At 38.3% G+C, this 72,089-nt stretch overlaps 1 protein-coding gene across 1 annotated transcript; it reads left to right on the top strand.

Annotated features, from left to right (window-relative positions):
• The first annotated feature begins 39,918 nt into the window (after positions 1-39,918).
• LOC149257357 (uncharacterized) lies at positions 39,919-49,394 on the top strand. The gene is made up of 3 exons (XM_089369630.1): positions 39,919-40,206; positions 48,272-48,325; positions 48,432-49,394. Exons 1-3 carry the CDS (start codon positions 40,057-40,059, stop codon positions 48,825-48,827), a joined length of 600 nt encoding a protein of 199 aa, XP_089225756.1. The 5' UTR covers positions 39,919-40,056; the 3' UTR covers positions 48,828-49,394.
• The last annotated feature ends 22,695 nt before the right edge of the window (positions 49,395-72,089 follow it).

The following is a 72,089-nucleotide window of genomic DNA, read 5'->3' as shown; positions in this document are numbered from 1 at the left end:
CTAGAGATCAATTTTGATTACATTACATATCATCATATTCCTTGACACATGAATACATTAACAGATGCATTAGCTAATTATGTGTTGGATAGACATTTGCGAGACATGTAACAACTCAAAAACAAAAACATTTGTACCATAGTAAGCAAGGAAGTACAACATATATATATATATATATAATATGTGTGTGTGTGTGCCAACAATCTTTGTCATACATTAAAACCTCAAAAAATAATGTGTGTTCGAAATACATCGGTGGCTCACAGGCCTCAAAAATATGGAATGCTAGATCTATGCACTATGCGGGTCAGCAGTCGGCGAATCCGATCTGACACCCCCACCGTATGCCTCTGGTACTGGCGTGGGACATCACCCATGCGAGTATACTTTGGGATCCCATGGGTCAAGCCCTCGAGATTCCGTGCAATATCCTCCTCATTGTTGCTTCCCTCTTGATAAGGAGCAACATCAAACTGCTGAGTGATGCGCCTGACGATCGAGGACATCCCGACAAGGCGTTTTGGTCCAACATCTGCATTCATAAAATCGAAGTGTCATGAACACATATATTTCAAAAAACAGTAAAAAACATCAAAAAATTTAAAATTTTGTTTGTTCTTACCTCCATCATCAAAATCCTCCCCTTTTGGGAGAAAAAGATCCAAATCTCCACGGAATTCGGTACCACTATAAGGCCAATCCTCCACTATGATCAGTTGTTATCGTAGCCATGAGAAAAAGGCGGGCTTATAGGACATCTGTTGGCCCTCCGTAACCCTTGCCATCAAATCGCTCCAACAGACCATCCATGGGTCTCATGGAATTGGCGGATCTACCTCAGTCAGCTGGTATTGGAACAATGACACCCGTCCGAAGAAGAAGGTCACAAGCACATATCTGAAGCAAAACTGCTTCAGGTGTCCCACCTTAGCTTTTGATAGTTGGTGCTTCATGTTGATTTTCATAGCTTCCACCCAGTTAAATATGGTGGTCATCGTGCAGTCTATAGCGCATTGAAACTTCAACTTGTTGGTCTCATGCGATGCTTGGGACCCAGCTACTCTCTTGATGGTCAACAGTAGCACTCTCAACACAAGATCCTGAACAATCATAATCTCGATCTTGCCACTTTTGGATTAGAGAGCTTCTGGGAAATGTTCGACAAGTAGCATAGTCACACTTTCCCCAATCGACCTCGACCCATATAGGTTGACTGGTTCCCCTCTGACAATCCTATGATGAAATAAATGTCTGAAGTCTCCAACTCCAGCTCTTGGTCACTGATGATGAAAAATTCCCGATTCACGTCCCAGAGACTGATCAGGTACCATAGCAACTCAGGTTAGGACCGTAGACCTAGTGTAAGAAAGAATTTGAGGACCCCATAGTTCCTCGAAGCATAAATGAAATTTGGATCAGCTATTGCTTGAGTATCAATATCCTCATGCTCACGTTCTTTCCAATCCACCATTTTTCATGATTTCTTCCTGCAAAAACCATGTAATCAAGTCAATGATCATCCTTGGCCGGAAAAATTTGGGTTCAAATGACTAAGCAAAAAACATGCAATTTTTTTCTCACTGCTCTGGCGCAACTATTTTAAAAATGGTGGTGCTGACGGCGCGGTTGGAAATTTTAGCCACCCTTGATCAGCACAATTCTGTGCCCAAAAATCGCATTGACTGAAGGCAATTTTTTTTTTCCAAAAGCTCCCTATGAAACCAAAAAAATGGATAAAAATAGGAAAAATCAGTATGAAAATGGAGCTTAAGGTCTTGGCTCTTACCTGCAACTGACGGCTCAACGAATGACCTCCTGGATCTCCTGTAATTTTCTCTAGAAAAATTAGGACACAAGTGGGTAAAAAGCTCTTCACACAAAGGTAAAATGGTAAATGGTGAAAAATAATTACTTTTGCCCCATTTTATTCATTTTTTCATGAAATATTAGGGTTTTTGAGTATTTTTTTACCTATTTTTCCTCAGAATTGGATAATGCATTTACCTTTCTTGTGCAGCAATAGGTGATGGATTGTCAATGATGGTATTAGAGTCATGTTTCAGCTCTTTTCTTGACTCGTAAATCTCAAATGAAAAGATTTCCGAGTATTTTTCCCTTTTTGACTTGTAAAAGAGAATAAAATGGGGGTCTGCTTTCAAACTCTTTTTCGACTCTTTAAACACGAAAATATTGTCGAGCTCTTGACGTTTTGAACTTGTAAAAGGCTATGAAACATCGTGCACCCTATATACGTTTACCCCTTTTTCCAGTTGGGATGCACTATTTACGAAAAATTTACTCCTTGAATGAACTGGTCAAGCGGTTCTCTCGAGCATTGTTTTCTACCTTTTTGGGTTCGAAAGATAGAAATGTATGAAAAGGGACCATGTGGAGTTTTCTTTTTTGTATCTTTTTCAAACTTTCTAAACATGAAAAAAAATACGGAGTTGCACCTTTGTCGGACTTGTTAAAACATTAAATGACATTGGATTCATTGCCATTACAAATGTGAGCTTCTCCTTCCTATGGCTCATTAAACTTACTAGGTCGAATTCATCCAAAGGATGAACTTACAGTGCAAGCATATGCTATCCCCTTCAAGCTTGCGATAAAAAATAATTGGGGTACCTGCCAAAAATGGTGGGGGGGAATTGGAAATTCGGTTAGTCGTGTCGACAACTCACTCTTGAACATGACTCTTTCTTCTTCATGTTGGGTTGGGATATCCTCCTTTTCATTTGACCTTCCCTGGTTGGGCCACTCATTTTTGCCTTCCATTTTATCTCTGCCACGTCATCATGACCATCGATCTTATGGATCCAACAACTGCCAAACTTCAGAATCGTGTCATTGATATGTTCAAGAGTCAGTCCTTATGCAATTACACTTACTCCTGATTCTCTGTATCATCTGAAATCATTTCATCCCTTTGTCTCATGTTGATGATGTGGGATACATCATGGCCCTCCTTAGACATGGTCATTTCCTGTCGACTTAAGCTTATTATCCAGGAAGTTGGCTGAGAGACTCCCTTCCAGTACCTTGGAGTTTGAATGCCCTAATGGCAAGTTCTTCACACTCAACAACAAGTTCACATCAATCGGGTGATTTCACGGGTGTTCAACATCACTTTCTTTATTCACATTCCGTGAACTATGTTGCTAATACCTTGGGAGCCATTGTCATTATTGGTAGTTTCTCTCGCGCTTGTTAATGGTTCACATCATTGACCGGTAATCAAGAGACTTCCTAGCATGTTTGACTTCAACACATTCATTCACATGTTAGGATTTGTACTTTGATTGGGTCGTTTGGAGCGCAAGACCCTGGGCTAAGATTACACAAGACCAGGTTGCGAGGCGATGTGACATGGTCATGTTGATATACATGTCTCTTTTAGATGGATGGCTGCAACCATACCATGAGTTGTTATATGTGATCCTTCTCATTTTTGGGTGGCTGTGACCATACCTTGGTTTCATTATGATCCTTTCTGCTGGATGGTTGCGCCCATACCTTGGATCCATTTACATGATCATTCTCTGGATGGTTGTGTCCATACCATGATTCATGTATCATTATTCAGAGTTTTCAGTGATGTATATGTATCTATGCTTGCTTGTAGGTTTTCCAATGACGGACTCTGGTTACCCACTTCCAATTATAAAACATTTCACCCCTCACTCTAGTTCGACCTTCATGCTTAGGGGCATATGTTACACAAAATTTTGTCATTTTCCCTGTAATCTCTGTCTACGATCGTGGAGGACCTCTACGGTGTACCCGACATGATTTCCCATCATTAAGAAACTCCCAATATGTCCCTCTTCATGAGCAGAATAATTCCCCTTTGCATCATTTCCCAAGAATCTTCCTTCTATCCTAGTTTACAATACCGACGTTACTGACTAGTTTTCTCCTCATGCTGATTTACAGAGGTTAAAACTAACCCTCATGCCGATCGGATCGACTGAGCCCTTTTCCAGTCGCGCCGATCCTCTTTTGGAAGGTTTTTTAAATAAGGAGTTGAAGCTTCCATGTCTAAAAGCTTCGTAACAGAAGTCCGGTAGATGGTTGGGCCAGATAGAGCCGAGGAAATCAGTTTGGGCTCCTTTCCCCTATTAGGATGGAACAAACTCAAGAGATAATACCTTCTCCAATGATGAGAGGAACCACCTCCCATCCATCCAAGCTATATAAGCCTCTTTTTTCCCAAGCAAAAGCTAGTTGGAGTTTTGGAGCAAGTGCGAATAACCAGCAAGTCATTTATAGTTTATAGCTTTCTAGTGTGTGTTTGAGGGAGAATAGTGTGATTTTTGTTTGGTTTGAGACTAGAGGGAAAGAGGCCTTAAACTTCCATTTGTTGGGGCTATCCATGAAGTGCTAGAAGAAGTGTGGGAACTCAGATACATCAGAGGAGACCAACAACGTCAAGGCACCGATTGTAATCTCTTTCTAATTTATATTAATGCAACTATCGATTGATTTCCTACATGAAGTGTCATTTTACATCTTTATGGCTTAATGTTCCTTGACCTATTAAGTAGGTTGAATACAATAGAGCATGTTGTCACGTTTGTTGTTGTCATTATTTTCTTGTTTCAGGTATTCGAAGGAAGGAAATGAAAGATAATTGGAGTGAGGAAGCAATACCATCACCAAGCGAAATAGTGTTCTAAGCGGTAGGCCCTCTTAATTGATTCTAGCTTAAGGAGATTTTCCATAGATTATTTGTTTGTGGCTAGACCCGCTCTCTCGAGCTAGAGGAATTTTTTGTGTCTACACTGAGAATTTACCTGCACCACACTAGCCGCAACAAAGTAGTTATACTACAATGTGAAGGATCTGTGTTAATGCCCCGTAGCTGTAGGTGACAGCATGGCTGTTTGGGCATGTTAATGTTGTTCTTGAGCACGATTTGAAGAGTAGAAGAAGCCGCTGAAAGGATGAGCAATGGACTGTAGTTTAAGATCTGATCAGGTCACTATTTGAAGGGATTAAGTTTTAGTCCACTGTTGGGCTAGGCCACAGGTCGTAGCCAGTAGTTGGAGACCTTTTTAGGAGCTACGTTCGTAAGGTAAGAAATCCTATAATGCAGTGTTTCATTGGAGGATTGTATGAAGGCTAGTCATTGTCTATAGGTGGACTGTGGGGTTTTGTAGCACACTGAGTTTGTGCCCTAACCAGTAATCAAGTTTTCCAAGATATGCTTTAGTCCTTTCAGTGTATACAAGTTTCCAGATGGGCAACCTTGTCATGGTTAGTGAAGAAACAAAGGAAGGAGAGTCTTATGGAAGGAAAGCTTTAGTATTTTGAGGTAATTGGTTGAGTTGTTCTAGACCTATCATCTGATGCATATCTCCAATCCTTGTCATTAGATCTATTGTGTCATCTTCATGGTGAAGATCTCTGATGTATGATCTCGTATTTTGGCAAGTGAAGTATTGAATTCAAATGTATTTGTACTATCTATCTCTCTGTTGAACTATTGAAGAATATAAGAAGAATTGATCAAGGGTTTCCCCACATTGGGGTTTGTCCCTGGCTGGTGCCACATCTTGTGTCAAGGTTAAGTTAGCTTTCTCATGATTGACCTACCACCATCCATTTACATTAATGGACCCAACCAAGTTAGTCGACTGTGATACTCTTACCTTCAACTTCCCTTATATATGCACCAACTTCATCTGAGTCTTTCATTACCTATTGGGTTCCACATAGATCTCCCAGAGTTCCATCAACTTTCTTCTTTCCCAATCAATTCCCAAGGCCCTCAAAACATAAAAGTCAAGAACAAGAAACAAACAAGAATAAAATCATGAAAACAAATAACAATACGACACCGCAAGCAAAGTGGCATGATCATGCACTAGACATAACAAAACTAAAAATCAAGTGCAAGAAAATGACAAGGTACCGAAATCACAAGACTCTCAACAGACCCCATGACTCAATCCCCATGGGTTCCCTGTGCTTCCAAGGGAAAGATCAACCTGAGCCTTCTTCAAGATTCCATGGAAACTTCTTTGCCATGCAATTCTTTGTATCATACTTCCATAACACATAATTGTTAGTGCATAAATAAATGTAACAATATACCAATTATCTTACCTTGTTGTGCCAATCACGTTGCCTTGTAACTGAACACACATGTCAACCACATGTTCCAAAGATCAAGGCAACATATCTACTAATTTGAAATCAACCTTTACCAATACTAACAATCATGTCATAATCCATAGTCAACTTGTAGTCATTAGACATAATGCTACAACTATCACCTACTTACAGTCAAGTACATATCAATTATCTCACACATATGTGTGAGTAAAACCATCTTAAAACAAGATCATGCCTTCGAAGAATCTTACATATATATAGTCATATTATGCAATTCATCAATTCAACCAACTTGCAAACATACCATGTTAAATAAATCAAATAGGTGACATAATCAAACACTCAAACATCAAATAGATGACAAAGTCAAACTCATACCTTAATTTCATAACCCTAACCATCTGCATAGGCCAATCCAATTTAGCATGATACATATAACATCAAGATCTAATGTAATAACCCTAATCATTAACTAACATGTAACGACAACAAGTTAACATATAACATGTTCATCAACAACATATAACAGAATAATCATGTTAACAATCATAAAAAAACAATAGCAATGCATACAACCATAGGTTACTATCATTCATGACTATCCAACATGTGCATGTGACTACACTAATCAACTAGCATGTATCATACATGTAACCATAATAATAATAGAATGAGTGTCATTAGTAACCCTAATGATTATAACAAACATTAACTAACATACCTGCATGCTCACCATACAAACCTGTATGATGATATGCTCTTACTCGAAAGTCCATTGTTGCAACTTTACTTTAATGATCTGCATCTCTTGCTCTATCTCAGCCAACACATTAGTATCATAACATACCAATATTATTATGATGAGCTAATTGCATACAATGACCTCACAATGCATGTTTGACCTACCATACATGCATAACCATAACCATGACAATGCATGCATAAAAATATATAGACATTGACATGCATAACAAACGCATATACAACCATACACTCAGAATGACACATCCCACAACAACACCATCAACCTTCACATGGTGACATCACTACAACCATGATCAACACCATGCAAATGCGACAAGCAGATGGACTACAAGCATAAGGAACACATATGCAACCGACATGAATGCATGACCAACACACCACCCATCCAGTCCGAGGGGTGAACCATGCTCTAATACCACTTTGTGGTATCAGATATGACCCAAAAAGAGTGCAACCAACTCTGATACCACTCGGTGGTATCATATATGACCCAAAGAGAACACAAACCAAACATCACCCAAGGAGAACACAACCATGCTCTGATACCACTCTGTGGTATCAGATATGGCCCAAAGAGAGCGCAACCCTATCTGATACTACTCTGTAACACCCTCATCCCACATCTACCCAAGTAACCAACCAATCAAGGGTAAATATGTGATGAGAGGCCACTATGGTGGGATTCAACTTCCTAAGTCACCTTAAAGAAGTGGAATCAGTGGAAACACACCACACAAACCTTCCACATCAACAACAGAACTCCCAGGAGCCATCCCAACCACTCAGGTAACCAACCCCTGAGACTAACTAAAAGTTTAGTGCATCAAACCCCTAGACGCTCCTTTGATATGGATTATTGTTTAATAAAGTACTGATGCACTGATTAAAGATCAACATATGATGAATTAATTAAATCGTAAGTTCACTGAATATATGTTGGTTTCCTTAATAACAGTTGCGTGCACACGCGAGTTCCATTCACTGAAGTAGCATATACATATTTGATTGTGAAATGAAAAAGTTATTGATTTGTAAATACTGATTCACCCCCCCTTTCTCAGTATCATTTCCAAAAATTGGTATCAAAGGAGGTCCTTTGGTAGAAGCTTGATCACTTGAAGGAGATCCGTAGAAACAATGGGAAAGAAGCTAAAGAAGAAAGCACCTCAGAAGAAGAAGACATCTCAAAGGAACAGTGACAACAGGAGAGACAATTGGCCATTAGGTGGAAGCAAGTATTCAGATTCTGAATCACCACATATTGAAGATGAACAAGCAAAAAAAGTATCAAGTACAAATTTTTGGTCTTCTGGTGATACTTTTCTCTGTTCATGCAATGTTGAAGATATTGAAAGTGATAGTGAAAAAAATATAGAGGTGGAACTTGAAATACTTGCAGATACAATTAGAGATCAACAAGATCTATTTAACAAAAGGAGTGTGCCTTCAAAGAAGAAGTTACCATATTAAAAGCTCAGTTGGAGAAAGGAAACAAAGTAAGGAAGCAATACAAGGAAAAGAAAGATCAATGTCAAAAGCTGCAGGATGAAGTGACATCATTAAGAAATGAAGAAAATGACAAGAGTACAACAATCAAGAGACTTAAAGATAGATCTAGTTACTAAAAATTCCTGAAGCTGAGATCGTCTCTCTAAAAGAAGATCTTGAAAATTCAAATAAGTAGAATGAAGAACTACCTCAAGCAGATGGAGAACAAGAAAATGAGATTCTCAAATTAAGGCAACAAGTGGAAGAAGGAAGAAAGGTTGAAGAAATCATGAAGAAGCAATATCTGGAAAAGGAAGAGCAATATCCGGTTGAAGAAAATATCTTAAAAGGTAAATTAGAAGAAAAAGATCAACTGTTACAATTTCAATATAGTACTAAGATTTTGGGAAATATTCTTAGTAGTCAAAGGTATCCTACCATCAAAACTCTTGGTTTTCATGAAATTGTTGGAGGTGAATATAGCTCACAAGATGAGGAAAGGAACTCTAATGCAAATTCTGAAATGATCAACCAGGAGATAAGAGGTCAACCCCCTCAACAACCAAGGAAAGAAAGTATTCAAAGAAAATCATTTACTCCTAACTATGGAAGCGATAATTGGTTCTTTCCTCTGATGAATAATGTTGTTTAGATGTCATAATTTTGGACATATTGCAACTAGATGCAGAAATAGAATGGTTCAAGAAAATAACCGTCACATAGAAAGATCATCATATTCTAGGTACTTTAAGGGATATTGTTTTTCTTGCAATATGTTTGGTCACAAAGCCATTGACTACGATAGAGGGAATATGAAACATAGAAGATGTTATGCTTGTAACAAGTTTGGGCATATAACAAAAGAATGTAGGAGCAAATTTCGGCCAACATACCAAAAGGAGAAAACATCATCACACTCCAAGCTATGGAAGAAGAAGGAAGTACAGTCAGAAAGATGTGGCATAGCTCAATATACAGACATAACAGACTCGAGGGAGATGAAAGTGTGAAACTTCAGAATTCCAATTCTCATACACAGTTATCATGAAGACAAGTCGCGTATATGCTAGAGTTATAAGCTGCACAGTCATGTATATGTTGGTTTGATGAAGAAGCAGTGGGACATACTCAGGCAAAGCGGTCTGATATGGTTCAGTCAATTATCAATTATCTTTTCTGTTCTGATTGATGACGATTACTGTCTGATGATGACATGTAGAAGTGATTTTGGCCCTCATAAATTGTTAATGACTTGATGAATAACTCGTTGATGATGATGCCTTGATGATTCTTACTAACAAATGCAATGATCAGATCTGACAATGAACAGTTGGCACAGGTTCAAGTGGAGCATATGCATCTAATAATGCATTGTTGGCATTATAATAGAAGACCTTGGTACATGATGATACTTATACTACTTGATCCACATAGTGGTTTTGATTCAGATGACTCTTTTGATGATGGACATATATAGGTTGTTGATCTTGATGCTGCTGACAGATGCTTATGGTGCAGATCATATATGGTGTATGATAGTTGCTAATATGGTCTTGTTTCAATCATTGGTCTTTGTTATAAATATCTTGTATATCAATTGATGTAAATGTCATGTAAAGACCTATGATGTAATAATTGTTATATTCAATCATGTAAGGACTTTTCAAATCATGTCAAATTTGGTATATCCCCACTTGGTTGGGTGATTGATGTATGTATGAGTCATTGGTGAAAGGAAGGTCATACTCGCATAGTTGAGTTATAGGGTCATGTTATTCTTTTGAAAAAATATTTCTACAGATTCTTCATGTGCTCAGGGGGAGCATGGACAACATAGTGCATCTCTAAGGGGGAGAATATATTGGTCCGCCCTTTGCCCTTGATGTCAAAGGGGGAGAGTATCTTAGTATTGTTTGATATATCTAATAGGTTCTACAACTTGATGTAATAAATACCAATATTGTTGCCATCAAGTCCAAAGGGGGAGATTGTTGGCATTATGATACAGGTGTTGTCCTTGATGGCAACTCACATATCTGATGAATGATGGCAGTTCACACTGCAACATGTTAACAACAAAGGATTACAGATCAGATTCCAAAGATTGAAGAAAGATAATGGTTTAAGAAGTATACGTTGGTTCACTTTTTCCAAGTAGCGTATACATTCGGGTTCACAGAACAAAAGGAGCTATACGTACGCAAATATTTTCACAGAAGGTAAAGCGCGTATGGGATGGAAAATTAAGGATAATGAATACGAGGGGTTCCTACCATGGTATTGACCCATGGTAATGAGCGCGAAAAAGAATATTGATACCATCAAAGAATATCAATAACATAACTATGGTTTTGGTCCAAGGTATTGGAAAATGATCTGTATATAAGAAGGAGAAGGTCAAATGGTTAAGTGTGCAAGTAATGAATATCTTGTGAAGAGTTAGATCAAAAGAAAATATGCATGTTATGGGTTTATGGTACTTTGCTTGATCTGAACTAAGGATTCACCTAACTGGTTGATGATGGATCAGATCTAATGATGGATTAGGATCATAAGACCTGAAATGAATTATCTTTATGTGGTCTGATAATGGATAGTGTAGATTTGGTTGCTAACACATGTTTTATTCTTTTAATGTTATAATCTGAGTATGTCTGAAGTCTGGAGTAGAAGTTATGAATTTGTAGATCTATACGTAGGTTCGCCTTGGTGAAAGCACATATACACGTTGGTTCGGCACTTTGAAGTAGTGTATGCATTATGAAATATGATGTTTGAAGTTGCAGTTGGTTCTGGTTGTTGATGCAGAGTTCTAGGCTCAACTCCGTGTTCTGGTGATATTGATCTAATTGTTTAGATTGGTTGATTGTGATTTGCTTCAACATTGATGGATTTCAGTGATTAGTTTGATTGCAGTGGTGATTGATTTTGAGCTTCAATGTTATTGATGGGTCCAGTATGAAAATTAGATGAAATGTGGCCTTCATATTATGTTGTTGGGTACTAGGAGTATCTACTCTGAAAAATTATGAAACGTGGTCCCTGGAGGAAGAGAGAAGGTCGTGGCCTTCTGTAGGCTGACGCCTACATATTGGTAAACATATCAGCCAGTACAAGGGCCAGGGAGTTAGAGCTTCCTTCCAATAGCAGCTGGAGAATGAGTGAAGGTTGGAGCCTTCTGTAGGCCGGCCCCTACATACTAGTAAACATATCAGCTAGTACAAGAGCTAGGGGGTTGTAGCTCCCTTCCAGTAGTAGCTGAAGAACGAGAGAAGGTTGTAGCCTTCTGCAGGTGAGTGCCTGCGTACTAGTATGAGTCTACACCAGTACAAGATTGTAAATAGGTATTTCTTATATTAAAAGAAGACAAAGACGACATCAACATGTGGTTTTTCTCTCACATTGGGTTTCCACCTTATATCTTGGTGTTCATGTGTGTTGCTTATGTGTCATGGTTTATTATGTTATTAATGCACATGGTTACTGTTTAATAAAGTACTAATGCACTGACTAAAGACCAACATATGATGAATTAACTAAATCATAAGTTCGCTGGATATACGTTGGTTGCCTTAATAACAATTGCATGCACACACGAGTTCCATGCAATGAAGTAGCGTATACAAATATGATTATGAAATGAAAAAGTTATTGATTTTTAAACACTGATTCAACCCCCTCCTCCCCCCTCCTAGTATTATTTCCAACATAGGGGTCTCATACTTATCTGAGATTCGCTATGAGGCATTGTTTCCTTATCACATTAGTTGCATTATCATCTATTAGGCCATAGATACATTGTTCATTCATTTACAAGTAAAAACATGATGGGAGCCATACATAGCCATTGTCATAATGCATATTCATAACCATCATAATAACAACAGAAATGCCAAGGAAACAACATCCATATAATCCACATATAAAACAACATAATACTCATGAATTAACAAGGAGAAATAACCTCATATTAATGATGCAAAGGCCAACCAGGTTTGGGACATCCACGAACCACCTGACCATAGACATGGTTGAGCCAAATCTCTCTTCATCCAGTCACCCCCACGCAATATTGCAAGAATGAATGTGTGATCTCATGGAACAATCCATCAAAACTCAAGCAGGGCTTCCAGAGGCCAAACGACCTCAACCCATCAAACAATGATTCCACCTCACGACCGGACATCACAAACCATCACCAAATTGGTCTATACCCAAGCCTCTCTTTCACATCTAAGGGTATTTGGTTGTGATGCATATGTACATGTTCCAAAGGAGAAAACAACCAAGTTGGATAGTAAATCTGAAAGGTGCAACTTTATTGGGTATAAGGATGGTTTAAAAGGTTATATCATTGAGTTATGGGTAGTGACCTAGGCTCTGGGCCTGAAAACGTTGCACAAATCCTAGAGTCATAGGAAAAACACTACGGAAAAAGGTCCCCGAAAGCTCCATTGCCCTTGTTGTGGGAGCTTCTAGAGCCTCCTAGATGCACCCTTGTCCATATACAGGGAGCATCTAGGGGTTTGATGCTGTAAAGCTTCAGTTAGTCTCAGGGGTTGGTTACCTAAGTGGTTGGGCTGGCTCTTGGGAGTTCTATTGTTGATGTGGAAGGTTTGTGTGGTGTGTTTCCATTGATTTCACTTCCTTAAGGTGACTTAAGAAGTTGAATCCCACCATAGTGGCCTCTCGTCACATATTTACCCCGATTGGTCGGTCACTTGGGTAGATGTGGGATGAGGGTGTTACAGAGTAGTATGAGAGATTGTTGCACTCTCTTTGGGTCATGTTTGATACCACAGAGTGCTATCAGAGCATGGATATGTTCTCCTTGGGTGATGTTTGGTCTCTGTTCTCTTTGGATCATATATGATACCACAAAGTGGTATCAGAGTGGGTTGCACTCTCTTTTGATACCACAGAGTGGTATCAGAGCATGGTTCACCCCTTGGACTGGATGGGTGGTGTGTTGGTCATGCATTCATGTCGATTGCATATGTGTTCCTTATGCTTGTAGTCCATGTGCTTGTTGCATTTGCATGGAGTTGATCATGGTTGTAGTGATGTTTCCATGTGAAGGTTGATGGTGTTGTTGTGAGATGTGTCGTCATGAGTGTATGGTTGTATATGCATTTGTTATGCATGTCAATGTCTATATGTTTTTATGCATGCATTGTCATGGTTATGGTTATGCATGTATGGTAGGTCAAAGATGCATTTTGAGGTCATTGTATGTAATTAGATCATCATAATAATATTGGTATGTTATGATACTAATGTGTTGGCTGAGATAGAGCAGGAGATGCAGATCATTAAAGTAAAGTTGCAACAATGGACTTCAAGGTAAGATCATATCATCATACACGTTTGTATGGTGAGCATGCGGGTATGTTGGTTAATGTTTGTTATAAGCATTAGGGTTACTGATATGAAGGTCATTCTATTATTATTATGGTTACATGTATGATACATGCTAGTTAATTAGTGTAGTCATATGCACATGTCGGATAGTCATGAATGATAGTAACCTGTGGTTGTATGCATTTCTATTGTTGTTTTATGATAGTTAACATGATTATTATGTTATATGTTGCTGATGAGCATGTTATATGTTAACTTCTTGTAGTTACATGTTAGTTAATTATTAGGGTTATTACATTAAGATCTTGAAGTATAAGTATCATGCTAAATTGGATTGGCATGTTAGTTAATTATTAGGGTTATTACATTAAGATCTTGATGTTATAAGTATCATGCTAAATAAGAGGATTGGTTAGAGTTATGACATTAAGGTATGAGTTTGACTATGTAATCTATTTGATGTTTGAGTGTTTGATTATGTCACCTAGTTGATTTATTTAACAAGGTATGTTTGAAAGTTGGTTGAATTGATGAATTTCATAATATGACTATATGTATGTAAGATTTCTTGAAGGCATGATCTTGTTTTAAGATGGTTTTACTCACACATATGTGTTGAGATAACTGATATGTACTTGAGTGTAAGTAGGTGACAATTGTAGCATTATGTCTAATGACTACAAGTTGACTATGAATGTGTGAGTAGATTTCAAATTAGTAGATATGTTTTCTTGATCTTTGGAAAATGTGGTTGACATGTGTGTTTAGTTACAAGGAAGTGTGATTGGCACAACAAGGTAAGATAATTGGTATATTGTTACATTTATTTATGCACTGACAATTATGTGTTATGGAAGTATGATACAGAGAATTGCATGGCAAAGAAATTTCCATGGAATCTTGAAGAAGGCTCAGGTTGAGCTTTCCCTTGGAAGCACAGGGAACCCATGGGGATTGAGTCATGGTGTCTGTTGAGAGTCTTGTGCTTTCGATACCTTGTCATTTGCTTGCGCTTGATTTGCAATTTTGTTATGTCTAGTGCATAATCGTGCCACTTTGCTTGCGGTGTCGTTTTGTTATTTGTTTTCATGATTTTCTTCTCGTTTGTTTCTTTTTCTTTCCTTTTATGCTTTGAGGGCCTTGGGAATTGGTTAGGAAAGAAGAAAGTTGACGAAACTCTGGGAGATCTGTGTGGAACCCAACATGTCACAAAAGGCTTAGATGAAGTTCACACATGTATAAGGGAAGATGAAGGTAAGACTATCACAGTCGACTAACTTGGTTGGGTCTGTTAATGTAAATGGATGGTGGTAGGACAATCATGAGAAAACTAACAGGAAAGTTAAAGTGAATGGATGTGAGGCATCTGAATCCTTGGCTATCTTGGGAACGGTTTTTCTCAATGTCGTGCATGTTGTGCATGGATAAAGGGAATTCTCTTAACCTTGACTTTATGATATTTGGTAATTATGTTGTGATCATGTTTATGTTAATGTTTGTTGAAATTTGGTACCGGAGGACAGGTGGTTCCCTTAGGCTTTGATCTTTGGCCTAGGGAAAAGTGTCCAAAAGAATTTAATTTTTCTCCTAAAGTGACTTTATAATTTTATAAAGTTAAATCTAATTTAAAAATGACTTTAAGTGATAAAGTTATTAAGTCTAATTTTAAAGTGACTTTTATAAAGTCAATGAAAAATTAGAAAGGAAAAGTGACTTTGGAAATAAATGACTAAGTGGGTCTTTATTAAAGTGGGGTGAATTAAAAAATAGAAAGTGAGATTTAAATGAGCATTTAATCTCAACCATTGATCTAAATCTATTTCAGCCATTGGATTTAGAGATCACCCAAAAGTCACTTGGATCACCCAAAAGTCACTTGGAGTTATATTAAAGGAGGAAAAGGAGGAAAAGGTCATTCATTCTTTCATGAGCAGATTGGGAGAAGGAGAGCAAGAGAGCAAGAGAGATTTCTGAGCAGGAAGGAGAAGGAGACAGCAGCTTGGCACACATTCCAAGGCAGCAGTTGAGCAGATTTGTACAGCTAATTCAGCACATAGTGAAAGGCAGATTTTTGCACAAAAATCGAGGAGCAGTTTGCTGATTTTTCTGCACACAAAACGGAGGTCGTACAGCATTTATTGCTGTCCTGTTTGCTGTAATTTCCAAATTGCTGTGAGGCACGGGAAAGGAGATAAGTTGTAAATTTACTTGCTGATTTTTGCTGAATAATTCTCACTGTAAAAAGACAAATTTCAGAAATAAAGAAGAGCTCTCAAACTGGTTTTCCCCAAGAGTTGTAGGGGGTTTTTCCAGGGTCAAGTTGACCAAAAATATCAGTGTTTTAATGTGTTTTAATGGCTGTTTTTTAATTGCTGATTTTTAATTCTGCAATTTCCAGCATTCTGAAAAATTTCCAGAATTTGTGTTTTCAGCAATATTTATTTTTTCAGTCTGTTAAATGTATGGTTATGGGAATGGGCATTTAACTACATGGGAGAAATAAGGAGAAACTGAAAACCGGGGTGGGAAAACAGAAATTTTTACATGGTATCAGAGCTTGAGTGCTGAAGGGCAGTTTGGGACAGCAAAAGGAAAAATTGCAGTTGCTGATTTTTCACTCAGAAAATTCCAGCAAGCTGATTTTTTCATAAACAGCAGTTTTATCTTTACTACAACAGTGCTATTTTTCAGTTTTAGGACAGCAGGATGTCATTGGGATTGAGGGTGGAGGATAGGTTGGATGGGCATACAAATTACAGCGTTTGGAAGGAGAGAATGCAGAGTATCTTTGAGGAGGCAGAAGTCTGGGATATCATGGTGCATACCGCACAGAACCCTGTTGTTGTGCCCACTGATGTTACTCAGTTGGCTGAGTATAAAAAGAAGAACAATAAGGGTAAGAGGCTGATTCTAGACGAAATCAAAGACCATTGCATTCCTCATGTGAGAGGAAAGAGCAATGCCCATGAGATGTGGACAGCATTGTCCAATCTCTACCAGAGTACCAATGAGAACCGGAAGATGGTCCTGAAGGAGAAGCTAAAGAATATTAAGATGGGTAATGATAGTGCAGCTGGATATCTCACAAAGATTACTAATGTGAGAGATGAGTTGGCAGCGATTGGAGAGGCCATTCCACCCACTGAGTTGGTGCGGATTGCAGTGAATGGCCTCCCCCGTTCATGGTTGAACTTTGCTGATGGGGTTTGTGCACGTGAGACCCTTCCCACATGGGAGAGGTTTTGGGATGATTGTATTCAGACAGAGATCAGGAAAGGGCAACTTGGGGCAGCCAAGTCAGTTGAGCAGGATGAGGACGTAGCACTGGTGGCAGGAGGCAAGAAAGGCAAAGGGAAGAAGCAGGCTTCCACAAGCGGTGGTGGAGGCAAAGGCAAAGGTAAAGGTAAACAGGGGAACACACAGAAGGACTATTCCAAGGTGAAGTGTTGGAATTGTCAAAAGATGGGACACTATGCAGTTGTGTGTCCGGAGAAGAAGAAGAAGAAGGGGAAGAACCAGGACGTGGCAGCTTCAGCAGAGATTGAGGACTTTGCTGGTCGTTTTGACCGAGAGTTTGCGTTCACTACATGTGAGTCCTCTAGTACAGGATCACCTGCCACACAAGTTCAGAGGGAGCATGCTTTTCCCTCGATTAGCGGAGCATCTACAGGTATCTGGTATGTGGACAGTGGGGCTTCACGTCACATGACAGGAGTCCGTGAGTACTTCTCAGAGCTTTCAGAGAGTGGTATTGATATTGAGGTAGTACTCGGTGATGACAGAGTTGTTAGAGCAGTCGGGGTGGGGACAGTGACATTTCAGAGGGAGTCCAAACCTCCCTTGAAAGTGTCAGAGGTTCTTTATGTGCCAGGGATGAGGAAGAACCTCATATCCGTCTCAGCTTTGGAGGACAGAGGATATGAGGTACTGTTCAGGGGAGGACAAGTGTTGATGTATCCCAGGGGCGCTCCAGCTGATTCAGCTAGAGTGATAGGTGTACGCCATGCAAAGGTGTACAAGTTTGCATTTCAGCCCCTTTTGGCATTGAGCAGTAGTACCGACAGCAGAGCTAGCAATTCTGAGCTGTGTGAGATTTGGCACCGCAGGATGGGACATATGTATCATGGAGCCTTGAGGACATTGCGGGAGATCACTACAGGTGTGCCAGATTTCAGTACTGATCACTTTGATACTTGCAGAGGTTGTGCGATGGGCAAGTTTGCCAAATCCCCTTTTCCCAGCAGTGACAGCAGAGCGACGGGGATACTTGATTTGATTCATTCCGATGTGAGCGGTCGGATGTCTCATGTTTCCTTGAGTGGATATGAGTACTATGTTTTATTCATTGATGATCACTCCAGGAGGACCTGGATTTATTTTTTGAAGACCAAGAGTGAGGTCTTCAAGCGGTTTCAGGAGTTCAGAGCTCTTGTGGAGACTCAGACAGGTCGAAAGATCAAGTCCTTGAGGTCGGACAATGGAGGAGAGTACACCCTTGGAGAGTTTGTTGACTATTGTGCGGAGGCAGGCATTAGGAGGGAGTTCACTGTTCCTTACAACCCCCAGCAGAACGGGGTTGCGGAGAGGAAGAACAGATCCATCATAGAGGCTGCCAAAGCCATGATACATGATCAGGGGTTGCCATTGTTCTTGTGGGCAGAGGCCTGCAACACAGCTGTTTACTTGCAGAACAGGAGTCCGCATCGTGCTTTGGGGCACATGACTCCGGAGGAGGCTTTCTCTGGGAAGAAGCCTGATATTGGTCATCTTCACATCTTTGGATGCATTACATACTCCTATATACCCAAAGAGAAGAGGACCAAACTAGAGCCCACCGCAGAGAAGGGTATCTTTGTGGGCTACAGTGAGACCTCAAAGGCCTTTCGGATTTACATTCCTGCACAGAGGAGAGTTGTTGTCAGACGGGATGTGAAGTTCGAGGAGGACAGGGCCTTTAGGAGGTCACGGGAGTTAGAGTATCTGGATCAGCCAGACCCTCAGCAGCAGTTGAGTCAGTCGCAAGGATCCAGTGGGCAGGGATCAGGAGGATCCGGAGGTACATCTATGAGGATGTCAGGTCCATCAGTGAGCAGTGGCTCATCGAGCCAGAGGGGTGGTGCTCTGGGCAGCATGCAGAGCAGTTCACAGAGCAGTTCACTAGGGAGTCCACTGATGGACAGTTCACACGGTACCTCAGCTTCTACAGGTTCAGGTGCAGGCAGGAGGACAGCAGACAGACAGTCAGGAGTTCAGGCTACTGATGATGATGAGGAGGAGGAGTTTCATTCTCCGGTGGAAGAAGTGCGCTCAGGGAAGAGGAAGCCCAAGTGGCTTCAGGACACCTTGAGAGATGCCACATCTGTTGCTGAGCCGAAGAGGCCGGTCAGAGAGAGTAGACCACCTGAGAGGTTTTGTAGTTATATGGCGATGGTTACCAGCATCCTTGACTCTGAGCCTTCTAGCTATGAGGAGGCAGCTAGCCAGCAGGTCTGGAGAGAGGCCATGCAGGAGGAGTATTCTTCTATCATGAAGAATGATGTTTGGGAGGTGGTGCCGAGGCCTGAGGGCAAATCCGTGGTTACTTCCAGATGGCTTTACAAGGTAAAGCATGCTGCAGATGGCAGCATTGAGAAATTCAAAGCGAGGTTTGTGGCTAGAGGGTTCTCCCAGGTAGAGGGAGTTGATTATGAGGAGACCTTCGCTCCCGTGGCTCGATATACTTCGATCCGCTCCATTATATCGATAGCAGCAGAGATGGGTTGGAAGATCCACCAGATGGATGTGAAGACCGCATTTCTCAATGGCTTCATACAGGAGGAGGTGTACATTGAGCAGCCACAGGGCTTTGAGGTGCATGGGAAGGAGTCCCATGTGTGCAGATTGAAGAAGGCCCTTTATGGCCTGAAGCAAGCTCCCAGAGCTTGGTACTCCAGGATAGATGCATACTTGCAGGGGATGGGTTTCACAAAGAGTGAGGCAGATCCGAACCTTTACTTTATTGTGATTGGTGAGGAGCCTCTCATTCTGGTGCTGTATGTGGATGACTTGATCATTACAGGTGCAGAGAGACTCATAGAGCACTGCAAGAGAGATCTTGCGGCGGAGTTTGAGATGAAGGACATCGGCTTGATGCATTACTTTTTGGGTTTGGAGGTGTGGCAGGAGGAGGGGCATTTCTTCCTGGGGCAGGGGAAGTATATTGTGGACATCCTTAGCAGATTCCACATGGAGGATTGTAGACCCATGTCGACACCGATGATCACCAACTGGAAGAAGCTTCATGCTTCGGATTCCGAGTTGGTGGATCCCACATTGTACAGGCAGCTGATTGGTTCCTTGATGTATTTGGTCAACACTAGACCAGATATCTGTTTTGCAGTCAACACGATGAGTCAGTTTATGTGTGAGCCTAGGAAGGTTCACTGGGTGGCTGCAAAACACATTTTGCGGTACTTGCAGGGGACAGTGGATTATGGTCTGGACTACAGGCAGGGAGATGGAGTGAGATTGGCAGGATACACTGATTCTGATTGGGTAGGTTGTGCTTCTGATAGGAAGAGCACTTCAGGGTGTTGTTTTGGGTTGGGTTCAGCAGTAGTGTCATGGTTCAGCCGGAAGCAGCAGTCAGTAGCACTGAGTTCAGCGGAAGCAGAGTATATGGCAGCCAGTCTAGCTAGTTGTGAGGCTATCTGGCTTCGCAAGATGTTGTTTGGCTTATTTGGTCAGCCGTTGAGACCTTCAGTGATTTACTGTGATAATCAGAGTTGCATTAAACTCACGGAGAATCCAGTATTTCATGACAGGTCAAAGCATATCGGGATCAGATATCATTTCATCAGAGACTATGTTCAGAAGGGAGCTGTGAAGCTTGAGTATATTTCCACTGATGAGCAGGTTGCAGATATCCTTACCAAAGCCTTACCACGGGGCAAGCATGTCTACTTCAGAGACAAGATGGGTGTGGTGAGGAACACCTTCCTCGGTAAGAGGGAGTGTTGAAATTTGGTACCGGAGGACAGGTGGTTCCCTTAGGCTTTGATCTTTGGCCTAGGGAAAAGTGTCCAAAAGAATTTAATTTTTCTCCTAAAGTGACTTTATAATTTTATAAAGTTAAATCTAATTTAAAAATGACTTTAAGTGATAAAGTTATTAAGTCTAATTTTAAAGTGACTTTTATAAAGTCAATGAAAAATTAGAAAGGAAAAGTGACTTTGGAAATAAATGACTAAGTGGGTCTTTATTAAAGTGGGGTGAATTAAAAAATAGAAAGTGAGATTTAAATGAGCATTTAATCTCAACCATTGATCTAAATCTATTTCAGCCATTGGATTTAGAGATCACCCAAAAGTCACTTGGATCACCCAAAAGTCACTTGGAGTTATATTAAAGGAGGAAAAGGAGGAAAAGGTCATTCATTCTTTCATGAGCAGATTGGGAGAAGGAGAGCAAGAGAGCAAGAGAGATTTCTGAGCAGGAAGGAGAAGGAGACAGCAGCTTGGCACACATTCCAAGGCAGCAGTTGAGCAGATTTGTACAGCTAATTCAGCACATAGTGAAAGGCAGATTTTTGCACAAAAATCGAGGAGCAGTTTGCTGATTTTTCTGCACACAAAACGGAGGTCGTACAGCATTTATTGCTGTCCTGTTTGCTGTAATTTCCAAATTGCTGTGAGGCACGGGAAAGGAGATAAGTTGTAAATTTACTTGCTGATTTTTGCTGAATAATTCTCACTGTAAAAAGACAAATTTCAGAAATAAAGAAGAGCTCTCAAACTGGTTTTCCCCAAGAGTTGTAGGGGGTTTTTCCAGGGTCAAGTTGACCAAAAATATCAGTGTTTTAATGTGTTTTAATGGCTGTTTTTTAATTGCTGATTTTTAATTCTGCAATTTCCAGCATTCTGAAAAATTTCCAGAATTTGTGTTTTCAGCAATATTTATTTTTTCAGTCTGTTAAATGTATGGTTATGGGAATGGGCATTTAACTACATGGGAGAAATAAGGAGAAACTGAAAACCGGGGTGGGAAAACAGAAATTTTTACAATGTTTATATAATGCATGTATATATGTATGTATGTATGTCATTGTCTGACATGATAATGATTGTTTTATGTTGATATATATATATATATATATATATATATATATCTGTGTGTGTGTGTGTGTGTGTGTGTGTGTGTGTGTGTCTATATATATATATATATATATATATATATTTATATATATATACATACATATATATGTATGTATGCATACCGTTGTCTGACAAAGTCATCAGGAATCGTTCTTGTGGAGGAATGATTGCTTATGCAAGTGAATGGCTCTACCACCTCTGCTAGAAATATTGTATCTGCGACAGTGCACCTTTCATTTGTTAATTTTTGTTCTACTTGAGTGATTTTCCATTGAACCGATTGAGGGGTGATATATTGATATCTAGTTGTTGAGCTCTTAGCCCACACCTACGTTGTAGAATGACCCCATTCCTGGTAATATGAAACACCTCGTTGTACCCTTTCTCACTGACGGGGCATGTCACTTGGTAGTTAGGGAGATCGCATTAGAGATGTTGACCAAGAGCCACCTAGAGCCACAAGTGATAGGTGTCATTTTCACCGAGAAGCAGACAAGTCTATCATTGGAAAGGAAATTGAATATTGATGAGCCGAACAAGACTCTGCTTGACATATTAAGTTCTACCTCCTTGAGGTCTCGAAGCACCCAGTTTGGGGATCCTTGCCAACAAATAGTGATGCCAATAGGGGGAGCATGGGAGTAAAAAATCTTTAGTAGGACTAGACTTCGCGACCCATCGGAGGAGATAGAGGTCCCCACTAATAATCTCTCAGAGTTACTAACAAACAAACCAAACACAATTACATTTCGATGCCTCTTGGAGTTTCTTTCTTTTGGAGGTGGCTTGCCAAGGAGGGAAGAGATCTTGTATGAAAATTTTTGCTTCAACATGACCGCATTCTCATGAAACCATTATAGATATTCCCATAAATAGATCTAACTTTTCAAAATCGCTAGGGAGGTTGAGGAAAAAGGTTGGAATGAAACTAATGTGCTCTAGAATCCCCTAGAAGTGGAATTCAAAATTCCCATGCACCTTCACAGAATGCATGATGAGGAGAGGATGCCAATGACTCTCTTCCTCTGGTAGCCTAAGAAGAGGATATTCCATGCGCCTAGCTAACACAATGTGTTCATCCCCAAGGAGGTGTCCCATAATTGATTTGAATGCCAAACGAAATAGTTAATTTCCAACTCCATGAGTGTAGTATTAAATTGAATGCATGCCCCCTTTCGCCAATTATGATTTTCCCCGGTGTGAAATCTCGAGGTGACATGCTTACCTTGCAACCTAGTACACCTCCCATTCAATTTATTTGGTCCATTGGTATCATCTGCCATGTTCATCAACATCCCTTGCTCCCATAAATTAATTGTCAATCACGCAGAGTATAGAAACTGAGTGTGGCTTTCGATGCTTCGGATTGATATGAATGATGACTTAATGGGGTGTGTTGGTACCTCCCTTAGGTGTGTAAGCTGGTGGGAAGGATAAAACACACCTCCCCACCTTTTGCATCCCTACCACTCCATCTAGGGACTTTATAAAGATAATTGTTAATCTTAATCCCACTATGAGAAAAGGAGATGGAGGGACAAGAAAATACTCACTATTAAGTTGCCATTTGTAAATGGCCATATACTATGGTAAAAAAATAAGAGGAAATGCAATCTTTAATAAGATAAATATATTGCAACCATTTTCGTATGCTCATAATTACATTCCCATAAGCTAGGGAGTGTAAAAATCCATTTCCTTTTTTTGTTTTCTATGAATAAATTTAAGGTAAGTCTTTATGAAATATTGGAATGACTAAGCAAACACTAAATTTAAAGATTAAGATATGTGAAAAACAAGTGTGTCTTTTTATTCCTAGGTGACAGAAGGAATGAGCTAACCCAAACAAGTCATAATCAAGAGCGTCAAATTTAAAGATTAAGATATATGAAAAACCAATATGTCTTCTTATTCTTTAGCAAAAGAAAGAATAAGCTAACCTAGACAAGTCATAATCAAGATTTTAATTGCTTGCTCCATGACTAGGTTTAACAACCCTGTGAAAAACTAGTATGTCTTCTTAAGAAAGAGTGAGCTAACTTAGACAAGTCACAATCAATAATTTAATTGATTGCTCCATGACTATGTTTAACAACGTCGATCATTACCTAACACATAATAAACAAAACAAAATAAGTCTCATTGGATATGTAATTTATTCAAAATCTATTGTTGGCAATGTACAATAATATTTAAATATCAATAATTGGATATTGAATTATTCAAAATTATTTTTGGCAAAGTAGATGGGAAACCACTTAGTTAATTGTGCATAATAATATTAAAATATTAATCATGTAGGTAGTGGTAGTGGAAGGGCCAACCATTGGACTCTAAAAATGTGGTTGCATGTTGCATGATGATAAAACCTTGTTGATGGAAATGATAGGTCTTGAACTAATTAGAGGCATAAACTAACAATTATAAGAAAAAGAACATGTTAATAGACAAATTTAATTTCTTTAATACTGGGGTAAAGGATATGGTGACAAAAACTCAAACATTTTAATAAAAACTTTGATGTCAACAACTATAGTGGGAGTAAATGCATAGCCAAAAGGTACATGGAAGTGAGCATGATGCCAATAAGTCTAAGTCCCATTACAAATTAGAAATAAAAGGTGCATAACTAGCTAGAAATATTTTAAGCAACATAGATTTAAAATTTTGTAAATTTAGCATTTTACAATTACACCAATTACAATTTAACATGATGTTTTTAGAACACTCTAGTATAAGAATAACGTGATGTTTTAGAACACCCAGTATAGGGTTTCGTGGACAATCATATTTATAAAGAATAAAAAAAATAAAGATAATTAAGTATATGAAGAAAACCCTAATCGAGAATAAAAAAATAAAGATAATTAAGTATAAGAAGAAAACCCTAATCAGGAATAAAAAGAGTAAAGATATTGAAGTATAAGAAGAAAACCCTAATGCTATAAATAGAAATAATAGGGGAAGAGGAAGAAGAGGTACCTCTTTCTGATTATCAGGAGAAAGATGCGGTACCTCTTTCTGTACCTCAGGAGAAATATGCAAAGCTTGATGATGTTCTTAGAACAATGCCCAACTCGGAAAAAGAGTAGTTGTATAAAGCGAGATGCATTATTTCTCCTAACATTCAAGGCCGAGAAAAGAATGAATGCAAAGAATATATGAGGGACTGGGCGACAACAACTCTTCCTCTGCAAGTTGAAAGTAAGTTATTGAGAAGAAATTTATCTGTAGAGTAACATATGTATATTGTGATTGTGATTTGGATTTAGATTTTTATCTTGACGATTGAAAAAATAAAAATCTAAATAAAAAAAATTGTATTAAACTTTAGATCTACACATTCTTAGCTCAGATCTATGCATTATTAGATAAATTCTAAGATCTGCTTTTAGATCTATATGTATATCACATATAGAAATTCATTAGGTCAACATATGTATTAATGGATTCTGGACACACCCACCATCAACTCCTCCCCATAAATTTATGCCTAAAACCCACTAAAAGCTAAACCATATATAAATCTACTAAATTATACCTCATAAATTTGAACGGCTCTTATCTACTCTATTAAGTCTACAAGTTATTAGATCTAACCTGATAAAACTTCATTAAACCCCACACATAGATATTGTTCATTGTAAAAGCAAAAGATATCGTTGATGAGAAAGGAAAGGGATTTCAAACCCGTCGACCCCTCCCGGTGAATCATGAGTATATGGATGACCATACTCGTTTTGCAGTGTCTTGTTTTTTTGAAATTTACTTTTTTTATTTTTGTTTTTTTAATATTTAAATTAGTCAATGGCTAGGTTAGTGTAATGACTTGGCTTGTCCTTTGAAAATGAGAGTGCCATTTACAGGTTTGTTCGTAAATCCCTCTCTCTCTCCATTTACACGAAGCACAATCTTGCATACGCGTTTCTATTTTTCAAAATTAGTAAGTCACTCGAGGTTAGTCATTCAGAGACAAAGAAAAATTAGAAACGGAATTAATTCAATTTTATGAATTTTTTTCACTAATAATTTAACTTTTAGAATTTTTTTTACTATTAAATCAATTTTATAATTTTTTTTTTACAAGGAAATTATAATTTTTATTTTTATTTTGTTTACTGATTTTATTTCTTCAATAATTTATACACACGAGTGAGACTACTCGTGCGTATATTGTTAGAATATTGTTGAAGTGGAAGATGCTTACATCACCTCTGTTTCAATGGCTATGGATCATAACATGAGATATTTTTGAATATTTGGTATTTTATTTGGCTTTCAAGTCTTTTTGGTTTATATGTGGAGTTAGAATATTGTTGAAGTGGAAGATGCTTAGGTCAACTATGTTTTAATGGCGGTGGATCATAACATGAGATATTTTTGAATATTTGGTATTTTATTTGGCTTTCAAGTCTTTTTGGTTTATATGTGGAATCAAGCACTAGCAAAAATAATTTTATGTGATGTGTAAATCAAGCTTTAGTAAGAATTCAAAAAACTAGATTATTTGCAAACTAAATGCATGAACTTTGGTAGTGTTTAAGATTTGTCATACTACACTTATTATTTGTTAGGATAAAACCTACAACCAATTGACTTACGATTTTTGTGGTTGCTAAGGGAAAGTAAGAATATAATGGAACATATATTGCTTATGTAAGAAAGTGGCATTAACATAATTGCTTTGAAAAAATAAGCCATAACATAATGTGTTAAGTGTATAGTTAGAGTAAGTTAGACAAAGAATGCTAGAAAATATTAATAAGACAGAGCATCAATCCAAGCTTATAGGCCAAAGAATTGCAACAAAGATGTTAAAATCCTTAGCTATAGCTTGTCAACTTCAAGATGTACTTATGAGGCATTGTACACTATGTGTGAAAATTACAAAAAGACACCTATCTACTTAAGAAGGAGACCCATCAATTTTATAATGTACGGTCTACATGGCTAAGAGAAGTTGAAAAATACTAAAGCAATAATCAAAAGCAAAGTAAAAAACCACAGAAGGAAAAAGGCCTTAAAACAAGACTTGAAATCAACTAATAATCAGAGTTTGAATATACTTGTCCTAAATGAAATTTGAGATGAAATGTTGCAGGTTCAAGTAAATTGTTGTACTATAGTGTTAAATATTATTAATATTTAGCACTATTAATATCATTACGCCGTAAGGCGTTCCCTCTGAGAGAGACATCCCTGAAATGTGACGTGTGCGATCGTGAGCCATTGATTTTGTGTGTTAGATGATTGGAGTGTTTTGGGCCGTTCGTTTAATCTGTTTTATTTATAAAAAAAATAGTATTTTCCCAATAATAAGCCATGAAAAGCCAGACCTCGCTTGCTGGCGATGAGACTCTTCTGCTGCCTTCGCATAGACTGCCTGCTGGCAAATATAGACTCTGCGATAAGACTCTTCTGCTGCCTTCGCATGCTGGCAAAGAGACTCTGCGATGACTGCCTTCGCATGCTGGCAAAGAGACTCTGCGATGAGACTCTTCTGCTGCCTTCGCATGCTGGCAGAGATTCGGCTTTCTTTCTTTTTTTCAAAAGAGGGGTTAACTTTTAAAAAATCGAACAGTGATAATCTGGGTTCCAATGCCAATAGGAGACTGTATACCTGGTATAAACTGGGGAACTGAACTTTAATTGCTTCTTGAGTATGCCTTAGGATTGCTCCCATTTTTCGTGATTTCCGTAAAATAAAAACCAAGAAGGAAGGTCTGCAATTGAAATCTTGAGATTGGTTTGTGGGTGACATGGCAGCTTCCGTTACACTGCAATGGTTCCCCTTTTTAATATTGATGTTATTTATCAAAACTTGCAATTTCTTTAATGCATCTGTTATAAAATGACTCCTACATGATTCGTTTTCTGTAGAAGTTTAGTTGCATAGCTTTGGAGGACTATTGGAAGAACTGGTTAAAAGTACATTACATAATGTAAATAAAGTTTTGTCACGCGCAGTGATTGAGAGATTCTGAACTCGGAGGAAAGTTTGTGGCAGTTGCACTGTTGGATTATGCAACACATTTTGTTATGGGCTGTGTTGGATCCAAGACTAAGACTGTTAAGCAATCACCTGCAAACGAAGACCCTCTTGTTCTTGCTGCAGAAACAGCATGTGAGTATAATTATTTTAGGTCTTGTGTTTCTGATTTTATTTTTCTGGTTGTAAAATGTACTGGATATTTTTACCTATTTTTCCAAACGTTGCTGATTTTTAAGATCATTTATCTTTTGGAAATTGGACTATGTAGACACACATTCATGCACACAAACATACACATGTATGTATGCCCATACAGTCAATAATGTCCTGATTGTGTAAATCTTCCCTGCTCTAGATGCGTATGTGATTTTGGTACAATTTTTTACTCTAATCAGCGTAGATTTTATTCAAACTTCTGACTGTGGCAAAAAATGGAATGTATAACACAGTCGAACCCATCATTGGATTCATACTGATTGTACTCTTCGGTTGGAAATATTGAGAAGGGTGTGAATCAGTATTTCTTATTCTTTTCACAATTGATTAGTTTATTACTTAAGCATTAAGAGCATTAACAGAAAAACAAAATCACATCAATGATCAGTGCACTAAATATGTCGTCCAAACAAGCTTTGCATTATGTATGTTTACATGCACAATTTACCAGTCAAGCTGGAAGGAAGTAAAATACTCCCCAAAGAAGATAATGCTTCCCAATTTTTGAAGGTATTTGCAGACCTAGATCGAAGGAGTCTTTAGTCCCCCTTACAATCAACAAGTCAACCAATCACTGCTGCTCCACAACTGTTGCCCATTACCGCAGTCACTGCTGCTACCGCTGCCCACTCCTGCAATCACTACTGCTACCGCTGCCCACTGTTGCAACCACTGCTGCTCAACGCGTCCCTCTAATGCTACTGCTGCACACTGCTCTGCTGGTGTCATTCACTGCTGCCTCGTCCCTCTAATGCTACTGCTGCAAACTGCTCTGCTGGGGTCATTCACTGCTGCCTCTGTTGCTGCTGTCCATGTCAAACACATCACAAGAATAATACTGTTGGAACAAGAATAGTACTGTTGTCACAAGAATAATACTGGTGTAACAGGAACTCTGTATGAACTGTCAAATGGTCTGCCACACATCCCTGTTTATATACTGCCACTATCACTGTCACCATCACGTCTAGAATACTGCTGTCAATGCCAAGGTTACCATCATCAAGCAAGGTCACTATCTGCATTGAAGGCTCTGTCATCATTATGTATCGGAGTTGTCTATAACGCGACTTTTTGAAAGCCTTTCCGGCGGATTTTTCCGGTCGAAATCCGGCAAGAATTATTGGAATCGCAAGTTTGATAGCTAGTTTCTGCACAATGAAAGCGTCCCAGGGGTTTTTCAGGGTGCTGAATTCAAATATGCAGTTAAAAAACCATTTTAACTGCAAGAAATCAAGATTTGACCTCAATTTCTTCGCCGGATTCCGTCACCGGAATCTTCAAAAAGTCGCATTATAGACAACTCCTTATGTATCAGGCATTGAGTTTCATGAAAGATCATTGTCTCATGATCTACAAACTAATATAAGTGTCAATATTGTAAATTCAAGTGCAAGCCTCAAATTCACTGATATCACTGTTATCAACAGTTCTGTATAGTCACTAACAAGCTTACTGCTCCCTCATCAAGTGCTGGGCTTTCTTTGTCAACAAAGAACTGTTATAAAAACAGTCATCAAGCCATTGTCACAAGGTCACTATATCAAGTCCCCTTACATCAGCGCTTAGAAGTTATTGCCACAAGGTTACTGCTACAGGAAGTAGTTCAGACTTCAGTCCTCATACTTCAGAATTCTCTCTTCAAGGATCTGTCTCTTTTCAGATGTTTGATGAGCAGACATACACGTTGCATTACACAAAAGGCACTACACACTGTGGAACTTTGCTTCTATAGTATTAAGGTCACAGGGTTACTTTATGATATATGACAAAAGCCAAATTAAAGATGATTGCTATGATTACTAACAACCTAAATAATGTGAACCCTAGGCCATACTCATAAATGTAGTGAATAAACAAGGGTACGAGCTGTTCTTAACAGGAACCCTGTACAACTGTTGTGGCTGCTTCAGTGGATATGTGTCTTCCGTAAACCAGAGTAGGACCAATTCAAAGCATACCAAAAATTGATGCCAAGATATAAAGACAGAGAAATTCATAACATCAAAAATACTTTAGCTACCTTCAACAGTTTGGATCTCTGCCTTATCTCTGTGTAGATCTAGGTCTGGACTAATGACACCTTTAGAACATACGCTACAAATTTAAGGCACACAAGTATACCAACAAACTCAGAGTTTCAGATATTGTTCCAGAGAATTACCAACTTGAACTAATTTGAACTTCACCTTGTATCAATCTCCAGATTTTCAAATATTCCACAGATGAATCGAATTTTCCATAGGGATTTATCATTAGCCACAGGTGATCAATATACAATCCTTGATGAATAATGTCAAGGCTGAACTTATTTGATGTCCAATGTTATGTAAACTTCACTGAGTTTGCTTAAATCTTTTGCTGAGGATGCAGGCTCACATATAATTGAGTATTTTATTTTTGGATCACTGCAACAAATCTTCAGATTGTGCTATTTCAGGGTATTTTCACCGAACTACAGAGTTAAATGTGCTCAAAAAGAAATCAAGGCTGTTAGCAAATCCACAGCAGTGACACACACTTCCAAAATTAAATGTCACCAATCATTGTATAACTACAAGGAAGAAACACGTTGTAGTTATACATGCGCTCTAAATAAGTTGCAATCGGTGAAATCATACATGCCCACTGTTCCTGGAAACCCCATACATAGGAGCCCTCTCTATAGGATGTGCTCAGGCTGAGAGTAGAGAGCCAAAAAGATTATATTTTAGAGCGAATATCTTGATCTCAATACGCTGCACCAGATTGCAGAAGAATTCTAGCAAAACGTGGCATAAATTAGAAATTGGTGATTTAACTGAGGCCAAATTTTTAGTAGGATAGGGCCGAGTAGTTTCATTGTAGACAAAACTCATGGTGTAAATATTCTCCAACGCTACCTGCAGATATCAAACTGTACCCCAACAAAACCATGTAGAAATCATTCACAACCCAACGAACCCCTTACCAAAAACAAAAACATAAAATCCTTCTCGAATTACTTCAAGGCTGCAGGACTATTACAGTCCTCCTCCACGGGTCTGAGAGGATCAAATGACTTGATTCACTGGGTAGAGATGCTATCCTTTTATAGGGACCGAGTGCGTTCTTGAATACTTGACGGGCTACTTCACAAAATGTAGCCGACATGACTCGAGGAGGGAAAGTATTTTTGAGTTAAATTAATTGGAGAGAAAAATATTTTATTTAACACTCAATGTTGGAGCCATAATATTTGAGGTCGACTTCAAATTTGGACCATATATTCTAAATAAATTTGATAATTAATCTTACCCTTCTAACATTTCAAATTGGGACCATTAATTAATTTGATTATTAATTTTATCATCTTTGCCACATTGTTCAACCAATGATATGATGCCACCTCAGCATCATGGGGTTTTGAGCCATAGACTAGGTCTTCAACTTTGACTAAGCATTCCTCTCAAACCATGAAGGCCCACAGGATGCTCCACATACCATTGGAATCAACATGACGAGGAGAATTTGATGACGAGAGTATCCAAGACAAACTATTTGATCTGCATCATCAAAAACTTCAACAATTGCGGGGTGTGTCCATCGTCCAGGAAACCAAACCCTAGGCTAGGGTTTCACCACTACATCCTCTGCATCCACTCATCCATCTATGCAGTGTGTCGAGGACATCAATGACGACATCCTGCACCTGCTTCTTGAACCTCATCTTGCTCTTGCTGCATCTGTTGCTTGACATCAATGACAACATACTCAACTTCTTCTTTAGTCCTATTGACCTAATTTTGTGGTCATTTGTTAGACAATAATAAAATTATCTTATCTTATCTTAATACCAAATATCTTTATGCGGGGATGATGTTTTTCTCCTATCGATTGAAGGTAAACAATGCAATTCCATGACTTTAACCAAACTAGAAATCTAGTTGGCATGATAAGATTGACCCAGGTAGATGTTTCTCGGATATACAATTTGGTCTTATTGTTAAGGTGTGTAGTGGTGTTTAAGTGTGATGGAGTGCTTGAAGGTTTGCAATAGATTGCATTGTGATTCAATCTTAAGTCTCCACTCTTTTGGAATTATCTCTTGAAAGTTTGTAACTAGTGTGAACATCTCTAAAATAACAAATTTGAATGTGTCATTACATTAAGAACATTTAGTGCATCTTTCTTTGCTAGTGTACTTTTTTTTTTATCTTTTGTGTTTTGTGGAATGCTTATATTCGTGCATGGCTTGGTGTCTTTTTGCTAATATAATATGTAGGCTATGGTCCACTCGACCATTCCCCCCCCCCCCAAAAAAAAAACCCATGTACCTTGCATTCCAGGGTCTTGTGGAACCTTCGGAAATGTCCCAAACTGTTGGGGACTTTATTGGGGACTTGGGGATTCGCTGGCCATCCTCAAGATGTTTTGGGAAGATTTTAGGGATGTTCCAGATAGATTTTAGGGATGTTTTTGCCAGATTTGAGGGATTTTTTGGGTAGATTTCAGGGATAACCCAAGCTTATATCTTCAATTTTGACAATCATGGACATTTATGATTGAACACTATGATCATTTTTCCAATCCATTATATTTTAGGGACGTTCCAGATAGATTTTAGGGATGTTACTTGTTGATTTGAATTGAGGAATTCCAGCCGTGTAAGGAATAATTTATTGACTTTCGAGATACACATAGTCTTGTATTACATCACGATTGATGCGGGGAGAGGTCATCCTGTCGGAGAGCAATGACGTTCATGGGAGCAATTTTAATATCAATACCAGAACTGTGTATGCGATAATCTTATCTTGGCGTCTTGTTTGTCAAGTTTTGCAATTGCGTGTGTGGACAACTATCACAATTTGCAAGTTGCAACTAAGGTGCATTGAATATGCTTCGATGTACTTTTATGGTCATTATCATTAATAAAACAAAACAATTACATGAAATATCGTTGACATCCATGTGGGATAATTTAAAATATAATTGAAAGTGCTAAATGGTGTTCTTAAAAGTTGTTTATTAATGATATCAATAAAAAAAATAGTGAACAAGTACATGACATATCGTTGACATCCATGTGGGATAATTTAAAATATAATTGAAAGTGCAAAATGGTGTTTTTAGAAGTTGTTTATTTCGATTTCTGTTTAATTAATAATATTTCATCTATATTAAATGTATTATAATTATTAATAATTAAAAAATAAAATAACAATTATTATAATTTCCAAACTTGTGAGAAACACCATTCAATTACTTTTTATTACACTTAATATCTCATAGTACCCACTCATACATAACTTACTCTATATAATTTGGCACATTATTGCATACGTTTTTTTTGTTAGTTTACTACATTTTTTTAAAATAATTATTTTAAATATTAAATTACAACCTACTATAAATTGAAATTTAAGAAAAATGATCTTAGCATGCATTATTTGAACAAAATATTGCAGCTTGAAGACTCTTGTATGTGATATGTCTCAGCCCTATTCAAAGTTGTAAAGTGTGTTTTTTGATGATCTCCTTGTTACTAGTGGTAATGCTTCAAAGGACCAGGGCAATCCTTTGATAGATAAGAAGATGGGGCAAATGAATGGAGAAAAAATGATGGGAATTGAATAAAATCAAGTGGTCAACTGAAGAAGAATGGGGTTCATCTAAGGATGGGAATGCTCTTTTTGATGGCAGGTCACATCCATTGCAACAATTTGGATATAACGAACACCCACTCTAGGATTTCGTGTTTCTTGGCTCCGTGATGAAAATAATGAAGAGAAAATACATGTTAATTTGTTACTTGTGTTATTTGATGCAAGTTTTGTAATGAATGACTGAAAAATACACGGTGAGAGAAAAATGCATATTACGCTAATTAAGGAATGTTTTTCACCTGTTGAACTTGTAGTATTGAATTTAACACACTGACACTTTACAACAATGAACTAACAATCTTCATGATGAAAATAGTAATGTGGAAAATTTATTTACATAATGAAAAAGGCAATATGGGATATTCCGATCACGTTCCAAGGCATTTTTTAAAATGTGGATTTGAGAAAAGGTTGTTGTGGAAGGTGTTGTTTGTATATGGGAAAGATTTATCTACATAATGAAAAAGGAAATATGGGATATTCCAATCATGTTCCAAGCCATTTTTTAAAATGTGGATGTGAGAAAAGGTTGTTGTGGAAGGTGTTGTTTGTATATGGGAAATTTCCTGATCATGGTATGTAATCCTAATGTTGATAGATATGTCTACTTTAAAATGTGGATGTGAGAAAAGGTTGTTGTGGAAGGTGTTGTTTCTATATGAGAAATTTCCTGATCATTGTGTGTAATTCTAATGTTCATAGATATGTCTACTAAGTGGTTCCAGTTAATGGGACATTGATGTGAGCATTCAATATATTTTTATTCTTTATCAAAGTATTTTTTTTTTTTGTATTTGCATAATTCAATTTATGCCTTACGGCGTTCCCTTTGCAACATTTGATGCAAATGCTAGTTATTTTTCTACCAAACTATTGAGAAGCTGTAATATTATTTTCAGTTTGTTTATATCTAGATTGGAACTCTTTCCAAAATAACTTAGAAAAATTAGTTCTTCCTTTGAAATCAACACTTTTCCTGAAAAAAAAAATTAGTTCTTCCTTATTCAAAGCATGAAATCAACACTTTTCTTCAACACTTTTCCTGAAAAAAAAAATTAGTTCTTCCTTATTCAAAGCATGAAATCAACACTTTTCTTCCTAAAACCTGTTTGTAAGCTTTTAGATCAAACATTTCTTTACTGTTATCACCGTTTAAGTCGTTTAATTAATTGTGTGTACATATTTTCTTATTCTCCGTTTCAGGGATTTGAGCTGGAAAACAGAGCCGTTACAATGCTTGAGCAGAGTAATTCCCATACAGCCCAGTACTGAGAGCCGTTACAATGCTTGAGCAGAGTCATTCCCATACAGCCCAGTACTGCGATTCCAGCGCAAGGGAACGAAGAGTCAGAAAGCACCGGAAAATAAAAAGAATACTGTTCAAAAGCTTCCCCAGTGGTTTCGTAAAGGATGGATAACGGAGATAAGATACCGAGAATCTGGCGCGACAGCAGGGTCATATGTCTCATTTTTATTTACACCAATAAAAATCTACCAGCTTTCGATTCCGGTCTCTGCGGGAAGTTACATTGTACCTATATTCTGGTGAGAAACCGAAGCCGAAGTATAGGTCACTCGAAAGCCAAAAATATGAAGCATTTGCGGCTCCACCATCAACAAATTCATTGATTTTTAAGACTCACGATTTAAATTCGAGTCCTCAAAGAACCTTTTTTTTGGCTTGCTACTTCTTACATGTGTAGATGCTGCGTATCAATATATATTAGTATTTAGGATTATTTTGAAAAGATGTTCATGTTTAAAAAGATGGTTGTTTAAAAGATCTGAAACTAGGCTGAAAATTGAGCACTAGGCTGAAAATTGAGCACTTTGCATGGAGAGATTTTGAATTTAGTCCACCGACTGGACTTGGTTATTAATAAAAGCAGTACAATTCAATTCGAGATTGAGAAATATGAAGTATACGAGCTTTTGGGTGAATTAGGTTTCTGGGACGACTCTTCACGTTTCGGTTTGAGCAATTAATCCTTCTTGACTTCAGCAAGGAATCGCCTCTAACAAGGAATTGCCTAATATTTGTAAAGAGGCTTTCAAAATAATAATACACTCGGGCAACTCTTAATTTAGGCGCAGAAAGCTCTCACGTGGCAGGGATCAATAATCTCTAATTCACGATGAGGAGTCGTCGAGAATTGACTGAAGCACAAGGACCTGAAACGGATTGGCTTTCTTTTGATTATGCACAGCCTCAGCTTTTGAATACCCGGGGACAATTAATAATGAGCTGTACAACTGTTGGTGGGGCCACAAAGTCCGTGGAGGTAGAATTTGTTGATTTTTTATAGTTTTCTTAACCGATAATTACTTTTAATGATATTCATTCAGTTGTATTTACATTTATCATTAAACAATTATATAAAAGATTTTTAATAGTAAAACGGTAGAATCATAAAGAAATAGTCAAACAAGAACATAAAATTAAAAAAAAAAAAACAGATTTAGGAAAACCCAACAATTTTTTTTACTGTAGTGAAATTGTTCACTCAACATAGATACATCTAAGTGAAACAAAAGTCAAACTTGCAACCCTGGTCACACAGTGAAATTGCCTACCAGACAAGATGATCTGCTGCTCAACAAATTCGACCTTCTTCTTCTCTCAGGAAAGACTCGGTTTTGTTGCCCAGCTCTGCCACAAATTCGTTCTTTTATTTGCCTCAGATTTATCTTCTTTTCTTGCCTCGTATTTGACTTCTTCTCAGCCTCAGCTGCGACTTCTTCTTTGTCTCAGATTTGACTTCTTATTTTACACAAACTTCTTCTTTGTCTCAGATTTGACTTCTTATTTTACACAATTACACAGAAGAGTAGTAGAATAGTAGAATCATAAAGAGACAGCACAATCAGAACACAAGATTTTTAGCCCAGGAAAACTCACACTCCAGCCTAACAAAAACACAAGATCTTTATCCTAAAAAAACTCATACTCATTCGAGAAAAACCCAACAACCTTTTTCCTTAGAGAAATTGTACATCTAAACAAAAGTCAAACTGGTAGCCCTGGTCACCTGGTCAAACTGCCTACTAGACAAGACAACCTGCCGCTCAACCAATTCAGCCTCCTTTTCTCAGGAAAGACTCGGTTCGTTGTTGTGTGCAAATTTGAAAATTCTTGTCGATGTCATGGAAACGTTGGTTACTTTCTGATGTTGTAGCTGGAGATGCCTTTTAGACATCTTCTGTCAAATGTAACTAGACATGAAGCTTGGACAGTGTTTGGAAATTTGCCTGAATATAATGCTGTTTCCTAGAATGCATTGGTTGTTAGATATTTGCTGAATGGGTATCCCAGATATTTGTAAAGGTCTTTCAAGAAATGGCAGAACAGGATGTTGTCTCATGGAATGCAATGATTGTGGGATATGTGTAGAGTTGGAAGCTCTGGCACTTTCTCAGAAATGTAATTGACTGACATGGAGCTATATGTGGACAGATTTTCATGTGTGCTTCTTGCATGTGTCAATTTGGTAGCTTCGAGACATGAAAAGCTTGCCACAAATGTATAATTAGATATGGATTTCAATCTGATGGTTTTGTGGTTGCTTTCCTTATAACGTGTCTGAAACGCAAGACCATAAATGATGCACACCACGTCTATAATAGAAGGCCTAGATGAGTTGGGTTGTCATGAATGCAATGATGTTAGGATATGCAATGAATGGATTTGAAAACTAGGATCTCATTCGCTTGAAGAGATATTACATCATACTGGACAATGCTAAATTTGTGTGTATCTTGTCTTCTTGTATCCATGTAAGCTTGATGAAAAGTGGTTCAAAATACTTTCATTGCATGAGTCTGGATTATCACATAGAACCACAACTGGAGCACCATGTGTGCATGGTTGATCTTCCTCACCATTCTGGGCACCTGAATCATCTTCTTTAAAGCTGAATGGATCCCCTATGATATAGGTTCTAGAGAGTAAGCCATCGAGGCCCTTCCCATAAACGTGTTGAGGATTAAAGCCATTGCAGTGGATGAAACTTTAAAGGACAAAACTCTCAGAACCAGCAGGCCCTTACGGAAGCGGAAGATAAACTAGAGGTCATACATGATGACCTAACAAATGTTATGTTCTGATGCGAGTCTAGAAGAAGATAGAAGCAAATTTCTAGCTTGGGAAGAGGCATTATGGAGATAAAAAGCTAAGGCAGAGTGGTTGAAAGGAGGAGGATAAAGCTACTTTTTTTCACATGTATGACATCAATGGCCTTGTTGATTCTGTCTTTCTTTAAAGATGTTGTTAAAGTGCGTGTGGATCACTACAAGAAAATCTACAAGAAGCCAGATAAGTTGAATATTTCTGAAATTTTCCTATACATCTCTCTTTTGAACAGATTGCTCTTAGATGAGCAAAATGATTCACTCAATGCCCATGTAAGTGAGGAGTATCTTTAAAAAGTATAAAAACTCTTTTCAAGGTGATAAATCTTTAGTCATAGATGGCTGGACCATTGAGCTTTTGGAAGGCTTCTTTAAAGAGATAAGGGAATACTTGTCACTACTTGTTGAAGAACCAAGATCCATGGGGAATGACTTTCGTTCTTTCAACTCCACCTTCATTGCGAACAACCTCAATATGAATAAGCCCCTTCTCTTTCACGCAAATTGGCAAATCTCATTAACGATTATGCAGATGTGTTTACAAAATTATGCCAAAGTAATAGCCTGAAGGCTATCATCTCTGATGAGCAGTTTGGTTTTCTTCCAGGAAGGCAGATTTTTGATATGGTGGGAATTTCCCAAGGTGCTCCACACTATTAAATCAAGGAATACTACCTCCTCCGTCATCAAGTTGAATCTCTCAAATACATATGATAGAGTGGATTCAATTTTCTTAAGATTGTAATTGATGCTTCACATAGGGTTTGATATCCACTTTGTCAATTGGATAGGTAAGTGCATATCTACAATATCATACGTTGCCTTATAAATGGGTCACCTTATTTTTTCCAATCACAGAGAGGATTTAGTCAAGACGCGCCCTGTCACTTTTACTCTTCTTATTAGTGCCAAAGGTTCTCAGTAGAATTTTGAAGAGTCTAAACGAAGGATGACAAATAAAGGTAATTCAAGTGACCAAAGAACTCACTATCACCCATATACTCTTTGTATAGGATATTATGGTTCTTCCCGGGAGGCAAAAATGATAGGAAATGTTCTTCTTCAATGCTGTATAGCTACATGAATAAAGGCCTACCTTTAAAATTCAACCATAACCTTGCACCAGATTGATGGTCCAACTTCTATTAGAATTAAGATTTTGTTTCTATTTAAAGTTACAGAATTTGAAGAGACTACAAAGTATTTGGGTTTTCACTTGAAGGAAAATAACTACTACAAAGACTGGCTATGACTATTTTTAAAGACTGAAAAAGGGCCATTTTTTTATATAACAGGTGGATATTCATAAGAGGGAGCCTGACCCTTGTTAAAAGCATGTTTGAGTTCACAGCTATATATCAGACGTCTTTTCCTTCAATACCCACAGACATACTAAACAAGATAATGAAATTGTGCTCCAGGTATGTTTGGGCAGGAATGGGAGAATATGGTGGCATACTTTTAGTTAAATGGAAAACACCATTAAGGCCTAAGAAGTAGTGAAGCTGGGGATTCAAAGTTTTCTCTCCATTTTTAGAATCGTTGGCTACAAAGGTAATGGGGAGAGTCCTCTTTACTGAAGTTTTGTGGCAGAGTGTGATGAAGTGGAAATATATTGAACCATCAATCCTGGAGGACTGGATAAGATACCCTAGAAAATCGATTTCTGGATGATCTATAGTATGGAAAGAGGTACTAAAAGACTTCTCAATCATTGGTGATCGTCTTTCCTAGCTAATTGGAAACGGACAGAAGGTCCATATTGGAACGAACTGATTCATAGATAGGAGGCCTCCATATGTCAAGCATCTCACAACGTTTGATTGCCCTCTTACATTTCTTAAAATTGGTTTTATTTGGAAGCATTTTATGACAGGAACAATGAGGATGCAAGCCGGGTAGGACTCAACAAGGATTTGGCACTACAGTAGAACCGATATGTCTCTGCCCCCTAGTTGGATTATATAAGATTAAGAGATAAACCAAACAGTCTTGTATGGGCTGAAAATGAAATAGGAAATGACTACAAGGTTAATCTAAGATACCTTGCAGCTCTTAAAAAAAAGGAGGAAAAGGATATTTCAAACTGGCAGCATATTTGAAAGTTTTAGCCGCCCTTAAAATATCATGATTTCTTACGACTTTTCCTCGAAAAAAACAATAAAATCTTTGATCTGGGATATACTACAAAAAAAGCTGGCAGAGTCCTGGGAGTTGCCCATTATCTATGGAAAATTATGCAAGCATCAATCAGATTTCTGTTCAATGTTATTTTACTGAAGTGGTATGTATTGCTACAAAATCTATCACTAGTGGCAAAGGGGTATGGTATGAAGACACAGAAGAAACATCAGAAATCTGGTTGGAATATCAAGAGGTAAGACCTGAAGCACATCGACCTCTTCCATGTTTTATTTTATGGGTGGTATTGCTAACTAGGAATGAGTTCCTATTCCAAGGAGCATGTAAATAACCATACAAAATCTTTTGCAAACTTAAACGAGCCTATCTACTGTTTGAGAAACCAACAAAGGTGAAAAAGTATTGATTTGTTGTAGATCCAAGAATAGAGACTTCAAGTATTCATGTGTATTTGAAGGCACCTCAAAATATCGAGGTTCACCTTTCTGACTTCCACAAAATCAAATTTGAGTGTGTTTTGTGCAGTGGCGCACAATCACCTATGGCTATGAAGAAATCAAGGTCTTATCTATTTTGATGAAATTATCCTTGGAAGGAGGACTCAGGTTCATCGATATTTATGGACACTATTTACTGGTGGTGGAATGGCTAAGGGGAATTAGAACGCAAAGAAATATAGGTGTATTTGATAGTTTTCAACACGTGAAAGAAATCAAATTAAGCTTCACTAAAATCCACATTTGTCACACCTATTGAGAGCTTGTTGCAAAGATCCAAGCTCTCTCCATTACATTGACTTTTATGATTCAACTGGCCTTGATGAATCCATAGGACCCATTATGTTGTGATAAGGGAACAACATGCCCTCCCTCCTTAAGAGATTTGTCCTTTAAGCACTAAGATGATTTCAAATAGTAAGAATTCCTCTTATTTTTTCTTAGTGCTTTCCATGCTTAATTATCTATCCATCCATTTGTAATTATTATTGGTGCCAATCCTTGATAATCTAACACTGCTAGGTAGTTTTCTTTTTATTCCATGTATTATCATCATTTTTCCAATTTGTTGTAGTTTTTAGTTTTATCATATACTTGTTCCTTGGCTTTTGAGTACATGAATTCCATTGGTTCTTCCATTTATTTTCTTTGAACGAGGTTACTGATATGCACTTTCCTGTATTCATTATAGGCGTTCCTAGTAATGAGGATATCAATATTGTTCCACCTTTTAAGGTTTTTCTCCATCATGCACAACATTATCATTAATCTTCCTTTCTAGTATAGTACCGTGCCCTAGCTTATGTTCTTGATCTTTGATTGTGGTCACTTCTGAGATAATACTATCATATTTTGTCTTTAACCATGATCTCTACTTCAAGTTTAAGAAATTTGTGGCAGCCTTGTTATATCTTCTATTCCTTCCCCTTTTGAAACTGAATTATTGTACCATCTATCAACTTTGTTTATCCATCTTCAAGTCCTTTTTGAATTTTTATTTGTCTTCATCTCTATTTAAGGCTTCATCAAACTTATAACATATTCCCTCTTCAACTCTCTTGCTCATCTCATCAAGTATGAGCTTTGGTTCGTTAACCTCAACAACCTTTGATAATTACTCCCTAGAAGATTAAATCTACTAAATTAAAAACATGGATGAGAATTTAACACTTAATAAAATATAACGACAAAAGCAAAATGATCGCACCAATTTCATACACATGCACACATAAATTTTCCCTTCAAAATCTGTTGTTTCTCTAATTTAATTCTACAACATACAAGGGCTCCCTTCTTGGGGTAATGGCCATTTGAGGAAAAATACTAATGCAACAAGAACTTGGAATTAATTCAATTGATCAAACCATTTGTACTTCGATTTGCTAGCTGATTTGGACCCATCGCTTACTGCCCCTTGCACTCTTCTTCACACCCTGCACACTGGAATGAATATCCTTCACCCAATCACCGAGTTCTAACACTCACCGTTTTGTGTTCAAAGATGTGTATTCTCCCTTAGACTAGCCTTCTTTTTAAAAGTTCGAGTTATTGATTGAATCCACAACCATAATTTCCAAAGTGATTGATGGTTGAGATTAGATCTCAAGAACACTTTAGATCAATGATTGAGATTCATCTAATTCATTTATGTAAATAACCATTGTATTTCATTATATTAACTCACTTTATCTTTTAAAAGTCATTTACTTTAATTAATTAATTGCTAAGATTAAGGGTCAATTAGGTGACTTTCACATGCCTAAACACAGGCTTCTTTGGAAGTACCTTCCCAAGCTATTCTTTTTTTTTAATCTAGGATAATTGGTAACTGGTGAGAGTTATCCTGAACAGGCCTAGGATCAAATCCAACTGGCTGCCACTATAAACCTAGGCTAGGTGCAACAGCCTGCAAGCCGCACACAATAGCAATTAACTTATGCCTCAACAAGAGCCGAGACGTCTGCTCGGGGGTCACCTACTCTTCTAGCCAAGACACAATAGGCCATATACTCAATGAGATTTGAACCTCCATCTCGTGGGTTTCACCCAGCGAAACTTACCATTAAACCCCATATCAACACTCCCTCTTAGTGAGGAAGGCAATATCTCCTTCAGTAGCAAGGTAACCCTTGCCTCCCAAGGCAAGAAGTTAGATGCTCCATCCAACCTATCCTCAAATCTAAGACTAGATGTTGCCATTTCTAGATTCGACAATAACTTTCTTGTGCTAAGTCATAGCACCCACAAGAAAAAAGAATGCTACTGGTTTGTAGATATGTAAGATTTCTTATGATTATGTGTTTCGGTCCTTTGAAAACCCCCACAAAAAAATATTTTATGTCAAACCTTCAATTGGTAAGGTCTCCCTCTGTTCCTCTGAAGGATGACCTCCACTAATCAGTATTGGCTGCATTGATAGCTTTGTTGGCACTTATAGATATCATGCCCATGTACCCGCTGTACATTGTAGTTGTTGTCACCATGCTACTACACTACATGTACAAACTAGTATGAATTTACAGCCCAAACTTCTCTTCTATCAACCTCCACACATCATTCGGCTTTTGTGGCTACTATATGGAACTCTGTGGCTATGTATAATAGTGTATGGTTACCCCTACACACTAACGACTTCATGCACATGATCTAATGGCTTTCAGTGTTTGCATCCCTTAACTTGGCTATTGTTGGGATCTTTTTACATGTCTCGGACTTGGTGACAATCCTTTCTTGTTTTCTACACGCAGATTGGCAGCTAGAAGTTGTATTTATTTACTTTTAGCTCGTGCGCTAGCCCATCACGACCTTTTTTTGTCAATTGCACTTGATGCCTATGGCTACAATCCACTTTTTATGTTTCAAACTCATTTGTTTTTCGCCATACAACCTTAGTGGAAGCTGGAAGCCCCCACCACCCACCCACCCCCTTTTTCTTTTTCTCAATCACCATATGGTTAGCCTTTACTACAAAGTTGGACAACTACCACTTTGATATCTATCTTAGGCATTGTATGACATATGGCCAACCTTGAATGCAATTTTTTGCCTAGTTGTGTCTGCCTATGGCTTGATTTGTACAATCTTTGACTCCTGCACGAATATCTCTTGTACATTAACTTCTGGTTGATTCTTTTTGTGCTTTGTGGATCAATCTTCTTGTGCAACTCTTATAGATTAGTCTTCAGAAGTTGTGCTTTGATACCATGCTAATTTCTAACCCCAATGATTTGGTTAATTGCTTCCCAATAGATTAGATCTATTGACCCAAAAAAATGTGTAAGATTTTAACATTTAAATAGAATATAACAACTGAAGGGAAATGATTACACCAATCTCATACACATGTACAAATAATTTCTTCCCTTCAAAATTTTTTGTTTCATTAATTAAAGTCTATAGCATACAAGGGCTTTGTTCCTAGGATAATGGCCCTATGAAGAAAAATACATGTGACCCAACAAAATGCGTAACCCCATAGGAGAAAACTTTTGTCCTCCACTTGATAGCCAACCGGTCAGCCAGACAACCAACAACCCCTGAGAGCCACCATTATTGACGATATGCCATATATCTCCCCCACTTGCATTAGCGATGTGTTTCTTACCCATCTAGATTAGCATTTGGGCAAAGGTGGGCAACCACTCACAAGGTATTTTGATCATTTTGCATTTGAGTGCTTATACTTGTTTGTCTTTGGGCATTTAGTACGGATTATGGGGTGATCTGGATGATTAGCAGACCTTGATTGCATTCTTGATCTCTCACCTTACTTGGGGGGTTAATCTTTGATCCTAGTCCGTTGGGACTTTCCTTAAGGACCACTAGGTTATAGGAGGGGCACACTTGGAAAACCATGATTGAGATAACATGTTCCATCTTCCCTATGTCACACTTAACACCTTCCATCCTACACTACAAGTCCATATCTCTCCTCCATTCTTTGGGTACAACTTGTCATTGGTTCTTCAGGACTCGGCACTGATATGTTCACATACCTTGAGTAGGGCCCAATTTTTTTTTCCGGGAGGTTGATGCTACTAAAAGAAACAAAAAGAAATGTTAAAATGCAAAAGATGGCCAAGAATAGAAGAATTAGCGGGTGGGAAAAATCCTAGCATGAACTCTACCTTCCAAATATGTCTATCACCCAATTCCTGAGCACATGTTGCTCCATTTTATCATAGAGGAGCCCTTGCATGTCCCAACCCCGATGAGCGATAAATTGACTCATCTTAAAGGGATAATAAAATTGCTACTTCATACAAAGCAAGCTCTAACCCTTGAGCTATAAGTGGTAATACAAGGGAAAATCAAGAAGTAAAAGGCACACAAGAGGGGTGGAAAAACCAAGGTTGAAATGGTAACTCATGCATTTACGAATGCTCCCTCCTCACATCTATACACTCAGGACGTGGATACCCCCATCATCTGGCACCCTTGACCATGACACTTGGCAATGAAGTCTTATCCCCTCTGTTGCCACATTACTATTCACTAACACCTAATAATTGAGGGGTGGACTAGGGAAATGCTACTTCCCCTTAGTGTCTGGAAGCGCCTAATAAGGTTGACCTTTAGCCACCCCTACCTAGGGAAAAACACCTTTGCAAGTTCAGGGCCCTGATTTTAATAAGGGATCCTTGTTTGAAGTATTAAATTTTCCTTCACATTCAAGTTTGGTTCACTAAGATGCATTATTGATCTTTGTCCCTAATGACTAGTTTCTTTCACTAGAATCCATGTTGTTCTTGTTAGGTGGTTCTGTATCCCAAGTGTTGGGCACCCTCCCCACATGCACCCCGACCCTTTCGAGGAGTACATTGGCACAAACAAGTGAAGCATTGAGAGTAAGGAGCCTCCTAGCAACATCATCAATGACATATGTCCCAAAGCACCCCCAGTGCCCAAGACATTGGTTGAATTTGACCCAAGTTTGAGGATTCTTAAGGATGGCACAACTGGACCCAGCATGCCCCTAGGCTGGTCTTGACACAACTAGACCTAGCATGCCCCCAGGTTGGTCTTGACACAACTTGAAGGAAAACAATTGATTAAGAGCCCAGATGAGGATGATCTCACACTAAGAGACTAGGGAGGGTTTGTTGCACCAAAGGAAGCCCTAACACTGGAGGAGGCCACTTCCAATAGTTGGAGACCTATGGAAACCACTTTGTGGCACCCCAACTGGATCTTAGGACCCCAACTCTCGAATCATGAACTTCACAGGAATCTACACCTTCTTGGACACCTCATCACCCTTGGACATGGCATTTGGAGCATTTACTATTGATGACATTAGCATGAGAGTGCCTGCAACTCACATGTGTGGACAAATTAGGGCACATTTTGATATAGCTAGTCTGTTGGCTTGTAATTCTAGGACATTTTAGCATCAAACTTGTTTTAGGGTCTTTGTTAGGCTTACTATTAGTCCTAATCCTCATATAAATAGAGGATAGGCTCATTGTATTGGATCATCATCACTTGTGACTTATTTTGGCCGTCTTAGAGATTTTCAATCTTTTTGTTTTCTTGTGGAGATGTGACTTTATAGTGTATTTTTCTATTTGGAGCTATTTCTTTGGTCTCGAAGATGTTATTTTGGAGCAATAAAGGCTTGTTCATGCATTCTATCTTGTAAGTGTACTTTGGATTTGATATTTTTTTTTTGTGTGTGTCTAATATATGGAATGGTTGATTATCTAGGGTTTCTAATTTGCTAGTTATTGTTGAAAATCATTGTATTGAATCTAGATGATAGCATTGTATGCATTACTCACCCATAGAATGTGAATGGCAATCCCATTGGTGAATCTTTAAACTAGCTCTCCCAATTGACTTTGCTCCCTCACCAAAGTGATAGCTAGGGTTTTGAAACCTAGGGTTTTATTATTCCCTTACTCCTTGCCAAAATTTAGCATATTTTACACTCCCATAGACTCCATCATCCCAAGGGCTAGACCCTAGCCTTGGTAACTTTGTTGATCACCTAACAAACTTCACTTAAATCACATTATGTCTCTCTAAATCTGATTTTTGACCCCTTGAGGATAAGACGCTAGCTAGCGCTAGGGCATGAAATTTTACTAGGGTTGAAGACTTTGACTTGTGGAAGGATTCAACATTGGAAGGAGTGTTGGTTGCATCAAAATTAGCCCCTTGTAGTGGCTAATCTATCCATTTCAAAGCTAAATTCTTTATGTCCTAGGTAGATCTTGCTCCAGAAAAACCCTAGTTTTCCCTTCTCGTTCCTTAATTTGAAGGTATTGATTGTTTGGAAGCCTTTTCTTGGCCTTGTGACTCTAGGTTGATCCTTTTGGCTTGCTATTTCTAAAGCTCTATATCATTCATCCCCTGAATAGGCCTCATTAGAGGAAGCGAATTGCCCCATCGTGCTTGATGAGCCTTCTTCTTAGGAAGAGTTGTCCTCTACAAACCTATCTTGTCACCTTATCCCTTGGATTTAACATCTCTCATGGATGACCTAATAAGGGCAAGCCTCCCTAGTGGTGAAAGTACATAAATGAGCATGAGGTAGTGGCTATGGTGACAGTGGGCCACACCTCATTGTTGTCCCTTCGTCTAGTTTTTGTCTTGTGAGCCCTAGATTTTGAGGCAACGCCTTTGGTGTTGTTGCCCGGGAGTATATTAGTCAACCTCTTGGTGGGTTTAAAGATTAAACTTCACCTTTCTTTGAAGAGAAAAATTCATAATGAAAATCTGGATTCTCTTCTAGTGACTCCAACAGAACTTGACCATGGAACTTGGAAGTAGCTACTTAAACCCCCTTAACTTATCATCGAAGAAATGGTGAGTCTCCTGGTTTCTTTTTATGGATAGGGTAAGCTGTGTCCACTATCCCCCTGAGGTGGCATTGAAGGTGACTATTTGAGGGCATTTATTTCCCCTCCAATGACGTTTGATAACTTTTGGAGAATTGACCAATCCCTTTGCCTCCAAGATCATCACTCCCTACAACTTTGCAATTGGATATGTCCTTTGGCAATATACCATCACCTTTGTTCTTATTAGGGTTTGTAAACTTGTGTTTATTATCCTTATTACAAGTGTTTTTTATGCCTCTCCTTTGACTTTTATAATTTATCTTTTTTATTTAGCATTACAAAGTATTTTGAGAATTATCTGAAGGATTAAAATGCATTGCTGTTGAAGAGCGTGTCAAAATAAGTTTTGAGAAGTGCATCCCTATCTAACACTGATATATTATAGAACAAACTGTTCAAAGATCATTAAAGTATAAACTAATTTGCACTTTTCTTTTCTAACTTCAGTGATTTGTCGAAACATGATTTTGATCTCTATTTTCTTGGACATTTTGATGCTTTAAAGCTTATTCGTGTTATTTGTTCAGACATATCTTTGACTGCTTGACTGCTGTGTATGTCTTATTTTAAACTTTCCTTAAAAGCTTATTCTGTGGAATTCTGAAATTTTAGGAAACACTCCTGATGTCTCTGAATCATGATTTAGTCAAAATCATTTATTTATAGACCAAATTGCTGTTGTGTTATTATTTTCTTCTGTTTGGCAATTTATAGAAGATTCTCTCGAGTATTGGGGTTTTTCCGGACAGGTCTAACCCGTAGAAAATCTTCTGGTAAATTCAAACCTTGTATTCATTTGGGTTGTTTTGAACTAGAATCTTTTGTATGACCAACATGCTAGAAAATTCACTGGCATGAAATATTCACACTTTCTTTAACCATTTCTCCAACTATTTGCTATTTAAATTTTCATTTGCTTTTAAATAAGAAATGAAAGTTTCTTTATTTGCGCATGCAGTGGCAGTGTCCTATGTGCAAGGAGAATTATTCAATGGACAGCATCATTAATTTTGTAAGTAATTTATTGCAATTTTTTGATGGGAACAGGATGATAAAGGAACATCAAATTTATGCTAATTCCTAACCTGTCAAAACTTTATGATTATCTAATATGGCAGATGAAAAACTACTCTAAGGACGTAACTGAAGTTGAGGTGAAACCAGATGCTTCTTGGTATCCAAAGGTTGAAGGTTATGCCAGTCTCCGTGAGCATTGGCATCAGCCAGATAGATCAATGATTATCTCAATTGGAAAAATTACACATCAGCAGGGAAACTTGAACCATATTAAATGTGAGAGTATTGCCTTTAAAAATTGGAATAAAGAGGAATTGAGATGGTATCCAAAGCTCGAAGGTTATGCCTGGCTCTATGAGCCTTGGCATCGGCCAGATAGATCGATCATTATTTCAATTGGAAAAATTACACATCAACAGGGAAACTTGAACCAGGTTAAATGTGAGGGTATATTTGAAAGTCAGTTGCCTTTAAAAATTGGAATAAAGAGGAATTGAGATAGTTATTTGGGATTAGGTGGTGCTATCTTATCATCTACAGCAAATACTATGCCATGGATGGAAAAAGGGGAATACAAAAATCGTGCGAGCCATCAGCTACAGTGCGACGGATACAAATGGAGATGATGAAGATCCAAGTATTAATCAAGAAGGAAGTGAGGACCTTGTCAGGGAATATAAAAACTGTGCCAGCCATCAACTACAGTGCAAATGATACAAATGGAGATGATGAAGATCCAAGTATCAATCAGGAAGAAAGTGGAAGTGAGAACCTCGACTTTTCAACAAATAATGATGCCAGGTTTTGACTCTTCATTCTTGAGACGTAATCAGACTTTACAGAGAATTTCCAAGCATGTTTGTTCTGAACTCCAAAAGGACTCTGAGCTAATAGTTCTAAGTGATTCAGAGGAAGAGAATGCGAATGATGTAAACATTGGTTAATCTATTGTTTCAGTTTTTGCTATTTCGGATACTTTGTGTCACGGTGTAGAGTACCATTGAATTCCTATGAAGGTTTGCAGGAGGATTCACAGTTTGATTGCAAAGATGATGTGATGATGTTTTTTCTTGGTGAGTTTTGGCAAAGATGATGTTTAGATGTCTCTACGAGCATTGTGGAGAGGAACCAGAAAATTCCTATTGTGCTTTGCTTAACAAATATTTCCCTATGACTGGACTTTGAACACAAAACCAACTCTCAACAAATATGAAGGGGCCTTAATTGTGTTTTGTTTTCTTATTATTCTTGCATGATGGATAAATCTGGAAAAGCTTATTGCCTCCAGAGGAGATGTTATCACGTGAAACAAATTTAAATATATATAAATATATATAGACCATGTAATAAACTTGTCAACACCTCATTCTAGCTATAAAACTTGTGAACATCTCATTTCTCAAAAATATTAAATTTGTTTTATCTATAATGTAAAAAATCATATAAGGTTATTTGCCAAAATCTGAAAACACAATCAAATGTTGCATGAAATTGGAATAGTTACAAAACTAAAATATTGCCTACAAACATTAAGTAAATTGACATCATGGTTAAATGTGTTTTTGTGAGGTAATTAGTATTATATATATAAATTAATCAAATTAATATGATAGTTAAAAATATTTTTATGGGAATTAAATTTTCTTAAAGTAAAACCAATAAGTATTTCTGAAATATAAATCATGTTATTTGATATGATAGTTAAAATGCTCTCCTGTGAGGTAAGTAAAAATTAATTGGTATCTCATATATATAAATTATGTAAATTATAAATGTTTTTGTCTAAGTTAAAAGCAAATGTTTAATGATAATAATATTTTAAAGGGAAAACAATGCTTCAATAAATTGTGTAAATAGATATTATTGTTAAAATGTATTTGTGTGAGATTTTTTTTTATCAAAGTAAGAAATAATGAATATTTAAGAGATATAAAAGATTAAGATCATTATTAGAAATATGAGTGTATAATATGGATGCGTAATTTAATTAAACTCAAATTATTCAAATTTGTAAACTATAATCCATTATAAGAAAAGAGGAAAATTAATGAAGAATAATTTAAATGTAAAACAAAGTTACGTTATTTTAGATAATTGAAACCAACCTAGATCCATCTTAAATATGGATTTATAAGTGTTGAGAGGATCAAATCTCTCCATGTGAAAACCTCTTTTTAAGTGCAAATCTCTGGAGTGCAAAACTTGAGGAAATGTCATCTCTTGAGGTGAAACCCTCTTTCTGAGTGCAAATCTTTGGAGTGCAAAACTTGAGGAAATGTTCGCACCTTGAGAGATTTCATCTCTCTTGGCGCTTGATAGAGCTAGATTTAAAATGGATCTAGGTTGGTAAATAATCAAAACCAATTCCAATATCAAACAAATCTAGTGTAATACTCTAGCTTGAAGGGGCCCTATAGGAAATGGGTCTTACAACCAAGTTATATGGAACACTTATTTCATCAACAAGCTCAATATGTCAATACACACAACATCCAGACGTATCATAATTATTCTTGAGGTTGATATTAGTTATACCATCAGGGAATCCACCCATTGAAAGCCTTGAAATAGACTAAAGAAGTAGAACTAGTTGAGGATTGGTGAGAAGAAAAACAACATCCCAACTATAAGCTCAATAGCATAAATTGTGTTTAAGCCAAATAAATCATTCAATGAAGATGCTTTTTGGGACAGAATTGTGCACAAAATTCCTTTGCACTTAGTCAATTTGAAGAAAATTGGGTTGTTTGATGATGTTGTAAGGTGGCTGCCACATTCCTAATGTTTACAGGTTAATACCAGTACATAGTTTGTCTATGTATCAACAATTTGTCCAAAGTGTACTTTCCCTTCAACTCATATATAAATCAAATTTCTGTAGAATAGTATAGTAACAGAATCTAAAATTCTCCATGGATTATTCCTCTAGAAACAAAGGCAACACTAGGAATACAAATGGTCCTCTTAATTAGCAAAACCAATATATATGTAACTGGAAGGTGTGATTTTATTTCATTCTTCAAATACTGGTTTCTTTTTATTTCTTTCTGTTGACACCTAATCCTCATGATTGGGTGAATATAATGTAAATAGATAAATAAGTAATATGAACAGTCATCAGGAGATGAACTGAACAGTCTCTTCCTCATGTATTTAATGAAGACCTACCTGAAGGAATAAACACGAATCATTTTTGCCTTAAGGAGTTACTGCCTAGCTTGACATGGTATCAGAGCCAACTCCATTTTTTTAGCTTTTATGCCCTTTGTAACTCCCTATTATGCTCCTCTGCTCTCCATTCAAAAGCGTTGTCCATACGCTGCTCCATAAACGTTGGTGCCCATACGTTGCTCCATAATACGCTGCATACAAAGTGTTGTCCATAAATGTTGCATACTGAACGCTGCTCCACGCACTGGCTTGAACGCTGCTCCACGCAGTGACCTGAACGTTGCTGCCACGTTCCTCTGCTACAACGCCAGAAGCGTTCCTTTGCATCTTGTTTTTCCATACGCTGCTCACTTCCTATGCACTGTTTCCCATATCTCTGCTCTCCTCATTATATTTTATTGGAAACATACAAAACCTCTTAGGGTTCTTCATGAGAATGGGTTCTTCCTCCTTCAAAACCTCTGAGTTCATCGTGTCTGTTGTGCCCATTTTGTTTTACTGTTTGTTCTTCCCAGTCTTCACTACACACTAAATACTCTCATTCCACCGCACAAAGGTTTCACCGGAGGCTTCACCATATCCAGGAGAGGGTTGCGTGGGGAATCCCTAGAGCTTCCAGACCTGTGCTGCGAAGCGTGAGTGCCAAAAGCTACAGAAGGTCCTGCGATTCTGTTTTGAAACTGTGCGCGTTGGTAAGACTTTGTATTAGTACAAACGAGGTCTTGCGTTCAAACCGTTGGCCTCCATACATAGGTGAACACTGCTACACTGTTACGTTGGCTTTCTTAGTATTCACCTTGCGCAGCAAATGTTGTTCCTCCACCACATTGCGCAGCAAATGTTGAGCACTGCTCTCCGTCCACAGTGTAATATGTTGAAATAACACTTTTGTTTTCGATGTCCGTTGTGACCTGACACCATATATATCTCCGCTATAAATGACTCCCGTATAATGAATCTCAGTAACCAGAGAAGCCAGTTTTGTGATGACAACCGGTCGCTTTACTTTGGATTTGATTATATCTCTACCGGATCTCACTGTTCTCATAATGTTGGCTGATAAATTCAAGAAATTAAAATTTTCCAATTTTTTGAGCTGACATCGGACCCACCTGTTACTTGAAAGAGATAGCAAAGTCTTCAAATTACAAATTTTCCATTTTCTGAAAAATAAAGATGGTTATTACTTCACTAAATAACGACTGGAATCTTTGAATTTAAACATCCTGTGTTGAAACTGTCATACCTCCTCCATATTGCTACCATAACTTCATTTTTCAGAATATTGCTACTACAGTGCATTTTTTTCCAGCAGAAGTATTTTTCTATCAACAGAAGTATTTTTCTATCAACAGAAGTATTTTTTTACAATATGCATTCAATCATATCCATGGTGGGAATAGTTCTCACTGGCAAGGAGAACTATCCTAAATGGTCCTGGATGATAAAACACACCCTCATTTTCAATGAGTTGTGGAAAGGAGTGTGTGTCAGAAACGAAGATAATGAATCAGTACAGCCTACCTCAGACAAAGAGCTCATCATTTGGGAAAACAAGAACAACAAAGCTTATGTATTAATCATAGCATCTGTAAATGAAGAGGTGAGTGGCCATATTTTGTCATGTTCAACTGCCTTTGAAGCCTTACAAAAGCTAAAAGAACTCTATGACTCACATTCTACACTTGAAGTTGTTCAACTCATGATTAAACTCTTCATCTTGAACTGCAAAATAATGATCTTCTTGCTCTTGCATCTGAAGTAAAGTCTATAATGCATGATATTAAATCCACTAAGGTTGAATTGGATATTCCTCTTATCGCTTTTCTCAAGGCAATTAATCCTACTTACTCCAATTATCTTGAGTCATTGCAAGCAAATGGTAATCTCAAAGATATCACCTTTGACTCTCTTGTGAAAAAGTTTGCTGAAAGAGAGAAAGCTTTTGGAAAGAAGACAACCCCTGAATCTTCTAAAGAGGCTGTGTGCCTTGCTCATAAAGAAGAGCATCTTGCTCAAGATTCTTCAAGAGGAAGAGGTGGTCGAAGAGGAAAAGGAAGATATTTTAGAGGCAGGGGGCAGACACTCTTAAGGAGAAAAGGCAGATTTGCACTGCATTCGTTGCAAAAGAAATGGATCATATGATGCCTCTACATGCAAGCTACCATGGGACAAAATTGAGCAACAAAGAAACCAACATAAAGGTAAAACTGATGATACAGGCAAAGGTAAAGCACTTGAATCCGCTCACTATGTTGTGGCACAATGTAACATTGGAGTAAATGAAGATTTATTTAATGCTTCACTTGCTTCTTGGAAAAATGATTGGTTGCTTGATTCAGGAGCAACCTACCACATGAATCATAGAAAAGATCTTTTTGAAGAATTTACAGACAATGTTGATGGAGCAGTATACTTTGCAGACCAATAAAAAATCAAGCCATCAGGGCTTGGCACAATCAGGGTTAAACTGCCTGGTCTTCTAGACTTTCTTCTACATCATGTTATATATCTCCCACAGCTCAAGAGAAACTTGCTGTCCTTGGTCTACATCTGCCAACAAGGTCACTCCATTCATATGTTTGATGGCAAGCTTGAGGTAAGAAAAGCATCTGACCACTCACTTGTCATGAGGGGAATAGAAGGAGAAAGGCTTCTCAAGTTGCAAGGAACCTTTACTCATGCACAACATTTCTCATACAATTCTCATCATGAAGAAAGTACACTTCCATCAAGTTTATTATTGCATGCTAGATTTGGACATTTGAACTATGATAGTCTTTGCTTGTTGAAGAAAAATGGTGTTGTTGGTTTGCCTACAATTCCTAGGAAACTTAAGCAATGTGATGCTTGCATCCTAGGAAAGCATAGCAAATAGTCTTTTCATGATTCACATTCACGAGCACATAGAAAAATTGAACTCATTCATTCAGATTTATGTGGTCCAATGCCTGTTCCTTCTGCAAATGGAAATAAATATATGATGACATTTATTGATGACTACACCAGAATGTGTTGGGTTTATTTATTGAAGAACAAATTTGATGCTTTTCAAACATTCAAGGATTTTCATAAATGGATTGAAAATGATGCACAATCTCATATTGGGTCTATTCGCACTGATAATGGAAAAGAATACACATCAAATGAATTTGAAAACTATCTTCGCCAACATGGGATCAAACATCAAACAACTATACCTTATAATCCCCAACAGAATGGTGTAGCTGAAAGGATGAATAGGACAATCTTAAATATGGTACAATCCATGCTCTTCTTCAAAAATGTAAAGATAATGTTTTGGGTTGATGTTGTTCTATGTGCTGCATATATAAAAAATAGATGTCCATCTAATGCTATTAGAAACAAGACTCATGAAATGTGGTATGGACATGTTCCTTCGGTAAAGCATCTCAGGGTCTTTGGTTCCACCTGATATGCCTTGATACCAAAGGTACATAGAAACAAACTTGGTGTAGGAAGTCGTAAGTGTATCTTCCTGGGGTATTCAAACACCTCCAAAGCATACCGTCTCTATGATGAAGTAAATAAAAAGTTTGTTGTATCTAGAGATGTAATTTTTCTTGAATCATCCAAAACTGACAATGTTGTTGAGCGGCAACTTGATTGCTTGGATAGATTCGTAAAAGCAAAATCATTTCAAGAATTTGATAATCAGATTCCACATCTTGAAGGGGGGATTCCTATACTAGATCAACATGTGGAATCTTCTTCTGAAGAACACTCTCCCCCACATGAAACTCCAACAATGGATGATGCTTTAAGTGATGTGATTGATAGAATTGGGAGACTCAATCTTGATTTAGTCCCAACTCAATCAATGGAGCAGCCTGGACCATCTGAGAAAGGTCCCCCAAAGTGGCTGACAAAGACACTTGAAAGTGTTCATCTTGATGAGGTTGGAAAGACAGGAACTAGAAATTCAAACCGACAAAATGGACGTGATGTGGATGACTCTAATTCACCTGTTGATATGGATGTTTCTTATGATTTTGAATTGAACTTGTCTACAGATTTTGAACCAAATTCCTTCAAAGAAGCTGCTTCTCACAATGAATGGAAAGAAGCAATGCAAAAGGAGTATGATGCCCTCATAAAGAACGACACTTGGAAGCTGGTTGATCCTCCATTAGGAACCAAACCAATTGGCTACAAGTGGGTCTACAAGAACAAGCATAACACTGATGGCTCACTTGACAAGAACAAAGCTAGGCTTGTGGAAAAAGGCTTTGCATAGAAGGAAGAGGTCGATTATGAGGAGACTTTTGCCCCCACAACAAAATGGGCTACCATTCGGACACTCTTTTCCCTAACAGCTCAGAACGGTTGGAAAGTCCATCAAATGGATGTAAAAATTGCTTTCTTGAATGGAGATATAAAAGAGAATGTTTTTATGTCCCAACCTGAAGGATTTGCTGTGAAAGGACATGAACATAAAGTATGCAAACTGGTGAAGTCCTTGTATGGCCTCAAACAAGCACCGCGAGCCTGGTATGAAAAACTAACTGAGCATCTTCTGAAACTCAATTTCAAACATTATGATCTTGATGATGCAACTTTATTTGTCAAGAAAGTTGGAAAAATAGTTGTATATCTTGTGGTATATGTAGATGATCATTCGATGACAGGGAACAATGAAAGCTACATTGCATCCATAAAGAAGGAATTGGGGAAAAGTTTTGAAATGACTGATTTGGGCTATGTTCATTACTATCTTGGCATTGAAGTAACCCAACATCCGAAGTCCATATTTATTTCTCAAAAGAAATATATTGGAGATCTGTTGAATAGGTTTGGCATGACAGAGTGCAATCCTCTTACTACTCCAATGGAACAAAACTTAAAGCTCACATCTATTGAAGGAAAATAATTTGAGGATGCAACAAAGCATAGACAGCTTGTAGGAAGTCTCAACTACCTAACTACTATCAGACCAGACATTTCGTTTGCTGTTGGAATCCTCTCCAGGTTTATGCAAAAGCCTTGTGAGGGACATTGGTCTACTACAAAAAGAGTTCTAAGGTACTTGAAGGGAACTCAAGACTTTGGAATCAAGTATACACAGGTGGACGACTTCAACTTGATTGGATACTCTGATTTAGACTTCGATGGAGATCAAGAAACTGGGGTATCTACTTCAAGATATGCTATGAGTCTTGGATCAGGAGCTGTCTCCTGGCGATCACACAAACAATCAGTTCCAGCAAATTCCACAACAGAAGCAGAATACATGGCAGCAGCTGAAGTAACAAAAGAAATTGTGTGGCTCAGGAAAATTCTTGAAGATTTGCAAGTAAAACAAGTACAATCAACTCCACTCATGATTGACAATACCTCTGCAATAAACTTGGCCAAGAATCCAAAGTTCCATGATCAAACAAAACACATCAATACTAAATATCATCTAATTCGACATCATGTTGAGGCCAAAACAATCCATCTTCGTCATTGTTCCACAAATGAGCAAATTGTAGTCATCTTCACCAAAGCGCTTGGAAGAGAAAAGCTTGAACGATTCAGAATGATGCTTGGACTCACCAACATCCCTTCAGATTAAGGGGGGGAATGTTGACACCTAATCCTCATGATTGGGTGAATATAATGTAAATAGATAAAGTAATATGAACAGTCATCAGGAGATGAGCTGAACAGTCTCTCCCTCATGTATTTAATGAAGACTTACTTGAAGGAATAAACACGAATCATTTTTGCCTTAAGGAGTTACTTCCTAGCCTGACACTTTCTCCATATATTGTTTGTCTTGGCAGAGGTCTTAAAATGTGTTATACGTAAGTTTGTTGTTTCAAAACCTAAGTTTTCTTCTCCTCCTACACCTTGATAAATGTGCAATAGTTGCCCTCGTAAAGAAAAACACAACCCAGATAGAAGTTTAGCAATCTACAGGGATTTAACATTTGGTTAATGTAACAACCTCATCCCACGTCTACCCAGGTAACCACCCAACCGGGGTAAATATGCGATGAGAGGCCACTATGATGGGATTCAACCTCCTATGTCACCTTAAGGAAGTGGAATCGACGGAAACATGCCACATACACCTTCCACATCAGCAATAAAACTCCCAGGAGCCATCCCAACCACTCAGGTAACCTGCCCCTGAGACCAACTGAAGTTTTAGTGCATCAAACCTCTAGCCGCTCCCTTGATATGGACAAGGGTGCATATGGGAGGCTGTAGAAGCTCCCACAGAAAGGGTAAGGGAGCTTCCAGGGAATTTTTTCTCTAGTGCTATGCTTTCAACTCTGAGATTTGTGCCACTTTTTCAGGGTTAGAGCTTAGGTCACTGCCTAGAACTCAATGACACCTTTATAAATGAAATTTCATAGTGGAACAGAGATACATATGCAAAAACATCAACAAAGACTAGACTGGACCCTTACTAGCCATGACATGCATTTCATCAAACATATCACAAATATGAAATCTACAGGTCCTAACAATAGAGCTGAGCATAGGGGTATATGAGGCATTGTTTCCTTATCACATTAACTGCATTATCGTCTATTAGGATATAGATACATTGTTAATTCATTTACAAGTAAAAACATGATGAGAGCCATATATAGCCATTGTCATAATTCATATTCATAACCAGTATAATAACAACAGAAATACCAAGGAAACAACAACCATATAATCGACATATAAACTAGTATAATACTCATGAATTAACACGAAGAAATAACCTATTATTAATGATGCAAAGGCTAACCAGGTTTGGTACTTCCATGAACCACCCGATCGTAGACATGGTTGAGCCAAATCTCTCTTTAGCCAGTCACCCTCGTGCCATATTCCAAGCATGAATGTGGGATCTCATGGAACAATCCATCAAAACCGAACTAGGGATTCCAGAGGCCGAACCACCTCAACCCATCAAACAATGATTCCACTTCACGGTCGGACATCACAAACCATCACCAAATTGGTCTCTACCCAAGCCTTCTAGGGCTCTAGAGTGTTTGTTCCAACCAAGGCTTCCAGGACAGTAACTCAACCCATAACTAATGTCAGGCTTCCAAACCATTTGTCCAACTAGAGATTCCAGGACTAGTAACTCAACCCACTAAGGGCTTCTAGAGCGTTTGTCTAACCAAGGCTTCTAGGACTAGTAACTCAACCCAATATGTTACAAGGCTTCCAGAGCGTTTGTCCAACCAAGGCTTCTAGGAACTAGTAACTCAACCCAAGCTAAATGAAACATTAGAACCAACCAGAAAAACAAAGAAATGAACCCACAACACCATGGTTCTTTAGGAAATGGCAAGGTTAGGAAAATCCACTGTCAATCCAGGCAATCCTCCATGCCAATGACAGATCATGACCAATAAACCACATACATGTGCCATGCATGTCAAACTATTGAGGAAAACATACATGCAACTCGGTACCTACAAGAAAAACCCATTGTAGCTGCTGATTTTGATGTCCTCTTGCACTTTCCTCCTCTTCCTTTGCCTTCTTGCTCCAAGAATATAAGTATTCCACACTCTCCAAGAGTGCTCCAAGAAAACTCTAAGTGTCCAAGATTATGAGAGAGAGAGAATAAAATGAGAGCTCAAAAGCTGAACCCATAAAAGGCTCACACTGTCCAAGCTTGAGTAAAAGCTTACCAACTGATCCTTCGAAGCATTTTTATCAATGAGGCCTCTATTTTCTTCATTTTCCATTATTTTCCTCCAATTTCCTCATCACATGCAATTTGTGACCTTTCACCTTCCTTTTCTCGTAATTTCCTTTATTTTCATAAATAAAATGTCAATAAATGCCTCATGTCTTTCCAAAGCCTTTGCCAATTTCCTTAGCCATAATAAATCGAAGCGACACCCCACTAGTATTTTTTCCCAATATTCATCTTGGAATACATGTCCCATGACGTTGGTCTTATATTTTTATATTTACATGGATTTTTTTAACCAATGTTGTTACATAATCCTTCCCCGTGGGGGAATACCGTCCTCAGTGTTCAATGACACCTATAACCAGAAAGACTGCTGAAAACAAAACATACTACCCATGAAGCTTTATAACATAGCTTGTTGTAGTATTTACAATGACCATTTTCTAAAACATGACAAACATACTGTTCACTGGAGCTTTATAACACAACTCATTACAATATTTACAATAATAACCACATATACACACATACAAATTTGCTTCATCCAAAAAATACTCATAATGTCTATTGAGCAGCTATATAAGTCCAGCTCGATACAATATTTTCAATAATACACACATATACACATATGCACATTTGCTCAAACAAAAAATAAAAGGATATGATGCCTGCATCTACAACAAGGGAATCCAGAGGCTCACACTTCCACCATCAAAGTAATACCAGGATTCACCTCCTTCCCAGGAAGTGCAGAATCCACTGCAAGGTCGAATCTGCACCCAATGTCCAACACTATAATCCTACACCACTTATCCTCTTAGTGAACAATTACCAACTCATTGTTCCAGGGCACACTCACAATGTGCATTTGATTCCATCTGGAAATGTGTTGACGTTGTTGGACCCACAAACATGTCAGGGGATCTCCCCAGTAAGAAGTTCCAATTAGACCTTAGATCGTTTGGAGGAGGAGTCCTAGTAGTGGGTAGTAAAGCTATGCCTTGACTGTGTTAGCGCACATAGATAAGCAAAATATCCTTGTCAGAAGCAAGTGTGTGACCTTGTAGCAAGTCATGAGAGATGCATGGGGAGGTTCTAACACACGGAAGGAGAAAATAAGTGTATCCTTTAGAAGCCTGTAATAGTACGCAACTTGAAAGGAACACACGAGATGAATGACATCACAAACTGGAAAGAAAAATAGTTGACAATCCAAAGTGATGAGTTAAGCCAATAACACACTTCAATAAGATTCATACAATTGATGAGCCTCATCATTGGGTAATTATATGGGTCTTAATTGGCCTTAATTCACCTCCTACCTTAGTCAAACCAACTATTCTCACAACTTATTACATACTTTGATTATATTTTGCTTATGAGATGAGTTAGAGTTGGATATTTTGCTCTGTGGTCTAATGTGCATGTAATGCAGGAATAAAGGATAAAAGCAAGGAAAAATGTAGGAACAAAGGATAAAAGCAAGGAACTGTGGCAAAGGCCTTGGTAAAGACTCAAATGGGACAAGGGAGAGTAAATTATAGGAGGTAAATCCTCCTCATTTACTACCCCTCCATTCAAATATTCCTCCATCAGCTCAGATTGCAAACAACCAAATCATGGGACTAGAAGACAACCGAGCTGTAGGAATTTACAGGGTAAGTTTCTCAGACAGAACACCAAAGGACACCGCTCACAAATAGATCATAGAACAATAAACCAGTATTCTTGACGTGGTTAAAACCCTCAAAGAGGGAAACAATCCACGACCTGAGCCAATGCAGCCACTTTAGGCAATTTATTAATAAAAGAATGAAAATTTACATAAGCTTCTCTCATGAACGGTTAACCTACAAATGACCCTCCATGCTCTTTCAATAGAGATCATGGACCAATTGGGTGTTAAGCCATGGATCAAGCATCGGTAATACCGAGGAGAGAATGAACCGTTGGGTCACTTCATGTCTAGAACATATCGTGACCGTCAGATTGTAAGTTACAAAAGTACATAATAAAGAAACACACTTTACCTAACTCTACTCTAGACCAAGTTATACTTAACTATGTCCTATGCGTCAAAATATCCTAACACAAGCAAGTGAAAAGGACAAAAAACAATTTTTTTTGAGTTGGGAGCCAAGCCTCCCTAATTAGAAGGAAGTCGTTAGAGACTTTAGATGCATAAGTAGAGAGGTTTATGTCCTCAGTAGGATTTAGACTTCTATTGTGAAAAGTCTACTTTATTTTTGAGCTGCAAGAATTGTGACAATTTGTTCTGTAATCCATGGTTTTCATAATGAGAATAAGCTCTGTTTTAAGCCAGCTTTGAGTTAACTCAGAGAGCTGAAACTCTTAGGTTAGGGCCTGACCCGAGTAGCCAAAGCTCCTATTTATTGTACTGTTATGCTAGCATAGACTCATGTTTTCTATTCGTTTGCTTAAGTAGCATAGACTCATGGTTTTCTGTTTTATTTACTTAAGTAGCTTCATTTTCCTTACAAAAGTATAGCGTAGATTATTCATGGTTTTTATGTTCATTTGCTTCAGTAGCTGCATTTATGTAGTTTACTTCCATTTGTGCCTTCTTTCAGTTTACTGGTTAGTTAGGAGAAAATATCACCATAAGGTTGTGTGTAGGTGTCTCGACCTCATCTCCTCCCTTTGGGACCATGACTTGAGGAAGAGACCCTTTAGCAACCCCAAAAACATAGGTTTTTGGTTCTCGCATGAGATATGGAGATTGTTGTTCGATGCATTATTTGTTCACCTTCATTGGTTTTTCTATTGTTTCCTTTGAAACCTCCTTCAACATGTTCTTCATGCATCACTTCCTTGCCATCTGATCCACAACAAACCTTCACAATCACTGTTCGATTCATTATTTTCTCCAACTGCTGCCTAGCGTGAAGTCTTCCACTTACTTTATGTGCTTTAATCTCCACCGTCGATCTATCTCTTGATCTGACGACTATCACATCACCTCAACACTTTATGCACTTTAAACCCCCACCATCGATTTGCCTCTCCTGATCTGATGGGTATCGTGTCACCCGATTGCCAATTAGCTTGGCCGATCTCCACCATCGATCAGCGTCGCCTGATCCAATGACTATCACCCAATCTCGCACGGATTATTGCACGACTGTTATCTGCCTGAGAGCATGCAAGAAAAGTGGTTTTCTCATGCTACGTGTCGTGCAGTAAGGATAATTGCGTGAAAGTTCAGAATTCGACTTACGGCCTTGAGGGCGCGCGAGAAACTACTTACCGCCTTAGAAACCTGCTCCATAATTTCTGCACATTTATTTTCCCTGTGATACGATCTCCGCCATCCATCCTCCGATTAATATTGTTCGTCCATCTCTTGACTTAATCCGCACAATAAGATCTCAACTATTCATCGCTTCGTTACCTTGTCTGTCCATCTCTTGACTTAACCTCCGCGATAAGACCTCAGCAAGTCATCCTGTTCAACCATCTAGTCACTTAAGCCTTTGCGATAAGATCTCTTCCGTTCATCTGCTTCATTACCCTGTTCGCCCATCTCTTCGCTTAATCCCTTGCGATACGATATCCGCCATTCATCTGCTTCGTTACCCTGTCCACCCATATCTTGAATTAATTCTTCGTGATAAGATCTTTGTCATTCATATGCTTGATTAACCCTATTCATCCATTTATTTGCTTAAGCCCCTGCGATAAGATCTCCACCATCCATCTTCTGCTTGTTGATCGATCTAACGATCCCTATGCGCCACTGCATCCTTAAGTCCTCCTTTCATTGATTTCGACCTTCGATTGCTCTTCCGCTTGAAAACTGATTTAGCTTAAGTTTCTTTGCTTACACCTTAGTATAGTTTAATGCTCTTTACCTTCTACAACTTTGATAACAGCATTAGGTTAGTGATTGTTTTAGCAATTCTGCTTAGCATAACTATTTTATTGGTTAATTAGGTTATGGTGTGGTTTAGCATTACATGTTGTTTTCTTCATTACTACAGTAGAGTAGCTCTCCCTTAGAATAGGTTTGCTCTTATCCCATCAAAGAATTAAGCTTCTTTTGACCCTATAAAATTCTGGCTTGGAACCCCTGGGGTCTCTTTCCAGATAAACAATGACAACAGGTAGGACCTTCACTTCTACTTGTGCATATAGCACTATCACCTTCAAGTTTGTATGAATCCCAGGTTGATAAGTAAAGCTGGTAGCCCTAGGAGTTGCAACATTCTTGTTGCAATACCTAGGCTCATCACTTTTTGGCGCCGTTGCCGGGGAGGTGTCTAAGTAGAATGTGATCACTATTTTCTTCTATTTCTAGTCTCCATCTTTCTTTTCTTCTACTTCTTATCTTCAAGTTTCTTCCATTAGTTTATTTCTGCAAAAGTAATCTAGTAGCTTCCTTTCTTTTATTTGTCATTATCTACTTTCCTTTCCATTCTACAAGTACTTTCTAGCTTTAAAGAAAATCTTACAAAAACCAACCCAAAAACATTTCTTTTCATGCCCAGTAGGAATAGGGACAATTTAGGGAAATTCTTGACAAATACCACCAGTGCATCCAACAGTCAACCTTCTCTCTTCTTCGGTGACTGTGAAGTGGAATAACCTTTAGGTGATCAACCTTACATATTTGAAGAATCTACAGGGGAAGAATAATAGGAATAACCCTTTCCTACTGAACCAATGGCTGAAAACCAACATGACAGAGGAAATAGAGAGAGAATTGAGAGTGCCTTCCCCATTAAGGAGACCAATGGGGACACTAAAATGAAGAATATAAGCCCCTCTGCTCTACCTCATTTCCATGGCCTAACCACAGAGGACCTTGACACTTTCCTATTTGAGTTTGATGTTATATGCTGAACCTATGTCTATACAAATGATGAGTAAAAGTTAAAATTGTTTCCATCTACCCTCTAGGATGCAACATTGCTGGTTCATGGGTTTACTTGGAGATAGCATCACAACTTGGGCTCAGATGCAACAAAATTTTAACAACAAATATAGGGACTACTATAGATCAAAGGATACTAAAGAAGAGATTTTCAGGATGACCATAGTCCAGGATGAATCCTTAGAGGACTATGAAGAAAGATTCCAGCTCAGTTACAAAAGGGCCAGGTGTACACTTGACCTTGAGTCACTAAAGTTGGTCCTGCTTAGAGGAGTAAGGGAGGATCTTCTGAATACCTTACATATGATAGTAGGAGGAGATATCTACCAATTTCCCTATGAGGATATCAAGACTGGCTTTAGAAACCATTCTAGGTCAGCCAGGAAAACGGGTAGGGGTAGTCAACCTATGGCGAGTACATCATCCTCCAACTTATCCATCAAGGGTGAAATTGGAAATATTCTGGAAGATTTCAAAAGCGATATGTTGCAAATCCTTGCCTTGTAATTGGACACCATGAACATCAAAAGGAAGCAAGAGGAAGTAGAAAGAGCCTTGGCCATCTTTTGTCCTAGATGCACTAGGAGGCATCCTAGGAACGAATTTCCATTGAACTGTATTAAGATTTTCTCAGTCTATGAAGAAAACCACTCCATAGACAAGTTCCCTTCTTTACCTGGACTCGAAGTCGTATATCAAGGTGTTCAAGGGGTCACTGAGCAACTTTGCTACATCAAATAAAGGAGACCTCTTGGGCCTAGACCATAACAGTAGGGTATGCAAGCGTCATCCCATGCATATTACAACTCCAACCAGACCACAACTATACCTTCTTAGGGATCCCCTGCTCATCCTTCCTGGTATACACCACTTCCTTAGTCCTATGCATCTCAGTATCATTCCCAGCCAACCAACCAGTCATTTCAACCTTATGTTCAACCACAACATCAGTGGAATACCCCACTCCAAGGGTGGAGGCCCCAATTCAACAATGTTCTAGCCCTATTGCCTCCACCACCTACCCAACCACAATTCCTGCACTCTGCTCCACCCAAGCAACCCCAGATGCCTGCCCAGCAAAATCTGAACCCAAACAATAGGTAGGCCTAACAAGCATATAGTGGAGAAACATCATACCCAGCTTATGCTGTAGAAATCCAGGAGATAAACCTAAGATCTGGAGAATTCTCCTTGATAACCAACCTCCCTCTCCACATAGGGAGGTTGAGGAAGAAAGAGAGGAAAGCAACCTTAAAGTAAAACCACCCTTTCCTGAGAGATTAACCCAACCACTCCAGCCTACCCTAGAAGAAAATGAACTTCTGGGAGAATTGAAAAATCTATGTGTAAAGATACCCCTTCTCCAGGCAATCAAAGATGTTCCCGTTTACAATAAGTTGATTAAGGAGAAATGCTTCAAGCATCCAAGAAGAAGAAAAATGGACGCCCCTATCATTATGTGATTGGGCAGTTGTCTGACTTAATGCTGGGGCAGGTAATATGTCCTGTAGGTTTTAACCCCGTACAGAAATTACCTGCATACAAATTCTAAAACACAGAAAATAAAAAATGCGAGATCATAACACATAAAACACATATACATAGAGATTTTCCCCTGGATCCCAAAACTGAGACTACCAGCTTGATTTTTCATTATATTCCTTTCAATGTTACAATACATATTTATACATGCTGAAGCATCCAATACCATGGACTGAAAACCATCGCGTCCAATACCATGGATCGAAAAATCATTATGTCCAATACCATGGACAGAAAACCATCGCGTCCAAAAAAAATGTGCGAAAATCATGCACAAAACCATAGGTGGGTCCGCCCAACCTAACATAGGGTCCAAAACCAAAATTTTCTGGGGTGCTGCCCTAGACCCCATAAAGTGGGGTTACAGGTGCCCTTCAAACCCCCTATTAACTACATGGAAAGAATATAACACAACCCAACATTCTCCCACTTGTTGTTTTCTTTCCACAGGGGGCCACAAGAGAGCTTAGTCATTTTCTCAGCCCTGAAATGCCCATTGTCTCTCTACACCAAGATAAATTCTCAGAGCTCAAATATTTTGTTAATGCATCTGCAGTATTCTTCAAAGTGTCCACCTTTACCAGCAACATCATTTTGTCTTCTATCATATCCCTCACAAAGTGATACTGAACATCAATGTGCTTTGTCTTTGAATGATATGCAGGATTCTTTGCCAAGAAAATTGCACTTTGGCTGTCACAGTCTATTCTTATAGCTTCCTATACTAACCCCATACTTGAACACAATCTCTGCAACCAAATTGCTTCCTTGCTTGCATGAGTGGCTGCCATGTATTCTGCCTCTGTAGTTGATAGTGCCACTACAGATTGTTTCTTACTCATCCAACTGACTGCACCTCCAAATAGGTTAAACACATACCCACTTGTAGATCTTCTTTGATCCAGATCTCCAGCTCAGTTTGCATCAAGAAAGCCACGAATATCCAACACTCTATCCAATCCTGGTCTTCCTTGGTAGCACAGACCATAATCACTAGTGCCACACAAATACCTGAAAACCCACTTCACTGCTGTCTAATGCTCCTTTCCTGGTTTTGACATAAACCTGCTCAATACTCCCACTGCATGTGCAATGTCTGGTCTAGTACAGACCATTGCATACATCAGGCTACCGACTACACTTGCATATGGAACACGGGACATGTCCTATTCCTGTTCTTATGTCTTGGGACATCGTTCAGCAGATAACCTCACACCTATAGGAATAGGAACCTTCACCGGTTTACTATCCTGCATATTAAACCTATGCAACATTGTCTCCACATACTTCCTCTGGTTTAACCAGAGCTTTCTCTTTGCCCTATCTCTTTTAATTTCCATGCCCAAAATATAGTTTGCAGCACCAAGATCTTTCATGTCGAATTTGGAGGACAATTAGGACTTCAAATCCTGGATAATTTCTTTGTCATTTCCAACCAGCAACATATCATCCACATACAAGACCAGATAAATAACATGGTCACCAATTAATTTAAAATACACACAGTGATCTGCTTTGCTTTTGGTGAAGCCAAGTCCTCGTATAAATGTATCAAATTTCTGATACCACATCCTTGGTGACTGTTTTAACCCATACAGAGACTTCTTTAACTTGCATACCAGTTCTTTCTTACCCTTCGCTGCAAAGCCTTCAGGTTTCTTCATGTGATTTCCTCTTCCAGATCCCCGTGAAGAAATGTTGTCTTCACATCCATCTGTTCTACCTCAAAATCAAAAGCAACAACAACAGATAAAAGTGATCTAATAGAAGTTACCTTGGCAACAGGAGAAAAAATATCACCAAAATCAATTCCCGGCACCTAGGAATAACCTTTTGCTACCAACCGAGCTTTGTATTTCTCCACTTTTCCTTTTGCATTTGTCTTCTTTTTGAACACCCATTTGTTGCCAATGGGTTTCCTCCCAGCTGGAAACTCCACCAGATCCCAAGCCTCATTTTTGTGCAAAGATGCCATTTCATCAACCATGGCCTCTTTCCAGAGTTTTCCATACTCTGAATCTACTGCTTCCTTCATAGTTCTGGGATCATCATTAGTAATAGATAAAGAAAAATTTGAACAGAAATCAGATGGACTATAACTTTTAGGATGCCTTCTTTCTCGAATTGATCTTCTCACAATCGGAGTTTGTGGCTCTTCATCTTCTGATTCCTCCTCTGCTGTAGAGTCTGATTCTTCCTCCTTTAGCTCAAACTCTATCTTCTCAGGTTCCTTTCGTTGGACTTCATGTTTAGTAACATCTTTCACCTCTCTGAACACCACATCTCGGCTATACACAACCTTCTGTGTGACTGGGTTCCAAAGCTTATAACCCTTTAAACCATCCTTATACCTAATAAAGATGCACTTTTCAAATTTACTATCCAACTTGGTTTGTTTCTCCTTTGGAACATGTACATATGCATCACATCCAAATACCCTCAGATGTGAAAGAGAGGGTTTCTTACCAGTCCATACCTCTTGTGGAGTCTTATCCTCCAACACTGATGAAGGTAACTTATTGACCAGGTAACATGCAGTATCCACCGCCTCTGCTCAGAATTCCTGTCCTAACCCGGCACCATTGAGCATGCTTCTTGCCCTTTCCATCACGTCTTGTTCATTCTTTCTGCAACTCTATTTTTCTGAGGTGTATATGGAGTAGTCTTCTGCTATGCTATACCACACTTCTTGCAGAATTCTTCAAATTCCTTACTGCAAAACTCCCCACCATTATCGATCCTCAACACCTTTATCTTCTTCTCTGTCTGGTTTTCCACTAGAGCCTTAAATTCTTTAAACCTGTCAAAGACTTCAGATTTCTTCTTAAGGAAATAATCCATGTATTCCTTGAGAAGTCATCTATAAATGATACATAGTACACAGACTTACCCAGTGATGGAACTTTCACAGGTCCAAACACATCACCGTGCACAAGCTCTAATATATGTTTCGCCCTCTTACTACCAGAGGGGAAACTCATCCAATTCTGCTTCCATATACACAATTTTCACAGAAATCAAAATCCAGAGAACTATTACTCATACCTTCTACCATACCTTTACCATGAAGTATCCGAAGGCCTTTTTCTCCAATATGTCCAAGCCTTTGATGCCACAGCATGGTCTTCTCTCCAGAGACCACTAGATTTTTTGCTCCACTTTTAGGAACCACAGAACTATTGCACCCATCAATAACAGTGCTACCTTGCAACTTGTACAGAGTTCCAATCTCAACTCCCCGCATCAATACCAGTGCTCCCCAAACCATCTTGTAGGTATACTTCTCAAACACTGTTTTTACACCTACATCATCCAGCTTGCTAACGGAAATCAGATTTCTAGCTAATGCAGGAATATGTAGAACACCTGGAAGCGTTCTAACCCTTCCAGCTTGCAACTTCAACTTTACTTTTCCGTGACCAATGATTCTAGCCTTCCTGTCATCCCCCAAGAAGACATCACCACCATCATATTTCTCATACTCGCAGAACCATTCTCTATGGGGAGTGAAGTGAAAGGATGCACCTGAATCAATCAACCATGCCTCATGATCTACATGTGTACTTGAAGAAGCCAAGTACACATCCCCACCTTTATTTGAGGTGGTTTTCACCTCTGCAGAAGGAGCCTCATCAGATCCCTTTCCTTTGTCAAGAGCTTTAGATTTACAGTCCCTTTTCTAGTGCCCTTCCTTTCCATATTTCCAGCACACCACCTTTATAGGTTTTCTTGGAGATTTAGATCTCCCACTCGATGACTTATTTTTTTTTCTATTCTGGGTCCACCCTCGTACAGACAAGGCATCACCATTTTAGCTCTCCATATTTTTCTGTTTCATCTCCTCCGTCAGCAAGGATGAGACTATTTCATCAAAATGCAAGGCAGTTGCATTGCTACCTATTGCAATAACCAGACTATCCCATGAATCTGGTAGAGAACACAACAAATTGATGCACTTAACTTCATCTGAAATTTTAATATCAACAGATGCTAACTGACTTACCACAGTATTAAATGCATTTAGATGCTCTGTCACCGAGTCTCCATCTTTCATCCTCAAGGTATACAACTTTTTCCGCAGGAACAATTTATTCACTAGGACTTAGATTGGTACAAAGTCCCTAACTTGTCCCATAAAGCCTTAGCCGTAGCTTCCCCTGATACATTCAGCAATACTGAATCTGAGACACACAATCGTATTGTGCTCTTTTCCTTCCAATCCAACTTCTTCCATTCTTCACCGACACTCCTATTGGTTTAGTACCCGGATCTACCGTGATCCACTGATCTTTATCCACCAACAGATCCTCTATCTTGAGTTTCCACAACTCAAAACTCTGACCGTTAAATTTCTCGATCTCTATCTTTCCACTGCTCGCCATCTTCTTTCATCACCAGAATTAATCTTGCAGATCTCCCACTGAACAGGGTCTACCACAGGTCCGAGCGAAACCCCTCAGCAACAAAGGCATTCCCTTGAAGCCAAAACAACTCTGATACCAAAAGTAGGTTTTAACCCCGTACAGAAATTACCTGCATACAAATTCTAGAACACAAAAAATAAACAATGCGAGATCATAACACATATACACAGAGATTTTCCCCTAGATCCCAAAATCGGGACTACCAGCTTGATTTTTCATTATATTCCTTTCAATGTTACAATACATATTTATACATGCCGAAGCATCCAATGGCATGGACCGGAAAACCATCGCGTCCAATACCATGGACCGAAAACCATCGCGTCCAAAAAAAATGTGTGAAAATCTTGCACAAAACCATAGGTGGGTCCACCCAACCTAACATAGGGTTCAAAACCAAAATTTTCTGGGGCGCTGCCCCGGACCCCATAAAGTGGGGTTACCTTTGCCCTTCAAACTCCCTGTTAACTACGTGCAAAGAATATAACACAACCCAACATGTCCAAAATATTTGGACCCTAGAAGCCCTCTAGTAGATGTGCACATCAATGGCACCATTGTCCCATGTTAGAGTCTAGATTTACCTCAGGCTGAAAAGGTAGGATCTAGGGCCAACATCAAACCACGCTATGCCTGGTAGCTAGCTCTACCAAGTCAGGAGAAGGCTTTCTTCGGGTCAATCTCCACAAATTATGATCGATGAGGGCTTGAGATGACTGATAGAGATACTGATCTTAGGCTAGGTATATGTGTGAAAGAGTTTGATTGAATAAAATGGTGTTTTTGTTGGCTCAGATGGAAAGGTAGATTTTGGGTGCAGGGAATGAGGCTCAGTCTTGCAGAGATCTCAATGGGGCAAGGTAGGAAATTGTTTTTGGCACTTAAAATTAAATGAGATGGAAGGATTATATAGGTGAGGAGCTGAAGAGGCCAAGAAACTCATGGATCCTCTCAAAACAGTTGAAAACATCAAAGACTAAAGCAAACCTCAAGTAGAGCACTGCAATTCCAATGGATTCTACTTACACTCTTGTTTGATTTAGCTGAGAAGAAATAAGAGAGATAATGGCATACAATCACATAAATAAATTCATAATTACAAAGGAAAGCACTGTACCAAGACAAATTGCTACATGGATCCCAAAGAGTGCTGCAAATCCTGGTCTCAATTCCTTAGCCAAAATGCTAAAATGAGTGTACAATGAAGCTCAACGCTTTCTCAAAATTCCAACCCTTACACTATGAAATTCATAAAATATATACATTTTCTCATCCTTGTACTAAGGGATTGAGCTCAACCATTTTCTTCAAAATAGAATCAGTTACATTAAACTTGGGTCGAATTTCTGAAAATAGGTGTTGACGATAAACTCGTATCTCCTAAACCATAGCATCTGTTACAAAAATGAAAGAGGTTTTTTTAGATAAGGTCATATTGGAGAAAAACCTCTCTCAAATTTTTGAAATTCATTTCCAGTTGCTCGTAATATGTTCCACAAAATCATCTCTAAAACAGAAAATCATTAAAAATTTAGATCTGTGAAAATGAGCTGTAAAGATCTAGTCACATATCCAAATCCATGACAGCTATGAATAAATGGAAAGAGGTGTTTGTTATATGGCTTGTTATTAACAAAACACTCTTTTGGTTTCTCAAAATTACTTTCCCTCTGTTGTAAACTAGCCCCGCCCTAAAATGACTAAAACAGTAAAAAATATGAAAATTTTGCTTTGTTTAAATATAGGCTCCAAATATCACTATATATCTCCCACATAGTAGCACTTGTGCATAAACTGAAGGAGGTTTTTGTTATTTGATATGTGGTGAAAAATTCCTTACCATTTTTTCAAAAACTGATTTTTTACTAAACTTGTCATTGTGCGCAGCAACTGACCTCAAAACATGCATAACCAAGAATCACTCATTCATTTCGATCATATCTTCTAATCTAGAAACCAGTTATGGAAGTGTGATATACCGTTGGAAAGATTTTTTTGAGATTCTTTTGATGGACACACTTGTGACACGTTTTGTGCTAAAAATCATGTGCAAAACATCTAACAA

This window comes from Pinus tabuliformis, chromosome 6 (genome assembly GCF_031772625.1).
Source record: "Pinus tabuliformis cultivar Carrire ecotype Pingquan chromosome 6, CPIR1, whole genome shotgun sequence".
Lineage (NCBI taxonomy): Eukaryota > Viridiplantae > Streptophyta > Pinopsida > Pinales > Pinaceae > Pinus > Pinus tabuliformis.
The sequence above is the reverse complement of the archived record's forward strand: the minus strand, read 5'-3'. Positions and strand labels throughout refer to the sequence as shown.

Bases quoted from the DNA above. Each gene is read 5' to 3' on its own strand.
- LOC149257357 (XM_089369630.1), top strand. From the start codon at position 40,057: ATGGAAAATTATGCAAGCATCAATCAGATTTCTGTTCAATGTTATTTT. The intron at 40,207-48,271 runs GTAAGACCTGAA...TTGCGCATGCAG, and splicing joins TCTGGTTGGAATATCAAGAG to TGGCAGTGTCCTATGTGCAA. The intron at 48,326-48,431 runs GTAAGTAATTTA...CTAATATGGCAG, and splicing joins TGGACAGCATCATTAATTTT to ATGAAAAACTACTCTAAGGA.